Source organism: Sceloporus undulatus, chromosome 2, assembly GCF_019175285.1.
Source record: "Sceloporus undulatus isolate JIND9_A2432 ecotype Alabama chromosome 2, SceUnd_v1.1, whole genome shotgun sequence".
In the NCBI taxonomy this organism is placed as follows: domain Eukaryota; kingdom Metazoa; phylum Chordata; class Lepidosauria; order Squamata; family Phrynosomatidae; genus Sceloporus; species Sceloporus undulatus.
Window position 1 is genome coordinate 290092467 of NC_056523.1, and position 72089 is coordinate 290164555.

Below are 72089 nucleotides of genomic sequence, written 5' to 3' on the forward strand. Positions count from 1 at the left end.
ATAAGGGAGACCATTGTATTTTAATGAGACTTGAGTATCCATGGATTTTGGTATCCACAGAGGGTCCTGGAACCCAAGTGCATACCAAGGACCTATTTTAATATGGTGTCATATTGGGACATGGAAATGAGGCATCTAAGTTGTGGTTCTTGGGGAGGGGGAGTCTGGTCTCGAGACGGTGTGTGGAGGAGGCAACAGGATATGGGTTCAAGCATAAAGGAGGCAACAGAGAAATAAAAGATGCAGAGTATTTTGAGGGGGCAGAAAGGCTTCATAGCAGGGGTGTAGAGCTGGAAAACAAAGTGAAGGCAGGCAGGCATTTGGGATATGAGAGCAGAGCAAAAGATATGGGGGACAGGAAGCCAGAACACTTCTCCAAGGGCATCATGTTATGATACCCTTGAATTAGTTTGGCAACCACACTGCAAAATTAATTCAGTTTACTTGCCATGGCTCCATCCTATGGAATCCTGGGATTTGTACTTTGTTGTGGCACCCACTGGGTGACCTTAGGCAAGTCACACTCTCTCAGCCTCAGTGGTAGGCAATGGCAAACCTCTGAACAAATCTTGCCAAGAAAAGCCCCAGGGTAGGTTTGCCAGAAGTCAGGAAGAACTTGAAGGCACAGCAAGCTACAGGAAAAGAGATTCCAGAACAACATTAGGAGGAACTTCCTGACAGTAAGGGCTGTCTGACAGTGGAGCATACTCCCTTGGAGTGGAGTCTCCTTCCTTAGAGGTCTTTAAACAGAGGCTGGATGGCCATCTGTCAGGGATGCTTTGATTGAGAGTTCCTGCATGGCAGAATGGGGCTGGACTGGATGGCCCTTGTGGTCTCTTCCAACTCTATGAACATGGCCTCAGAACCTGAAAAACCCACAAAAAACTTATGGATGCCGGCTATGAAAGCCTTCAACTTCCATGGCAGATAAAGCGGTATCAACCAGAGCTAATTCTACAGTGCAGATGCAGCCAGAGTGCTACAGAGTTGTGAAGAAACCACAGTGACACTACTGTGATTCCTGAGTGATTACTACAGTAGTCTAAAGTCCAGAACACACTGCAGAAATAATCCAGTTTGAGACTGCTTTAAGTGCCCCGGCTCAATGCTAGGGGATTCTGGGAACTGTGGTTTTGTGAGCCATTTAGGCTTCTCTGTCAGAGAGAGAGAGAGAGTTCTGGTGCCACAATAAAGGACAATTCCCAGGATTATCTAGCACAGCCAGGGGAGCTACAGCAGTCTCAAACTGGATTATTTCTGCAGTGCGGCTTTTTTTGGGCCTAGGTCAGATGTCCAGCAAGAGAGAAGCAACAGGGTCTGGCTATGAATATGAAGTAAGGAGAGGCGAAAATGATACTGTGGCTCCATCCGCACTGCAGACATAATCCACTTCGCTACCGCTTCAACTGCCATGGCTCAATGCTGTGAAATCTGATGCATTTGCCTATGTAAATTGTTTGCTTTATGCATTTATCTAATTTGTAAACCACCCTTGATCCTTGGGAAGGCAGTATATAAATAATAATAATAATAATAATAATAATAATAATAATAATAATAATTGTTAAACAATAATTATTAAATTATTATTAAATATAAAATGATAAATATTAAAATTATTATTGTTATTATCTTAGGAATTGCAGTTTGTTGGGGCACCAGAGCTCTCTGACAGAGAAGGCTAAACGTCTCACGACGCTACAGTTCCCAGAATTCCTTAAAATTGAACTGTGGCATTTAAAGCGTTATCGAAGCGAGTTATTTTCGCAGTGCGGACGCAGAGGTGATAGGAGCGGATTAACAGCCGCCTTTTTTTAACAAATGGCAACTCAGTCAGCAACGCTCCCGCGGGCGAGCGCAAATCCCATTGGCCCAGCCGAAGCCTGTATGCAAATGAGCCAGCGACGAACTGACCACTCAGGAGGAACGAGGAGACTCGGGGGCCGTCGCTCATTGGCCGGCGGCCCCGTGGCGAGATGGCGCGTGGCCCCCTCCTGATCCGGCGCGGCGTCGCGCGGCGCAACAGCTTCCCCTGTCTCTCTCCTGTTGCCACGGCGACGGAGCTGGTGACGCGAAGGCAGGGTGGGCGTGGCCGAGGTCCGCCATTGGCTGGGCGATCGGGCGATGACGTCGCCAGCCGGGTGTCCTTGTATAGCGGCGAGGGAGGGCGCCTCAGTTTGCGGCCGGCAACAGAGCGAGCCAGAGGTGGCTACCGAATTCGCCTGTTTCGACACAAACCTTGCGGTCGATTGAACGAGGTAAGGGCCCTTCAGCGGGAGTCACCGCCTCGGGTCTGTTAGTCTGAGAGAAGAGAGGGACGCCGTTTTGAGCCTTTTTTAAACATAAAAATAGAAACTTGCTTCAGGCGCGCCGCGGGCAGCCCTTTTTATTTCATTTCCAGGCCCGGGGTCCTTCTGGAGGGTTCGGAGAGCTCCTCTGCGCCTTCTTCTCTCTGAATGGGGCCCATTATGGCGCCTTGTCCCTCTCTCTCGCGCCGCAGTGACGGTAAGCGGGCGGCTGCTGTGTGCCTTTAAGGCCTTCCTGACTTATGACGACCCTATTATCCTGGGGGGCCCTTGGCAAGGTGGGTTCAGAGGAGGCTGAGAGCCTGTGACTTCTTGCCCAAGGTCACCCAGTGGGTTTCATGGCTGAGCCAGGATTCGCATCACAGAGTTAGTTGGAAGAGGCCCTCAAAAGGGCCTCCCAGTCCATCCCCATTCTGCCATGCAGGAACCCTCCATCAGAGCATCCCCATTGACAGATGGCCATCCAGCCTCTGCTTAAAGACCTCCAAGGAAGGAGACTCCACTACACTCCAAGGAAGGAGTGTGTTCCACTGTCGAACAGCCCTTACTCTCAGCAAGTTCCTCCTAATGTTGAGCTGGAATCTCTTTTCCTGCAGCTTGCATCCATTGTTCTAAGTTCTAGTCTCTGGAGCAGCAGAAAACAAGCTTGCTCCCTCCTCAATATGACATCCCTTCAAATATTTAAACAGGGCTATCATATCACCTCTTAACCTTCTCTTCTCCAGGCTAAACATCCCCAGCTCCCTAAGTCATTCCTCATAGGGCACGGTTTCCAGGCCCTTCACCATTTTAGTCGCCCTCCTTTGGACACGCTCCAGTTTGTCAACATCCTTTTTGAATTGTGGTGCCCATACTGGACACAGTACTCCAGGTGAAGTCTACCCAAAGAAGGATGTCGACAAGCTGAAGCGTGTCCAGAGAAGCCCTATGAGAAGGGCTGGGAGTAGGAATAAGAGTAAAGGAGTAAGAGTAACATTATTGAAAAATACCGTACTTCAGAGAAGGACAAGGAGTAACGCCAAAATCACTACTACTCCCCAGCCCTGCCTATAAGGAACGATTTAGGGAGCTGGGGATGTTTAGCCTGGAGAAGAGAAGGTTAAGAGGTGATATCATAGCCCTGTTTAAATATTTGAAGCGATGTCATGTTGAGGAGGGAGCAAGCTTGTTTTCTGCTGCTCCAGAGAACAGGACCCTGAACAATCGATGCAAGCTGCAGGAAAAGAGATTCCACCTCAACATTAGGAGGAACTTGCTGAGAGTAAGAGCTGTTCGACAGTGGAACACACTCCTTCCTCGGAGTGTGGTGGAATCTCCTTCTTTGGAGGTCTTTAAGCAGAGGCTGGATGGCCATCTGTCAATGGGGATGCTTTGATTATGATTTCCTGCATGGCAGAATGGGGTTGGACTGGGTGGCCCTTTGGGTCTTTTCCAACACTAGGATATTATTTATCATTTACCCCAAGGCAGGTAAGCAGCGGCATTGGAACAAAGGGAAGACAAAACAAATTAAAAACACATTAAGCAATAGAACTACTGATAGCATCGGTTCGACTGAAATTGCTATAGTAGAACGAAGCCACCTGCAACACCAAGTGCAGGAAAAAGTAAAAGGCAGGCTCTATTGTTTACCAGCTTTAAAGGCTCTGTGGGAGCAGGAGATGAAAGAACTGGGGAGATTGCTGCAAGGTGTGGTTGTCGTTGCCTGGATCTGCACTGTTGAAATAATTTAGTTTGATGACTGCTTTAACTGCCGTGACGCCATCCTACAGATTCCTGAGATTTGTAGTTTAAGACCACTTTGACTGCCCTGGTTCAGTGCTAGGGAATCCTGAGGATTGTAGTTTGAAAATGCAGAATGTCTCACAAAACGACAGTTCCTAGAATTGCATAGCATTGAGCCGTGGCAGTTAAAGTGGTCTCAAACTGCATTATTTCTGCAGTGCAGTTCCGACCCCTGTCATTCCCCACCCTACTCTCCGTTGGATTGTTCTTGTCTCCTCTCTGTTGTATTGGTTGCTTCCTTGCTAGATGATTTTAGCTTCTTGTGCTACCCATGCAGATGTGGAGTGGTTCTTCACTACAGTTTGGAGTATCAAGGGGTGGCATCTGGTCCAGGTTTATCATGCCTTGAGGCTGAGGAGAAACTGGGCTTCCAAGTAAAGCCTCTGACTACGTTGTGCAGGTTGTGATCCACTGTTCATAAGAGACAAAATAACTACTATTTTTTTTAGTACTTCGAGAAGCTTATAATTAGACCCTCAAAAGATACAAATATCATGTTTTCCCCCTGGAGACATTATGTGCCTTTTCTGAAAAAGAGATAATCCGTTGGGGATTTTGTTTCACGCTAAGGAGCTGCTAACAGTTCCTCCAAGTCAAGTTCACTTCTCTTCTTTCAGGTTTATCTGTGTATAGAAAGGATGTTTTGTGGATGTGGCTGGTACTAGAGTATTTCCCAGCATAGCAGAACTACACACACATTTGCCTATATAGATCTGAATTTTATTTTATTTTTTTAAAAGGCTGCTTTTTTCTAGCTGTCAAGGACTGGGTCAGTTTTCCATGTCATTTGTCAAGCTAGTTCAGAGTAATTTACCAGTGTTTGTTTTGTGTGTGTATATCATTTACAGATCAGGGTGTGTTTTGGAGTATTATTTTAATGTGAAGCTAAGTGGTGATAAGTCCAATATAGTTGTAATTTGTATTCTATTTTATCTCTTTTAATCACTTCTAATTTTTAAAAAAATTTCCCCCTAATTATATTGGGGAAAATATTTAATAAATCCTTTAAAAAAAGAGGGACAGTACTGACTACAAAAGGTAGAAAAGGAAGATGTACCATGAATTTTTGTCCTACTTTAATGAGTTGCATTGACATCCGCTTAACTCTGAAAGTTAATCAGTGTTCAGTTACCAGAATCTTTTAAGTAGAATTATTGTGTAAAAATGTAGTATGTACACACTGTTATTTTTTTTACTTTGCAGGCTAAAGTAGTTATTCATATTTGATACAGTACCCAGGAGTCTTGACGTTGTGGGTGTCATTCAACATAAACTAGTCAATCAGTATGGTCTCTTTTGTGTGTGCCAAATTAGAGACTTCTAGAAGAAGGTTGTATTACACAGCAGGTCACTTTTTTGCTTACAAATTTAAGTGTTGTGACTAGATGCTGAAGGAATATTTATATATGTTTGACTGTGGAGATTTAATGTTTGCAAAGCTGACATTATTATGTTAGGAAGCAAAGGTGACTTGTTTGGGGGAAATCAAGAACCTGTTTGTCTGCCTCAAGAATTTTATGGTGCTAAAAGTAGAAAATTGGCTCTGGTTAGTACATGATCACCAACGAATACCAGGTGCTATAAACTATATTTCAGAGGAAGGAACTGGCAAAACCACCTCAGAGTCTTCGGAGTTTATCACACTAGCGAGATCCTGCGGGAAAACAGGAGTTAAACGCAATTTACATTCCAATTTAAACAGAACTTGCAAATCACAGTCATTGCGCTAAAATGAAATAACGTAAAGTTAACCTGCAGTTAAAGCAGAGGAAAGTGGAAGCTTTTAAAATTCAGTTTGTTCCGAAAGTAAAAAGCTGCTGGTTTCCTCTGCTTTAATTGTGGATTAACTTCGCATTATTTCCCATTAACTGCGACGTCGTGTGATAAACTTTGGGCATTTCCTGGTTTCCTTCACGTTATATCGCATTTAATTCCCGTTTTCCTGCAGGAAATTGCTAGTGTGATGAACTCTTTCCTTGCCTAAGCAAACCATATGAAATTATCGGGTCATCATAAGTCATCAGGGGACTTGAAGGCACATACTTACAGATGCACACAAAAGTAGAATCTTTCTGGACCATCATAGATCAGAGACTATTATAAAGGAAAATGATTTGCTTAGACACTCAGATCACTAAAATTTAGTCAGCCGCTCATATTCATTTGCCTTTAAAACCATCTGTAGCTCACCAGAGGTCATTAGTAATGAGACAAGATTGAGTGAACAGTCTGGTTTACCTGGGGACAAAACTTGAAATCCTGTACCATTACTTCATGGGTGACTCTTACATTTCTGAAACATGAATGGGTTGCATCTGATACTGCTGTATAATGTGAAGTGTGTTGATTAAAAAAAAACCTAATGGAAGAAGTAGTCAGATTGCTTGTGAATTATGTATTGTGCTATTAAGAAAAGAAGACTATTGCTTTCTTTTGACAAAATGTGCTGTGCTGTAAGCATTTTTAAGATTAATAGGGGTTGGAGTGATGGGACCATAGATAAAGCATTCAAATGTATAAGCATTCCACATATGCCCCATGTTGTGTTAATCTGATACTTGAAATATGCAGTAAGAATGCTGTGCTTTAAAAATGTTGATCCAAAAAATGTAGGCATGCAGGTCAAAAACCTTACAATATAGATTGTTTAAAACCTTGCAACATTTGGGGGGAAAAATCTCCATACGGTTTGCCCGCACCATACGCGGGCTCATTATAGGCGACTTCTGGTTATGTGGAAGCCACAGGAAGGTTGGGACAATGGCGCATGTGCCTGCACAAGCCCCATTATATGTAATGGAGCTTGAGCATATGCGCTTTTTGTCTTATGCCGGGGGGGGGGGGCGGAACGGATCCCCCGCGTAAGGCAAGGGCAGACTGTACTATTTTAGCATTCCCATGAAGCACCTTTATCATTTACTGCCTGTGTTCCCAGGAGAGTAACTTTGGGTTTTGTCAAGACAAGCTCAAGTCCCTTCTACTCATTAACTAAAAAGAAATGTGATCAACAGTCTCTCGCAATCAATATTCCACTGTATATCCCATCATTTTCTCTCAGTGTTGTAGAACACATTAACATTCTTGAACATCAAGCAAATACAGCTTTCCCCTTTTAGGTTAACACTTCAAACTATGGCTTGCAGTATGCACGATACAACTCCTGACAAGTATTTGTGATGTTTACACAGGCCCAAAACACACTGTAGAAATAGTCCAGTTTGAGACTGCTTTAACTGCCCTGGCTCAGTGCTAGGGGCTCCTGGGAATTATAGTTTATTGTGGCACCAGAATTCTCTGACAGAGAAGGCTAAAGGTTTCACAAAACCACAGTTCAGAGAATTCCCTAGTATTGAGTCAGAGCAGTTAAAATGGTCTCAAACTAGATTAGTTCTGCAGTGTGTTTTTGGACCTTTGTCCATGTTAGCCGTTCTCTGTCCCCTAGCTTTCACCAGAGACTTTTTTGCCCTTTTTTTGTATAAGCCACACTATTCTGATCCCTGGATGATGGTGAATTCTGTAAATAAGGTGAGAAAAGTGTGCCCTGCGGACCACTACCAGCCCTTGTAGAGAGTTCAGTTCAGCCTTTTGGACTTCCAGAACCCATGACATTCCCCTCCCAAATTTTTAATCAAAAAACCCCACTCACCACATGTTATAAAGGCTTAATACTGTAGTGCTGTTTTGAAAGGGGGCATCCTAAAATAGCCCCCCAAAAACTAAAAAACAGGCCACATTTCTTTACCAATGAAAGATGTTGTTTATTTGATCAGAAGCATTGTTACAGAGTGTTCATGAAGAGAGGGACATTCTTTTTTTTTGCCAAGTGGGTTCAGGCCCACTACTAATCAGTTGCCTTTGGGAGCTTCTGGAATGGCTTCACAGTCTATTGGGAGAAGTGTTTGTAATTCTGTGAAATATTTTTAAATTAATGGTTTTGTTTTATGTTCAGAAATACAATAAATAAGTACCGTATATACTCAACTATAAGTCGACCTCATGTATAAGTCGAGGTCAGGTTTGGGGGCTAAAATGATGGATTTTGATATGACCCCATGTATAAGTTGAGGGTAAAATTTATAGGCATGTGACAAAGGAGATATAGGATGAAGCAACTTAACAAAATTCCAGTAGGCATAACTGTTTGAGCTTCCACTAAACACTGGATAGATGAGAGAGCAGAGGGGGTCGGTGCTTTCAGGACAGATTACACTTTTGCCTTTCACCAAGGGATGGTTCCCTTTTTATAAGATTTAAAGTACAGTACTTATATTGACCCGTGGATAACTTGACTCAGATTTTTGAGTCAATTTTTGACTAAAATTTCTAGACTTATACATGAGTATATACAGTAATTGTAAATCTGCTTAATCTTCATACAGTCCTCAAACAGCAGCTTTATCCAAATGCATAGTTTACTGCACTAACAGTGTATTTTATTGTATTTAGTCCTAGATCTGAGAAAACAGTTTTGAACATGCTGTCCAGACTATTTCAAATGCATGGCCTTTTTGTGGCCTCTCACCCATGGGAGGTCATTGTGGGGACTGTAACTCTTACTATTTGCATGATGTCCATGAAGATGTTCACTGGTAATGACAAAATCTGTGGATGGAATTATGAATGTCCCAAATTTGAAGAAGTAAGACCACAAATTTATTATTTGCATATTCATTGCTAATGTAATCACTGTTTGAAATTAAAATCTGCTAAATTGATCTAAGATAGCTTCATTGAAGTAGTTTTTAGTGTTGTTGATAGAAATACTTTGTATGAATTTGGTCTTAATCCTCTTGTAGGAATCAATGAATTTAGATTGGAGCTTAGCAATATTAATATTTGAGAAATATGAAGTGCTGAAAAGACTGATAATACTGGTTTTAGAAAAGTAATGTAACTTTTTAATTTTTAAAAGCATATTTATATTATACTCCTCTTTTAACAGGATGTTTTGAGCAGTGATATTATAATACTGACAATCACACGCTGCATAGCAATCCTTTATATATATTTCCAGTTTCAAAATCTGAGGCAGCTTGGATCAAAATATATTTTAGGTAAGCTGTCTTGGTTTGTATCATGGTTTCCATAAGTCATTACAAAACAACGAAATGGAGAATAATTAACCATGCATATCCTGTTAAAACATCAAATCAGATTTGTGCATGTGAATAACCCAATTGCAAAGAACTGATAAATTTGTGCTGAGCCATACTGCAGAACAAATGGATGCTATTGGCAACATTCACAAGATTTTTCTGTTTATAGACTAGGAGAGGTGACCCAACATGCCTGTGTTTTACGCGGGTGTGCCATATGCGGCTTTCAGCATACTCTGCGCCCCGGAAGAACTAATGGGGCATGTGCCCATGGCGCACGTGCGCCATAGGCACAAGCCCCATTACTCCCTATGGGGCTTCAGCATATACTGATTTCCCCTTACACAGAGGGCTCTGGAACGGATCCCTGCATAAGGGGAGGGCACACTGTTTTTGGAAATAGTATTCATGCCCAGTTAAGAAAGAAGAATAAAGTGTTAGTCTTAGCATATTTTTACAGCAGTAATTTAACATAGCAGATGTTGAAATAAGAGAAGAACGCGTTCTTTGGGAGAACTTGAGGTTCTTTTGAGTTAAAAAAAAAGTTTGTGTAGTTCAGGCATGTGGACTACACAACAGAGCCATCTCTGTTGTTCAGAGTTACAGAAGACACATGTGACAACCGTCCACATTGATCTAAGCAAAGGGACATGTTTACAGCATACAGGGTGAAACCATTGTGTGCAGGTGGGTGGTAGATCATTAGTCACATATATCAGGGAATATTACTGCTTAGGGAATTCTGTATGTGGAAAGGTAAGCATGTAACTTAAACTCCCAGAATTTGGTCAGCTGGTTGGTATCCTTATGAGAACTGGGTATGGTCCCAAGTGATCAGGAACTCAGTGCATCTGAGAAGCTGCTACTCAGTTCAGAAGTTTAAGTACTATTCAAAGTGAAGTGACTTGCCCCAAATCTACATTGTGTTCTTATTGAAAATTAAACAAAAAGATGCAAAGTAAAGTGTTGGATCAGATGAGCATGCAGAGGAAAGGATTTGAATTAATAGGTGTTTACAGGTACTCTTTTGCATGGGAATAAGTGTCTGTGACATGTTACGTATTGCCATGTCACACAGACTTTTCTTTTTTCAAGGTATTGCTGGGCTCTTCACAATCTTCTCAAGCTTTGTCTTCAGTACTGTGGTGATTCATTTCCTTGATAAGGAATTGACAGGCTTGAAGTATGTATTATTCATTTTTGTTCATATCAAAATATATTTTCATTTGCACAACAGTAAATGTCATCTTGAAGTTAAGAATGAGTGAATTTGGGCAAATTGGGAACATGTTGCAGAAACTTTCAGAGCGGTCTCTTTTCTAGCAGGAGTTATGGGGTACAGACATAAGTGCATATGAACTCACTCATTACATTTTGTACAGAGCTTACACCTTGAAAGTGAAGTACCAACATATTCCAGAGTCTTCTCAGATGCGTATTCACTTCATGTCCAATTTGTCAGTTTAAATCCACAAAATTCTGTTGGCAATGCTGTACAAAAGTTTCCTATGCTTCCATTTCAACACATTAGTACTATAGTGGCATTGAAAAAATACCCCTACACTCCATCCCCAACCTTACAGAAATGAGAGATTCATTGCCCTAAAATATTTTTCATCTCATCATTACTGTTCATTTTTTACTGTAGATTAGTTAGGCTTTTCTAGTGACTTTCATACTTCCTGCTATCTTTACAAAGAACAATCTTGTAGAACTTTAAAAAATTGCACTTCAGTACAGTGAGCCTTCCATATCCACAAATTCAACTGGTCACAGATCATCAAGCCCCATATTATTAAATGGCAGCAACATGAACATAGGCACACTGAAGTATGTGTGTACATGTTGTTGCCATTTAATAATGTGGGCCATGATCACCCGCATTTTTCGGTATCTGTGCGGGGTCCTGGAAGCAAACCGTGCAGATCTGAAGGGCCCACTGTATAAGCTTTTGCAGACTACAGCCCAGCAAATCATTTGCCATACCTTCGGCCTGTTACAGACTGCCAAAATAAAGCTGCTTCGGGTCTCTTTGGAGGTATGTGATTTAAATGATGCATGGGTCCTAAGAGTCCGGAGGTCGCGCCAAAGCCACACTCCATTCCTAAGCACTGGAGTGCAGCTTTGGTGCAGCTTCCGGATTCTTCGGATGCATGCATCATTTAAACAGCATACCTCCAAAGAGATGCGAAGCAGCTTTATTTTGGCAGTCTGTAACAGGCCTTCATATATTTTCATGACACACAGTGCCTATCGTGTATCCAAATGTATGCTGAGGTGGAAGATCAGGTGTATTGATTTACTCTATCTAGTAGAAAATATTGATTACTTTCAATATAAATTATTTGTGCTTTCATAATTGTAGAAGTCTACAAGACTTGTTATTTTGCACATTTCTAAATTATACTTTAAACAGCCAATATTCTTTTTGAATCTTTTCAGTGAAGCACTGCCATTCTTCTTACTTCTGATTGACCTCTCCAGAGCTAGTGCATTAGCCAAGTTTGCACTCAGTTCCAATTCACAGGTCAGCATGCATCTCTGTTTTGATAATGTGTATTTTTGTAGCATAACTGAAATTTATTGGCCTTCAAAGGTATATATAGTTTGTCATAAAAATAAATCCCTACATGGATTTTGTTGATGTAAAATCATTGTACATATTGGACACACTTTTATTTTTTATTTTATTCTGTATCAGCATTGGTAACAAATATTAAATTTCCAATTTGTATTTTAACTGCTTAAATATTTGTATTTCATGTAGGATGAAGTAAGAGACAACATTTCACGTGGAATGGCAATCTTGGGCCCTACATTTACACTTGATGCCTTAGTGGAATGTCTTGTGATTGGTGTTGGTACAATGTCTGGTAAGTCTGGAGCTCTCAGTGTATTTTTTAAAATTTCCATCTTATTTGAGAACATAAAAAAGATTGATACTTACACCTATGTTATAGGAGGGGAAAGATAAAATGTGGGCTTATGCAGATGCCTATGCAAGTTGTTGAACTGCAGCTCACAACATTCTTCACCTTTAAACTATACTAGCTGGGGCAGTCAATAGCTTCTAAAGATCTACATGTTCCCTAGAGAGTGGAAGTGAGTGCAGTTGTCTGTACTCCTGCCAGATATGAATTAAATGTTCTGCCTTTAGGACATATATGCCTGAATTATATAACAGCAGTTTTTAAAGAAAGTAATTAAGATCTTATGGGAAATTATTTGGCATGGTTTCTTTGTGTCTTGTCCATGAGAGTGCTAGGATGGTAGTCATGATGTTCCTAACGTGCATTGCATAAGGATTACAAACTGATAATTTGCTAGTGTTTTCTATGACAGTATTCAATAAGACAAAATTAATTAATTGAATTTTTGGAGGTATTACTCAGTCAACTGATAAAAAACCAGATATTTCACTTTATTTTGCAAGTTAACTATACATTGTTGAAAAATGCTGTGTGTGTGTGTGTATACATGCATGCATGATTAAACTGTACCTATAAAATAGGCCTTTGTTAGCTTGCGCTGTCTTGAAAGTAATTCGCATATGCATGGCAAATATATTTATTGCCTGAAAAAGAACCAACTCGTTCCACATTACAAATGATACCTGTCCTGGTCATCCTATTCGCAATGGTCCTCCAACCTCAGGATCATTTCTCCCCTCCCCTGCAAATCCTGTTGTGAGCTGCATTATGGAGGACTCAGCAAGAAATCCTCATTCTTAAATTGCTGCAGAGGAGCATTCCACAGCAACATAGGCCATTCCACAAGCACTTGTGGATCTTCGGTGGAGGTTTCTTACTGGCTCATCTCCCCATCTATTGATAGATCATGCCTGTGTTGTAGATAATGCAACAATAACAACACTTGGCTGCTCCAGTTACACTGACTGCCCATTTATTGGTGCTAGTTTTCATCTTCAAACCTGTATTAACCTGCTTGAGCATTGTGTTTGCCTTATGGACCTTGTTTTCTGATCCTTCAGCAGGAGCTGTTAGGCTAGTCAGTACTGGAGATAAAAAAAATTTCTGATTCCCCCAATCACATGGGATCTCCCCTGCTGCGGAGATGCAAATGGCTCCCTTACTATAGGTTTTTTTGAAAACCCTAAGACATTTTGATTCTGGTCTGTTTCTGTATTGTCTCTCTATATGTTTTTTAAAACATTGTACTTTCTGTTTTATGTATTTATTTTTATTTACATAGTTATTTGTCCTTATTATTACATATTTAAAAAATTCACATTGTAAACTCTATCTGTTAATGACACTACTAGAGAAACTACATTCTTATGACTTTTACCCATTTTTATTATGTGATTACATGGTTCAGCTGTATCTATAAGCATGTTTTTTATGTCTGAGTATTTGTGATTTGTTTGTTGTATGTTATTTGTATTACCCTTCAAATAGAAAAATGCTGCAATTCTAATTGCTTGGTCCTTGTCTTTCTGACAGGAGTAAGACAGCTTGAAATCATGTGCTGTTTTGGCTGCATGTCTGTCCTAGCCAACTACTTTGTCTTCATGACTTTCTTTCCTGCATGTGTATCTCTGGTATTAGAGGTAAGAGCTCATCAAACATCATCATTGGTATAACAGCTGTCTAGTTGCTAGGATCTGTAAAATGTGCCACATGGTTACAGTTCAGATAAATGGCATTAAAATTTCCTCTCTCTTTGATCTGAAATATGAGAAAATGTCATATGACAAGGAGTGTTCCTTGAACAACAGACGAACCCTGAAAAAAATAATTAATTTACTGGAAACGATTTTGGAATAACCAATTTTGTTATACTTGCTATTTCTTTGAATTACCATATATACTTGACTATAAGTTGACCTCACGTATAAGTCGAGGGCAGGTTTTGGGGGCAAAATTATGGATATTGATATGACCCTTGGATAAGTCGACGGTTAAACTTAGGGACATAGAACATAGGATCTAAATGATGAAGCTAAGGAAAACAATGCCAAAGAACCTACAGTATTATGGCAGGCATAACCATTTTGGCTCGCACTAAAGGCTGGATGGAAGAGAGAGTAGAGGGAAGTCAGTGCTTTCAGAACAGAATGCACTCTTGCCTTTCACCAGGGGATGGTTCCCTTTTTACTAAGTGTTAAAGCATAATATTTACGTTGACCTAGTTTTTTGAGATCAATTTTTTGACTTAAAATTTCTAGACTTATACATGAGTATATACAGTATATGGATGCAATTATTTTTCAGTCAGAGGAAAGTAGCATCCTCCATGTTCATTGCTGCCAGGAGTTCATGCAGAGTATTGGAGAACTCAAATTATATCCACATTGAGGACCGGTAGATAAAATGTGGTTCCTTGCATTAACATCCAAGTTATGACATTATATGAGAGTAAAATAAGCAAGGTAGTTAGAACTAATATAATGTAAACTGTTTTCAAGTCCTTAACTGCTGTAAATTTATGACTTATGATAAGATACTTTAGATTGCAATGTATATTATAGACATACAGCAATTAAGTAATTATGTCATTATACAACTATACCTCATCTAAACGTGTGATTAACATGTTGCACAGAGTTTTCCTCACTGAAGTTATGTTTATTTAACTTTAAATATACATAATTCATACATGTATTACATACTACCTATTCACATACAAATACATTTGTATATATTACATTACATTACATTTGTATATACAGTGGTACCCCGGGATACGAAATACCCACGTTACGAAATTTCCGGGATACGAAAAAATCCCATAGGAAATAACTGTTCCGGGTTACGAAGGTTATTTCGGGTTACGAAGAAAATTTTGGTGCTTTTCGGCGCTATTTCACACGAAATCGCGGCTTTTCCCCATTAGCGCCTATGGGTTTTCGGCTTGCGAAGGCTTTTCGGGTTACGAAAGCGGTGGCGGAACGAATTAATTTCGTAACCCGAGGTACCCCTGTATTTATATATATATTAAAACTTTCTAAGATAATCATTCACATATTACTGTTACCATTACTGAATCATTAATAATAATAATCCTACTTCAAACCATCCCACTTTACCTATTTATCTTTTCTTAATCTATTCTTTGCATCTCTCATTCTCCTTCATTCTTTCTCACTTACTTTCCCCTTACTGTCTTACCTTCTCCCTCAGCTCCTTCAATTCTCTACTCCTTCCTTCTCCCCCAGTTAAACTTTCATCCTTATGTCCTTCCTCTTCCCCTTCCTTTTCTCAGTCTTCTTATCTTTCCCCTGCTGTCTCACTCTTCTACCTCCTCTTACCTTCTACATAACTTATCTAACCTTCGTTCCACATTCTTCCACTTTCTTCACATTCACACTGTCTTTCCTTCTTATCAAATGCTGACTTATTCCAATTGTCTCTTAACTTTCAATTTTTTTCAAGCTCTCTGAAACCTGATCTACATTCCATTCCCTCATATATATTTTTTGCAATATGTTTCGATTAGCTTATTTTAAACAATCTCATATTTGATTAAATTCTTCATTTTGTATCTAATATATTGCTAAGATTATTTTATTCAGAAATGTTTTTATTTCAATTTTTTAAAAGATAGGAATTTGATATATATAGAGTCCACTGTATAAATTTTTCATCAGCAGTTGAAATGAATAGAAGCTACACATAAGCATTACTATCTTCGTGCAGTTCCTACTCATTCATATACAGGATAACTTCACATTGAAGCAAGTGCTGTACATAATATGGGACACTATATGAGCTAAGGGTAACAGCCATGGTTATTTGTAAATTCTTAGCTTTGGTATAATTATAATGGTTCATACTGTAATTATGTTTGCAGCATGGTTGCATATTCCAGTTGCTCTAAATTTATGACAGATTGAAGTTAACATTTTCTATCCAGATGTGCATCTGACAAATTTGCATAAATGATCAACAGTTCTGTCTCCTAAATATTAGAGAAGAATCTTTACTACCCTTCTTATTTTGGAACATTAATTGAACTTTCTATATAATGGCATTTAGCTTTTAGTAGCATAATAAATCATGATTCTGGGCAAGTGGTTACTAAATGTGTCGCACATTCTTCCTGCAGCTTTCACGGGAAAGTCGCGAAGGCCATCCCATATGGCAGCTCAGCCACTTTGCTCGTGTTCTAGAAGAAGAAGAAAATAAACCCAATCCTGTAACACAGAGGGTGAAAATGATTATGGTAACATTTGTTTTTTGTGAAATCCTATTAATGTGAAATAAAAATACAGAAGGCTCAGTTTTCTCCAAACGTAAAAAATACAGGCAGTTGCCAGCAGGTCAGAATAAAGAGATAATTTCAGGGCCATGTGGGCTCAATGCCTGCTGTGAAGCTATAGTGCCCCCCTGTCCTAACATATTCAACAAGAGTTTGAAGTTTTATGTTCCATTGAAAGAAGTTGAATTGTTATAGGATAAATATTGAAATCATAACAGTCATCAAGAGAACAGCCTAGTTTTAAAAACTGATTCAGTTTTACCTGATAATATTTCACTTTTCAAATAATAGTACAGATCTGGTCACAAAGATATGTTAATTTGCAATTCTGGTAGAGCTTTTTGAACCATCTAGAAAAGTATATTCCATGTCTTTAATACATGTATATGTATTCTATTGCATCTTCTTCTTCATCCATGGACACCTACATGATTTAAGTAGGTGCTTGAAACCAGACAGTGCATCAGGCAGGGTTGAGGTATTAGGGAGCCTCAATTACATACACACACACACACACACACACACACACACAGATGGAGGTAAGTTCTGAACTGGGCACCCAAAAGAAAAGTTTAGACCTTTTGGGCACCACAGCATTTGTTTTACAATTTTCAGTTTTTAATTGAAATAACATGTACGTTGTCCTAAAAAGTTCTATAGCTAGATGTCATCTTCCACATTCTTGCTGTCATTTATTTATTGACTATAGGGAAACATACTTTTTCATATTTAAATGTAGGTAACTAAATGAGCATGACAAAGCCATTAATCCATTTTTGTGATGAGTTTTAATTGTTGCTATTAGGTAATTATTGAGAGAAATTTAGAAATTTATTTATTAAAAAAATCAAAAATCTGTTTTGAGTTTTTGTAAAAAATATTGTGTTGTGTTTTTTTTTTAATTTACTTTGATCTGCCCTGAGTTCATAAAAAGGGCATGAACCAGAGTTATTGCAATTTTCCTCTGTGGATTTATTTTTATTGGAACATAAACATTTAATTTCAGAAAAGCTTTAACTGTAGCAATTTAATGAAGTCAGAAAATTAAAGAAAAAGTAAATATAAAGGACACAGGTATCTTGTAATGAACAATTTTCTTACAACAGTAAGATTGCCTTTAAATGGAACTGTACACTCAAATTAACAAATCAACCTCCACCTGTTCAACTTTGTACATGTGCGGTATTCATAAGATGCTAATGCATATTCTTGGATTAGCCAGTAATTGCTTTTTCAAATTTTAGTCTCTAGGTTTAGTTCTTGTTCATGCTCACAGTCGCTGGATAGCGGAGCCATCGACACAAAATAGCACGGCAGAAATATCTGTGGGACTCGATGAAAATGCACCAAAAAGAATTGAGCCAAATGTTTCTCTGTGGCAATTCTATCTTTCCAGGTGTGTTTAAATATAGTCAGGCTAATCAATATTTGATTGCATCTGTCATTTATTTTTTATTTACAGTGAATTAAGGTACTGATTTGTGCAAGTAACCACAGACTCAATATATCTAGTAACATAGACTGAAGTGAAGAAGATGCAGCCTGCAGGCCAAATGCTACCCCCACCCCACTTCTGCAGCCACTTGAAGACTCTTGACTGCCCACAAATTTTAAAAATAAAAATTGACATGGGGTTTGGATTATCTTTCTCCTGAAAACTGCACCAAACTACTCCCCTAGAACTTCTCTCTAAACTTGTATTTTGGCTACAAATTGGCCAAAAATAGTGACTGAAAGGGACATGAACACAGATGCAGGAGAGCTGCAAGTGTGAAAGCTGCCCTCCCTACATCTGGCCACTCAGTGGTTGCCTAAATGACTTACACGGTGGTTTAGCTGTTCAAATAAATGAAGTATTTAGGGTTCATTTATACATTACTCTTGCAGTGTGGTAGTTCCATAAATTTTAACATCCCAACAGTTAATAACTGTATTAGTCATATGAGTTGAGATGATTACCATTTAGCCAACAGGGAAGGGTAGGAGCGACCATGTGATACGCCCATCCTAGATATTTACTGATTACAAATATTAACATTGAACCTTAGACTCTGATAATGTAAAAGTGGTACAGTAATTTAGTATTACAGTATATGATGTCTTATTTCATTATATTTCCCTGATTCACTAGGTCATATTATAAAAAGGAGGAGGGAAGAGTGCATATTTTGAATCTATGAAGAGTTAAGGTGTAATTAACCTATGTAAACTGGTCTTGAATATTCTTGTATAAGATCAGAATGTTAGAGGTGTATTGGAAGAGGAAGCGGAGGATTAATTTATATAGGGATATTTCTTTCTATAATGCTTCATGTAGTTGATTTACCTAGGATAACACTATTCTAAAAACAGACCCTGGTTGATTAGACCTGTTCCACCAGACTTCCATATGTCCACACAAATACATCAAAGGAAAAAAGTGATTTTTGAGGAAGTGTTTGAAGAAAATAAGAGGGTAGATTTTAGAGAAGGAATTTCAGGCATACAGGAGAGCTAGAGAAAAGATAAAGGTCAGCCTAGTCCAGTTGTGTTACTTATAGGCATCTCCCACTTTTCAACTTACAATTTTTTGACAACTATTTTCAACTGTTGTAAATTATACTCAAAATCCATGTATTCAAAAGAAAACAAAACAAAAAGCTTCATTTATATACCGCTTCATACCGCCTAAGCAGTGTCTAAGTGGTTTACAACTGTAAGCTAATTTTCCCCCAACAATCTGGGTAGTCATTTTAGCAACCTTGGAAGGATGCAAGCCTGAGTCAAGCTTGAGCCCTTTTGCTCTTCTTGAACTCGCAACCTTGTGGTTTTGAGTGAGTGCTGCAGTACAGGCATTTAACCACTGCGCCACCAGGACTCCTCTAGTGGTCTGTTCTTTCAGCCTTGCATCAAATTTATGCTTCTGGCTATGCACTAGTATAAAAGGGTTGAAAAAGCTGTGATTCATTCTTAGGTTCAAACAGATCAGAAAGGGCAGTTCTTTACTTTTTATTGGGAGATTAATGCTTGTTTGGCTGAGACAACTATGGACTGGGCAGGGGAGGCATTAATGTCGTGTACAACCACAGCAATTATGTGGGCTTCCACTCCGGCAGTTTCTCTTTTTCCCTGCTTTCCCAACAGCCAGAGTTAAAGAAAGGTGACAAAGGAGGAGCAGTTCAAAGTGAAGAAGATTCCAGTGGCTCCAGTGTCACTGAGTCTGTGAATCTACTCTGAACTGTTCCTTCGGCTGTTGAAAAAACAGGGGAGGGACGGAAGGAAATCAGGAAAGCAAGAGCACTACAATTGCCAAAAAGCACTGCATGAAGTGAGCTGAACCAAAACTCGCACTGCTGCTGCCTCCTCAGAGAGCCAGTAGCCATTAGGTAATGACATCATGCAGGCAGCACCTCTGACTGGACTCAACTTCCTGCCACTCAAAGTGATGAGGCACTTGGTCCTTCCTGCCAAAGGAGGACTGCCTGCCACTGCCATGCCCATCAAGCCTGTGCACATCCTCCCACTTTCCTTCATCTGCTCTCTTCAGTCCATGCCGCTGCCTAGCTAAAATGCTTCCTCTCATAGAAAGAAAATAAATAGCATCCCCCTTTTGGGGCAGTGCTTGGTTCCCTAACCTGTCAGATAAGTGAGGGGACTTATTTATTTGTGTATTTATTGTAAAAACAAAAAACCAAGTCACCTGTTAAATAGCAAGAATTCCAATGTCTAGTAGGTAAGGAAGCATTTGCACTGGAAGGATCAAAGACAAGAAGGTTTTTTTTAAAGGGATAGAAAGATTAGCTAATTTTCCTTATATTAAAATGTCATTAAGAAGGTTTTCATTACAGTAGTGTAAGAATATGTATTGTCTGTTTTATTTAATCATTTCTAGAATGGCCAGTATGGATATTGAACAAGTAATTACACTTGGCTTAGCTCTTCTCCTTGCTGTCAAATACATCTTCTTTGAGCAGACTGAGATGGAATCCACATTGTCATTGAAGAACCCTATAACATCTCCATTAGTGATCCAGAAAAAAATTCCTGAAAACTGCTGCAGAAAACAATCTGTACCTTTAAAAAATAATCCCATTTCCAAAAAAGTAGATGCTCCATTTGCCAAAAATGAAAAAGGTAAACTCTTCAATAATAACAGCTTATAATTTTTAAAAAAATAATACTAAAGCTTGGAACATACAAACATCTATTTTCCTTTCAAATTCTGATTATTGGTTTTTATGCAGATGAAACTATAAAGCCTTTCCTACCGGAGTCACTAGCAAAGGCCACCTTTGTGGTTGGTACTTGTGCACCTGAAGAAACTTCATCAGTATGTAATACTACAGTCCCTGACACTGAATTGCCTAAAGAGTCACGCTCCATTGAAGAATGTCTCTCAGTACTTCAGAATGGCAAGGTAAGAAAGTAAAATAACTGTGTGTGACAGGCATTTTTAAAATATTCAGTATGGATATATGCTATCTTTGTGAGTGTGGCTTGTGGAATAAATTGAGAAATTGCCTGTTTTTCTACTCCGGCTTATAACACACTGAAATTCTGAAAAAATCTTTCATTTTGGACCTTTCAGAGACTGAGTGTTGACAGTAACAGAAAGATGTTCTTACAAGCAATTTACACTGAAGTTGTTGTACCTCCAGTGTCTGTCTCACCAACTTCTCTTATCAGTGGCAGTGTTTCTTTAGTATTGGTTACCAGCAAAGAGGTGGTTTATAGACAGAGAGCCAGTAAGATAATCCAATATTTTCTTCTTCCTAGATGGGTGCAAGGTTCCTTACTGATGCTGAGGTAATTAGTTTAGTCACTGCAAAGCATATTCCTGCTTACAAGCTGGAAACTTTAATGGAAACTCAGGAACGTGGTGTATCAATTAGAAGACAAATTTTATCTCAGAAACTTCCTGAACCTTCCTCCCTACATTATCTTCCTTACAAAAACTACAATTATTCTTTGGTAAGTAGATGTGCCGGTTAATTGAGATGAATGTGCAGATTAATTTATTTATGAATAGAAGAATCAAATGTTTTAAGGCTTTTGATTTGGGATTGAGTTTAAACTGAGTTTAGTCATTAGCAGCAGATATGAGTTCTCATCCTGAAGGAAATGATAGACAGCAGATAGTTAGAAGTGAACATTCTTTGTAGGTTTTTTGTTGCTTCTGAAGTACAGAAGATGTAGAAAGTGTGTTTCAAGATGATATAAATAACAGTCTTTGTGTTTGTGTCAGTTTGGTATTTTAGTAAGTTAATAATCAGGTTTATGTTTCAACAAACATAACGAAAAAGATTAGTGTTCACAAAGTATTGCTCGCCATAGAATAATAAGGGAATACTTAATTTTTTAAAAAAGTACTTTTGTTGACTTTTGTGTTAAGGTAATGGGTGCCTGCTGTGAAAATGTGATTGGATACATGCCAATCCCTGTGGGAGTGGTTGGCCCCCTTCTTCTGGACAACAAAGAGTTTCATATTCCAATGGCAACAACAGAAGGTTGTCTGGTGGCAAGCACAAATAGAGGGTGCAGAGCAATATGTGTAAGTACCAATGAGCAGGGTTGGTAGGGCTGTAATTTAAACAGTTATGTTGAACTGCATCCAGCTGTGCTTGTCTGGTAATGGAGCAGACGGTGGAGGTGGAATAGATTCCCCTTCCCCTCCACAGTTCCACATGCAGCCTACAAACATTCAGGGGCAGAAACAGGATGGGGAAAGGGACATGATGTTTATGAACATAAGTTTACCCTTCTGTTGTCAGATGTTTCTTTAAGGTGTCCAAAAATAATAATGTGGAATTTGCCCTTTTAGAAATCTGTAATCATTTTCTTCTCCTTACCTCAGCTTGGTGGAGGTGCCAGGAGCCGTATTTTGGCTGATGGAATGACTCGAGGTCCTGTGATAAGGCTACCAACTGCCTGCCAGTCTGCAGAAGTGAAAGCTTGGCTTGAAACACCGGAGGGTTTTAAGATAGTCAAAGATGCATTTGATAGCACCAGCAGGTTAGAATTTTTTGTGGTAAAAGAGAGGGATATCTTCCTTTTTCTTTCTTTCTGTAACACACTTGGAAGCAGTTCATCCAAAATACATTTTGGGACTACATATTTATATAGTAAATAATTATATTTACAGGTTTGCTCGTCTCCAAAGGCTTCATATTGGTTTGGCTGGACGCAACCTCTATATTCGCTTCCAGGCTAGAACTGGTGATGCAATGGGAATGAATATGATTTCAAAAGTAAGTGTGAGGGTTTGTTCTGTGCATTTAAACAAATACCGATTTCAAAATACAGTAATGAATACAAACACTTTTTAAATAAGATATCCTGGGGAATGGAGAAGAAACAAGTTAAAGATCTAGAGTTCTGCTTGAATGTAACTGTGTTACTGAACTGAGAAAATGGTATTGCAGTTCAGCTTAATGAGCCACAGTTCACACTTGTTGGAGCAAAATCCAACCTAATGTTTGGCACAAACATTCCAGAGTAACTGTTACCATGACTGAAATGGCTACCTGATGTAATTCACATTGTGGATGACTCCTCTTTTTTAATCCCCAATTTCAACAGTGCTTCTGGAATTCAGTTTTAGGTATTAAATAAATTCTATTTTATTATTAAAAGAAACATAAAAATCAGCAAGTACTGCAGGAATATTGCTGGTTATGTATAAATATATTTTCTTTCCTTCTCCTTTCCCATCACCTTCTCAAATCAGGGTACAGAGAAGGCACTTGCAAGACTGCAGGAAGAGTTTCCTGATCTCTACATTTTAGCTGTTAGTGGTAACTACTGTACAGATAAAAAGCCAGCTGCCATCAACTGGGTAGAAGGGAGAGGGAAATCAGTCGTCTGTGAAGCAGTCATTCCAGCAAAAGTTGTCAAAGAAGTGAGTACCTGCTGTGTAAGCCACCTCTGTTTAATCAAAGTGCAAAGAAATAATTTGTAAATTACTGTAATGCACTTTAAAAATTTGATAGGTTCAGAGGGTTTCATCCAGATCCTGTTTAGGTGGGGGTAGTCATCTTAATTTCGAATTATTGCTTTCCTTCTACTCAATCTGGTAATATTTCAGACAGATTCTATGTGTGTGCTATTCTTCTAGGTAAGAGACAAAAATGTGTTTATTACCATCATGCTTTCCACACTAAGTGGAACTATATAGGAGCTTTATTTTTTTCTCTCGGTTCGTTTTAGGTATTGAAGACTACCACAGACGCCATGGTAGAAGTCAACATAAACAAAAATTTGGTTGGATCTGCAATGGCTGGTAGCATAGGTGGCTACAATGCTCATGCAGCAAACATTGTCACTGCCATGTACATTGCATGTGGGCAGGTAAGTTTTATTTTTATTTACCATTCTGTGTGTACGTGTGTGAGAGAGAGGGACACCATCTGTTTAAATACCTGTTGATGCTAAAATCATGTGTTTTATTTTTTACCTGCCAAGGATGCAGCACAGAATATCAGCAGCTCAAACTGCATTACATTGATGGAGTCAGCTGGTCCTACCAACGAAGATCTATATATCAGTTGCACAATGCCTTCAATAGAAATCGGGACTGTGGGTGGAGGAACCAACCTGTTACCACAGCAGGCTTGTTTGCAGGTATGAAGACTCAGAAGTAATACATGTATGAGTATCAAAGGAAATAAATTTGCAAAATTATAACCCAACCCAGTTTTGTATCACAAGACCTGAGTCATATATTTCTGACCCAAGTTTTGCAATTTGACATCATTGCACTCTGCCAGCAAACGCCCACATTTGAAAGCCCTATTGCTTTCTTTCTATTGCTTTTTAATCCAGAATATATGGGAATGATCAATTCCTCACCTGTACCAGTGGGGGGGGGAGTCACAAATATTTACCTATCAGGTGCATGCGTGCATTTAAAGCAGTAACAGTATGTGACTGTTAGAAGAATGCTTCTAATTTTAGAGAAGTGTACCTTGGGAATGTTTGGTTGTATGTTAGTCTGTAAGGCTTCAACCTTATCTTTGAAGTTGTTCTGGACTGTTGACTTCAAACTATTTTTGTCTCAAGTAACTGGCAGTGATTTTCCAAGGTCACATGCAGAGATCTTTGCTGCCTGATGTCTTTTATTTAAGGTTCCTAGACATTGGACTTGCTGAATACGTAGCTCTGTTGCTTGTACAGTTTTATCACTGAGCTATCGAGTCTACTATTTGTCAGTATTTTGAAAGTAGATTAAAAGTTGCAAGGTGAGGACCAGAGGAGTCTTGAAAAGAACACTGCCTTTTTCTGAGGCATGTTATTATCTTCTGTTGTTTACAGATGTTGGGGGTGCAAGGAGCAAGTACAGAAAATCCTGGAGAAAATGCCCGGCAGCTTGCCAAAATTGTGTGCGCTACAGTAATGGCAGGAGAACTGTCCCTTATGGCTGCCTTAGCTGCAGGGCATTTAGTCAAAAGCCACATGATTCACAACAGGTAATAAGACAGTACATTTACTTAGTCTAAATTGTTCCTTACCAGCTAACAAAGCATACCTAATGTAGAAACCTAACAGACTTGGATTTTATTTGTTTACCTTGCTTTTGACAGGTCAAAAATAAATCTACAAGATCTTCAGGGAACATGTACCAAGAAAGCTGTGTGAAATTGACAGAAACTTGAAACAAATGATTGCTATGACAAATTGACAAGTGAAAGGAAACAGCACATGATCTGTGACTTTTAGAAGGAAGATAAATGTTCAATACATTGGATTGTTGGAAGGACACATGGGATCGGTGGGTGTGGAACCCACACCTGGCTGTTTGCATCCTTTGTCCCTTTTGAATACCAAAAGGATGCTTCTCTATAGGAAATATTTCAGAGGGTTTTTAATTCTGACATGGAACTCTAGCTTGTTCTGAGTGATATGTTCTATGCTATGGAGCTCCATGTAGTTTATCCAAGCTATCCAAAATGATTAACCTTGCTCCTTTTAGCAGTGAAAATAATCTGGCTATTGTAACTTACTGGTTTGGGGTTTTAAACCAGCCTACTCCATTAATTGCTTTCTTGTGTTCATTGTTTTTCAGGCCAACTTGGTATATTTTGTGTACAACCCTGAAACAACCTGTTATTCTTGTGAGCCAGGCATTAAATTTGCATCAAATCATCTCATTCCAGCAGAATAGCAAATTGGTGTGGGTGGGGGATGGTTGGATGGGTTTTATTTGTTGCCATTATTCATTTTAGCCAAACTGCTCTTCACAGACTCTTTTTAATCTGGTCAGATTTATAAGGTTAGAATTTGGACATGGGGATGAATTTAGTTGAATCACAATATTCAGAATCTTCTTTCAGGATGCTTCACTTAGTTGTGCTGTTTGTACAAAGGGAACGTATGCATTGTTGCAAAAAAGATATGATCCATAGAGACTATATTTCAAAATATAACCCACTGAGTTAAAATTCTCAGGTGTTTTGTTCAGACGGACTTTTCTGTACCATCCAGTGCGAAATTCTCTGGAGCAAAGCCCATGGGTGGCAGCTGATAAAAAATCACTGTAGAACCTATAGAACCTATTTGTTTCAGTGATACCTTTCCTAAAAGAAGTACACAGTTGCCTGCACCTTTAAATGGTTAAGGTTTTAATGGGGATGGTTTTGAATAACGAATTCAGAAACATGTTTACACTTTTTTTCAATCATCACTTTGGAGTATGGTGTGAATGTTTTTATTTTATTTTTTACAGGAATAGGTGCATGACTTGACATGAGAGATCTGTTAAAAATCCATGCTGCTTTATTACTGATACTTTATTTAATTATTTTCCTTGAAATTATAATTTATTTGGGGGTAAGATCCAAATTGCTCCTCACTTCTTTTGAAGGACTGCTAACAACCAGATTCACTGAAATGATGTTAGAAGAAAAGTGAATGCAGCAAAGGTAGCTGCCTATCAGTGAAGTCTACTACAAAGCTACAGAGAACCAGTCTGAAGAGAGAGAGCAGGAGTTCAGATGTACTCCTTATCCCTTGTCAGATGCAGTGACGACATTGCTCCAAACTGGCTAAAATGATGGTTTGAGTTCTGGGATCCTTTTGTTCCACTTGGAACTAATTGCAAGAGACCCACCTCTTCCAAGCTCAGTAAAATTGAGTGGAATATATATATGTATATGTATACATACACATTTTGTACATAAAATATCTAACTAGTATGTATTAGGTTCATAAGCTAATGCAAGTCAACCTATTACTTGCTAGATATGTGCTGTGGCTGTTTGTAAATAGCATCATGAATGTCCCTCTTCCTACAGTATTCTTGTCCAGCAACTACCTTTTTATTATTTATGCAGAGTTCAAATTTAACAGGTTTTATTATTTAATGCAACACTGGGCTAGCAATAAACAGTCTGTACAGTGTCCGTTTTGGTGAATGCAACTGACATTCTGTCTTTCCAAAAACCATTTTGTACTATTAAAAACTGTACATTTTGGTACAATTTTTCCCGTTTCAGTAAAACAATGGAAACAACTGAATTTGACTAAGCTTTTTCATTTTAATTGGTATTACTACTGTAGCATAAAATCAAAATTGGAGAGTTAGAGTGTACCACAGGGATTGTCTAGTCTACAGGAAAAGTTTCCACTTAAACATTAGGAAGAACTTCCCAACACTAAGAGTTGTTTGACACTGGAACTCTGAGAGAGTGCTGGAGTCTCCTCCTTTGGAGGTTTTTAAATAGAGGTTGGATGGCCATCTGTTGGGGATGCTTTGATTGTGAATTCCTACATGATGGGGTTTGGATTGGATGGTCCTTGTAGTCTCTTCCAACTCTTATTATCCTAGTCCTACCATTGTCAGCATAAAAATCCACAGCTAATATAATGGGCCCTCCTTCTCCACAGAGGGCAAGCCCCTGGTTGTGCTTAATATAGTCCTGCCCGATGCTGTTACAGCTGCCACCCTCCTACTAGCAGTCCTCGTTACAGTCCTATTCCTCCTCCTCTTTGCAATCGCTCGTGCTGCCCAAGAAGAGCAGCTTCTGCCAGCAGCAATGCATTCCCTCAGCCATATGGGCAGCCACCAGGATCCGACAGATGCTGCTATTCTTGGGTGGCAGGAGCGATTGCAAAGAGGAGGAGGAGGACTGAGAGGAGGAAGAAGGTGGTGGTGGCAGCGGCAGCAGCTGCAACAACACTGGGTAGGAACTCAAGCATCCGCAGATTTTGGCATCCGCAGAGTGGTGGTGGTCCAGAACAAATCCCTGTGGATACCAAGATCCCACTGTACTTCACTGACAGGTGACTATCCCAACTTAGTTTACAATCCTCCAATTGAAGGAACATCTACCTATGTCTTGTAGTAGATCATTCCACTGTTAAATTTCTATCTGGAACATCTTAATGTTTAAAAAATCTCCTTTCCTGGGATTTGATTTGAATGGTTTGAGTTCTACCTTTTGGAGTAACAGAAAGCAAGCTTGCTCTTGCATGCTACATGCCTTCATATTTTAGAAGATGTTTCATTACCTCATAACTCTCAAGATTTTTTTTGATATCTTGAATACCTTTCTGTGCGTGTACTCAGTATTTTAAATTTTGGGGGCCACAAGTGGATACTATTCTATGTAGGTGATGTTTGACCTAAGAATAATGTGCAACTATTACTTTGATCTGCACACTATGGCTGAGTTCCTGGATTGAGAGGTTTGGCACAGGTGGCACCATGAAAACTCCCCTCAGCTACCTTCTGGCTGGTGTAGCCCACTCAAAACACTGATCTATTGGCCAGTGGAAGGAGAGAAGTACCCAGTTACTTTATTTAGCGTATACACTGCTCTTTAGCCACAAAAGTTTTCAGGGCAGTTTACAGATTGCTAATTTGACAGTTCCTTGTCCTCAGGCTTACAATCTAAAAAGACTTTACATACAAGAAGAGAATGGCAGTGGGGAAGGTCCTGCAGGTTCTTCTCTCCCTTCAAGGCCAGAGCAGTGGCAGTTGGAATGGAGGGAGGCCCTCCATCTATCTGTCTTGGAGGGCTAGGCATGGTGGAGCTGTGCCTGCCTCTTCTCCTTCTAAGGCCAGGGTGGTAGCAGTTAAGATGGTTATATATTCTTATAGCTGAGGATGCTTTTTGTGTTCGGCTATTGGAACATAGCTGGGTGCTTTGGCATTCCCCTATTCACTGAACAATAAATTGGTAGGATGGGTGGATGCAACAATTAAACAGCTTTTCATGTAGAGTTTGGTCAGTGCACAAGATCTAAACCGCAAACATTTATTTTATTTATTGATTTTATTTTAATCCCACCTTTAAAGTTTTTTAAAAATACAACATACAAAATTTAAATCATACAAGGTTAATAATCTAACCAACCCCTTCATCCCCCAATAAAACCAGTTGAGGGGGGTAACAAGGTTGTCCAGACGATTGGGTAGGAGGAAGGTGCAACCTCTGGAATCCAATCTGGCTATGAAGACAATAAATTATTTTCATAAATCTTGGGATTTATGATAAGGCACGTAGAGTTGAGAAGTGAGAAAGTACAATGGATGGTGACAGAATTTAAGTCTGGGGTAAGCTACCAGGAGCCAAGATCTATGCATGGGACCACCATGGTACTGAGAATATGAAGGTGAGCTATGAATACTCTTTATAGTGAGCCTGAATGGAAGCACCTTGAACTGAAACGTGTAGAAACCAACGGCAAATCTGAGGAACTGACCATGGGAGACAATAGAAATATGGAAATAAGCATCTTTGAGGTCCACTGACCACTGCAAAATGGTCCCCTTTTCTCAGAAGAGGAAGGTTAGATGAAAGGGTGACCACCCTGAATTTGCAGGGGGTTATGTAACTGTTGAGCTCCCTCAAATCCAGGTTAGGATGCAGTCTCCCTATCCCTCTTGGGGACTGCATAGTACCAGGAGAAAAAGACTTGATCACTCATGTGTTGGAACCTTCTCTACTGCTCTCTTATGAAAACAGAGTGAAGATTTCATCTTTCAAGTTAAATACAAGTGCCTTCAAGGTTTTGTAGGAGAATAAAGCTAAAGATGACTGGAGAGAAGTTGCTACTGTGGTGGACAAAAGAAAATTGGGCTTTTAAGTGGAAACAACCAGGAATATGAGTGAAACAAAAGGAACAGGGCAGGATTACAATGCTTTTTAGCTTTAGTAGATTCTGACAGTTGTGCAAGTGCACAATAACCATGTGTGTGAGCCACAGAGACCACTGAAGTAAACTGAAGGTTATGCCTGCATAGGCCACTAACAGGGTGCCAGCCAATGTTTGCAGTTATGGATGTTTCATACAAGCCACCAAAAGAACATGAACATTTCACAAGTATGAATTACTGCTGCTACAGATGAGCTTTTAAGATACCAAATGTATTTCGACACAATGCTGTTTTCATCAGATGGGAAAGGGAAGGCTTGGCGTGGGTTCTGATGGGAAAGGAAAGATTTGGTGTGGTAAAGACCTCTTAATCCTGACACCTAGGAAGGAATCATTTAATTTCAATCTGTATCTCAGTGATTTGTTATCTTTATCAATGTATGTCATAACCTGTGTGAAACCTGATTGTGGAAACTTGTAAAGTAAGCATAGATATTGTGCAAAATGTTCAGTATATTTTGAAATCTGGCCATAACACTGTATTAGGCTTAGTTTATGCAGAGTTTTGCCAGATCAGAGGATGTAGTGAAGGACAGTTAGTAACCTTAGGCCTAACAGGTTACTTTTCTTTTAAAAGACAATAGAGAATCTAGTCCTGAACAACACCCTTTCTAAAAAAAAACGTTGATCTTACTCTACAGTGATATAATTAATACTGATCCTTGCTTAAGGGAAGAGAACTGGATTCCTGTGTAGTTCACCAAATTATTTTTAACCCTCTTGAAAACAATAGGACAACTGGTACTTTGCTGCTGGTGTGTCAAAACATGCTGCCAGAGAGACCAACCTATTCTCTGTACAAAAGGCCATTGTCAGAACACAATATGGAGAAACAGAGTGCTTTCTAATTGGCAAAGAGGATCAGAAAAGGGTGCATTTTATCATCCAATCTGGTGGAAAGTGTGGTTAGACTCAGAGGGAGAAGGTGTGAAAATTAGTGGATGGAACATCAACTTAAGATTCACAAATGTTACCATATTACTAGCAAAAACTTTGAAACAGCTACTGAAGAAAAGAAAAAAAGCTCAAAAAGTTAGCATTAAGAAGACAATATGTAATGATCACAGATGATTTACATAACTATCTATAGAAGCAGTGAAAGATTTTCTATACCTTGGCTCAGCCAGAAATCAGAAGAAGTCTAAGAAGTCTTAGCCTTGTTCTCACCATCATTGTGTTAGTAAAAGGAAATGAATACTAACTGGTTTGGGAGCTTTACTTATTGCATGGCCCTTCTCAAGTGTGACAGGGGCAGTCTCTGCCATTGATGATCCCTCGTGTTCTCTCACTCCCCCTTAATTGCCTTTCTTTGCCCTATGCCCTACCCAGCATGCCTTTTGTTAGTTTGTTTTTAAAATTATAATTACTGTATTTGTATTTGTAATGCAGTTTTGGAGTTATGGAAATGGAATTTAGTGAAACAAAGATGAAAGAAAATAAAAAGTGGTGTGGGGGGAAAACAGACTATAGAAATACTAAGAGGGAACAGGGAGAGGAGACAGACACACACACACTATAAGTGCCCAGTATCAGAACGACCACAAGAGTACTTATAGCACAGCAGCACAACGAGGAGCTTTTTGATGGGTTTCTCAGACAATGAACAGGTGCCCTCTAAACATGCTTTGGAGCCAGAATAGCAACAGGTCAGAGGCGACATCTTGCAATAAGTTTCACCACAAGTGCTATTTTCCAACTTTAATTGTGGTTCAAAAGCCGTGTGTGATAAAGTCCTAAGACTGGGAAGGGGAACTATGCTATAAAAACTATAATAAGATTCTCAATTGTAAAGATGTATAATTGAATACCAGATTCAGGATTGTCTATGCCATAACATTTCCATTTCATCTGTATGGTTGTGAATGCCTGGACAGTAAAGAAAGCAAACGGGGAAAGGATAAACTCATTGGAAATGTGGTTCTGGAAGACAGTATATATAGAGAATTAGAAAGAAATCACATATAGATATCCAAAAATATATTGGGACATCAGCCTCCATAGGATCTGTCTAAGCACACTGTATTTTACATCAGCTGACATTAACAGTGGCCGGTTACAAACCGGCAGTTGGGATGTCCGGAGGACGTCCCATTTTAAAAAAGGGGCGTCTCTTCTAGACGCCCCTGAGTCTAGTACGGACTGTGTCCGTACAATATGGCGCCGGCCCTTCTACATGGCCGGCGCCATATTGACGTATCAGACGCTGAGTGTCCGAACGTCGCGCGGCCCTAATGACGTCACGAATGCGCCCTTGGCGCTTCGCGACGCCATCAGTGTGCCGCTGAAAGAAGCTCCATTTTGGAGCTTGTTTTGCTCCGCGCGGGAGCCGCGCGGTATGGCTGCTGAGGCTCCCGCGCGGAGCAGGCGGCGGCAGACTGCCTCAAAGTGGCGGTCTAGAACCCGCCAAAGATAACAAATTGTTTTCCTGAACAGAAAGATTCCAAAAACTAGAAAAGATCTAAAGACATATGGATCAGATCTCTCCAAAATCTTCACTGTGAGTCCATAGCCACTCACCTTACTGTTCATATGGTTAATAAGAGGAAGCTTCAGGAGAATTCTGTGGATACCTTTGACTTTCAAAAATAAATAAATGATCTCTAAAAAATACCAGGACTGAACTCTCACGCCAAAATAAGTAAACTGAGTTGCCATACATCTGACATATCATGAGGCAATATGACTTGTCTTTCATAATGCTAGAAATGTAGGAAAAGAGGAAGACCGCATTACAAATGGATTTATTGAAAGAAAGAAGTCATGGTCTTGAGTTTGCAAGACCTAAGCATGGTCTTGATGGTCTTTCACTTGTAGAGCCATCGTAACTTGAAGTAAATACAGTAAATAACAGTAAATAACATACACAATGAAAAGGGGAATTCTAGCCATGTTTGGTCTGATACTTGCATTACATTTCTGTAATCCATACACACAATACAATATTCAACACTTGAAAAATTTGCAAGTGACAGCACTATGGCTGGATCCAAACTTTTTCATATGCAGAGTGGATCAGCCAAAATTAACAAGATTTGAATCAGCTATTCTATTAATCATACTTAGTTTGCATCTAATGTTTAGTAATGTCTTCTGTGATACTTCTTTTATAAGGAGCATAAGAATAAACAATCCAAAATCCAATAGATTTTTAGCTCATCATAATTATACACCAGCATAATCCAACTAACTGTGTGAGAAGAGCTCATCCACTGTGCAATAATCAGTTTATTGCTCTGCTGCATCTAAGACATCAAATGTGAGAAAAGGCTATGTGCTGACAACACTTATGCAACATCTAAGAAAGTGCATCTGCATGACTTTTAATGCTAGTATAATGTCCCAATTGATCCCAATCAATATGTGAAGCAATGAGGGACTAATAGATGGAGCACTCTCAAGGATTAATTAGTAAAAGGGCTTTATCTCATTATCAGTTATCTATGGCAAGGCCGCTACCTAGAATGACTGAGATGAAAACATTTGTGGCATGATGACAGCCTCAGTGTGTTGGCTTTTAATTCAGTGAAAAATGTCACACAAAGATTCCAAAACAAACCTGATTGTTTAGACCATCAGTCCTGACAAATGCAGATGCAAACAGATCAATACAGTAATTGTTGTGTGTCTTCAAGTTGTTTAACACTTATGGTTATTCTTAGGTGATCCTATCATGAGGTTTTCTTGGCAACATTTGTTCACAGTGGGAGGTTGCCTTTGACTCTGAGACTGAGAAAGTGTGACTTGCCCAAGATCACGCAGTGGGTTTCCATGGCTCAGCAGGGATTTGAACTCTGCTTTACAGAGATGTAGCCCAATACTCAAGCCACTGCACCCCACATACAAAATTCAAATTTCAAATGCTGAATCATAACATCAATTTAATTCCAGTATTGGGGGGAGGGGGAAGACTTTGATACAAATTAATTTTATAACAATATTATCTTGTACTTTATTTCTGATTTTTTTTTGGGGGGGATGCATGTTATGCAGGCATTTGCACTTTAAACGATAGAGCCAAATCTACTATTAAACAAAAAATCCTAGAAGCAGAAAGTTATATGGACTCGACTTCCCTTTCAAAATATGTCATGTTCAGTGCTCAAGTTTTGGTCCCCTCCCCAGCTCCATATCTGTTCCATGTTACCCTCCCGAAGTTTAGAAGGGCTCTAACTCTGGCACGTTTCAATGTGTTGCCCATGGCCATGTTGGAAGATAGATTTAAAAAAACACCTTTTGAAATCCGTTTTTGCCCATGTGGCTCGGACACTGTTGAAACCAATGAGCATGTTTTCCTTTATTGTCAGTTCTATAGAGACAGTCGTCACCAACTGATTAGCCCACTACTGAGTAAATTCCCAGGCAAACCTGACTCCTTTTATTTACTCCTCCTATTGGACAACAATGATTCTACAGTATCCCTTAAGGTGGCTAAATTCTGTTATATTGTTTGTAAACTGCGCCCTCAACTGTCAAATGGTCATTTTATTACCGTGTAGAAAGAACTGTTTGATACTGTACATGTACAGTCTACCATCAATTTATATTTTAATTTGTTATTGTTATATTGATATGTTGCTTGTGTGATTTTGTTTTTATACTGGTCAATGACCGAATAAGTTTTATTACATTACAAAATTTTTCCAGCTTTCTCTTTCTGAACTTCGTTGTCTGTTTTACATAGGTTTTTGTATCATTCAAGAGAAAACAGTTTCTACCATAATGCTCAAACATTAGTCAACAAAACTTCAAATTTCTTTCCCTGTTTTTCCCTCTCTCCTGAACTTCAGCTAGCATAATTTAAAAAGAAAATTCAGTAATTCCATATCTTTTTCCTTAATGAAGATGATATAAGCTTAGCTACTCTGGCCTCATCGCACGCGGCTCTTCTGAAAAGAGTAACAGTGAAAGATAAAGGTTGGCTAAAATATAAAGAAATTTTAAAAGAAGAGCATGGGGAAAAAGAGGATTAAAACAAGAGGAGAACTAGAAGAAGAGGAAATAAAACCGCAATGGCTTCCATTGTAACAGAAATTTCAGGAAACTTAGATTTCTAGGATTGGCAGATCAATAGGATTGGCAAGAGGACCTAGTAATTGAAAATCCATAAGTTTATTTCCAGTTGTCGACAAAGGAAAACATTGAACTCAGTGGAATTCAAGTTCCAAAAGCTGAGAACCCCGAACAAGACAAAATGGTTCTTTTTATATTATTCAAGACAAAGAAGCTTCTTCAATACACCTGATTGGCTAATTACAATTTAAACATACAGAATTCTTACAATCAGAACAGAAATACATGCATACATTAAAACTGCATCATCACGCCTTACCCCCTCCTGTAGGAATTCAGTGGCTTTCCTCCTAACCTTGCTTCTGAATGTCCTTATCTCAGTAGTTTATGTTATGTCTTTTTACTGGTGCCAGCTTCCCATCCAGGTCAAGACACACTCATTATTCCTTTGCTCTAGTTTTTCTAAACTCCAAGCCTTTATTTCAAAAACCATCTCTCTGGCTGACAAAGGTGACTCCATCTTTCTATAGTTTTTATATTTCAAAAAGGAATTTCCACCACACCATACCATCAACTGGTGGAAAGGTATAGAATGGGCAACAGGCCATTTGGAATTGGGAAAGAAAAGAAAAGACAGAACTAGATGAAATTATTAGTAAAAAAGAAAAAAAGGGGGATTGCAAAATGGTACAAATTATGTTTAAAACTGGATTTAGAAAAGGAATTAGTCGAACCTTGTACGATTAATTGGCCAAAAAATATAGGCCATACTATAGATCTGGCAAAATGGGAAAGAGCTTGGGGGAAAGATCTCAAGTTTACACTATGTATAGATATAAAAGAAAATTTGTTAAAAATGATACATAGGTGGTATTTAACACCATCAAAATTAGGTAAGATTTATAAGAACAACAAAGGGCTATGTTGGAAATGTAATGAAAATATTGATAGTTTTTATAATATGTGGTGATCTTGACCCAAAATTTTAAAAAACTTCTGGAAAGAGATACATACAGTAATACAAAAGATATTTCAAATTAAATTTAGTTTACAGCCAGAATTATACCTTTTAAAAATGGCAGAAAATAAAGACATAAGAGAAAGATTAAAACCAATACTATACTTAATTACAATAGCAAGAATGTCATTAGCACAATACTGGTGGAATTCAGACATCCCCACTGTGGATATATTGTTACATAAAACCCTAGATATAGTAGAAATGCACTGAATTACAATGGCTTTAAGAGACAAATCTGTCAAAGGAAAACAAATATGAGATCCACTAGTGAATTTTTGTAAAGTGAGATAGTCAAGTTTACACAGAGACAGAGGATTGGTTATTGATATTAGTTTTTATTTGAAAACTTTACATAAAGACTTTTTTTTTTTGTATGTCAAGCAGAAAAGTGTGTGTAGCAATGCATGATCTTTGCTAGGTAACAAAATATATAAATACGAGGTGTGAGTAGAAGATAGTGGGATTCAATAATAGAGGAATATATTAAGAAGAGCTGTAATGATTGTATCTACCGCCATTAGCAATGGGGGGAGAAGGAAGGAAGGGATAAAGAGAATTTGTGAAGAGATTGATGAATATGTAAAAATCCTTTTTATACTGTAAATTTTCAATAAAGATTATTTTTTAAAAAGAAAGAAATAACTTGCTCTGGCCTTAGTTGTTTCTTTACTTCCTGAAAGCTTGCAAGGGTCTGGCCTTGGGCCTTGCGGACTGGCTCCTAGACTAGCTCCTGGACAATCACTTTGAGTACCTTTGCTCTAAGATATGCCCTTTTTAAATAAATGAAAGCAATGGGTAAAATGAAGAACCTAAGTGCAAATTCCTTCTAGGATCTGCCCAGAACCGCCAAGCCCTTAATTGCTTTTTATCCAGATTAAATGCATATAGTACTTCATCTCAGGAAAGAAAGAAAAAACCCTAACAATATCATTTCCTTTAACTACTTGTGTTCTAAAACTTTGCTTTATCCATGTTCAGAAAAAAAAAATTGTGTTATATACCTATTTAGCAGAGTTGAGATTTAATGGACCACAGAGTGTGCTCTTATCCCAACAGAGGACATCCTCTGTGAGTAAACACAAAAACTGAAGAAATGCCAAATGGAATAAAAATGGCTGCATCCTGTTCAGTATTGATGAAACTGTAAACTGAATCACCTAGCTTCACATTTATGTTTGTGAATGACACAATGTGAGCCCAAAAACCTTCCTCTGAAGGCAGGTAGTGTCCCAACTGAAGGGGGTATGAAGGCATTACCGTTTGGGGTGCTGGGAAATAACCCCTGAGGGGTCTTTCCAGTTGTCTGTCAACATGACCAGGAGAGCATTGCAGTAAGTGCCCCGGCCTCATCTGTAGTGTCTTAGAAGCTCTTTGGTTTGGATGTTGTCTGGCTTAAGATATAGGGGTTTTTTTGGGGGGGGGAGGCGGCAGAGGGAATCAGCAGAAATAGCTACAGCAATAGAGTGCCATCCTCAAAGCTACATCTACATTTCATGTAGGATCTCTGTCATTTTTTTTAATTACAAAGGAATTCTTTCTGCAGTTTCTAAAACTTTTATCACAGCTTTGCTTCAACATTTCTTAAGAACCAGTTGTAATAAATTATCATCCTTTATTAGAGCTGCATATTACAGAGCCCACAGGCTCCTTCTGAGGACCCTACATCCATTTGTGACAGATTCATTTGCCATTTTGTGCCTGCCCCTGCCCCTGCCCCAGGATTACTGTTGTCTGTTTTAGTTGTTCTTTTAGAATCATAGAGTTAGAAGAGAGCACAAGGGCCATCCAGTCCACCTCTTGTCACTTCTTCAGCTTCTCTTCGCTAGGCTAAACATGCTCAGCTCCCCAAGCCACTCATAGGGCATGGTTTCCAGATCTTTCATCATTTTGGTTGCCTCCTACTGGACACACTCCATGCTTTGATTGAACTCTATTTGTTGAAAGCTGTGTTTCCCAAGCTTTGGTCCTCCAGGTGTTTTGGATTTTAACTCCCTGAAGCCCTAGGAATTTGGGTGAACAGTCAGGAATTCTGGGAGATGAAGTCCAAAACATCTGGAGAACCAAAGTTTGGGAAACACTTTTGGAAGTGGCGTAATAATCTGACCAAAGTCCAGATTCTCACTTGGCATGAAGACCCACTGGGTAACCTTGGGCAAGTCAAACACTCTCAGGCTTAGAGGAAAATAATCGCAAAACCTAGTGATAGGATAACCAAAAATTAGAAATTATTTGAAAGCACACAACAACTTAGATACTGCTATTGAAGTCCACCTAATGTGAGAAAGGACATAAACATTAAAATAAAAATACATTACTATTTACCAGGGAGAAATACTCTGGATACAAATTGCATGGATTAATTGCTGGACAAAAATTAACATGTTAAAAACAGTAGGGCATCATGTACTATTGCTTCACCGTCAATTGCCTGTGCCATGAAGTATTCAAAAGCAATGTAATCATGATTTAGGTGTCCTATTCACTTGTTATAGTTATACGCATGTAAGACAACTGGGAACACACAAACCAAACCCATCCAAAATATCCTGGTAGATGCTGGCCCCATCCCTCTGAGTCTCCAGTTTCCTCATGTTGTGCAGTGAGTTTCTGCTCATACTTGTCTAGATGCATGTATGCTTTGCAGTGTTGCCAATTTCGTGACTTTCACACGAAAACGGTGGCTTTTCAGAGCTTTTCGTGTGATTTTGGTGCCTGGCTCTATTTCAGTGCATTTTGGGTGACTTTGGCCCATTTCAGCTCCAGCCTGATGCAGAGCAACCAACCCTTTGGAGTGTAACAGTTTTCAGCCAATCAGAGAGAGGGCTGAAGAAAAAACTCTCTCTCTCTCTCTCTCTCTCTCTCTCTCTCTCCATGACTCCCTCTGAGAGCGAGGCTACAGAGCAAGAGCAAACCAACCCTGTTTGGAGGAATCACACTAACAGTTTTCAGCCAATCAGAGAGAGGACAGTGATTGCCCCCCCCTCAGGCATTCTCAGGCTCTCCAGGGCAAAGCAAAGTGGCAGGAGGGGAGACAAGGAGGCAGGCAACCAGGCACAAAGTGTTGCCCAGGAGGAGTGAGGGATCTTGGCTGGCTTCCCAACTGCCTTGGATTTCCAAGTTAGAAATAAGTTTTAAGGCACACAAAGGCAATACAGTAGTTGATAATGGTCTCATGGCTTGATGTTGTGGACTTCTCTGTGTGCCTTAGAGTGACATTTGAATTTCTGAATTCCTGAGCTTGGGCAGAGTGCCCCAAGCCTACCTCTCAGGGTCGTTGTTGTACTGTGAGGACCATTTGGGTTGACGGGAGGAGAATCTAGTGGAGGGGAAAAGTAGAAGAATAGAGGAGATGTGAGAAAAAGAGGTGGAAAGGTGCTTCTGAGCATGGGCAGAGCACCTGGGTAGAAAAATAGATGTTCATCTTCCCTCCCTTCCATGGGCTGCCCTACTAGTTGTGTGATCATGTGAATGTGATGTCCCTGAGAGTGTGTGTGTGTTAGTGATTAAATATGCCTCTGAGCGTGGGCAGAGCACCTGGTAAGTTGGCATCCCTGCCCTGTCTTCCAAGAATTTTGTTTTGTGGCTCTCTTTTGGTTCCCTTTTCCATTGCCATCCATACTGCAGAAATAATCCAGTTTGGCACTGCTTCTAACTGCAAGGCTCCCTGCGATGATGGGATTCTGGGCACAACAAACCACCAAGCCCAGAATTTCATGCATGGAGCCCTGGCTGCCAGTAAAAGCAGTGTCTCAACATGTCACAGCAAACTACAATTCCCAGGATTCCCTGGTTTGAGAAGGGAATTGCCTCCACGCTTCCAGATCACAGCCCCAGATAATGAGTCTACAGGATATCAGTGCTGCCAGGTTAAGTCCACTTCTTCAGCTGCATTTGGATTTAATAATGATGATAATAATAATAATAATAATAATAATAATAATAATGGTGATGATGATAGATAGATCTTGTAGCACCTTTGAGTCTCACTGAAAAAAAAGTTGGCAGCATGAGCTTTCCTAGACTTAAGCATACTTCCTCAGATGCATGGGAACTGTAGTTCATTGTGGCAGCAGAGCTCTTTCTCACAAAACTACAATTCCCAGGGTTCCCTAGCACTGAGCCAGGGCAGTTAAAGTGGTCTCAAACTGGATTATTTCTGCAGTATGGATTGGACCTTGAGCATTTTTAATAACAAAGGTCCAAAACACTGCAGAAATAATCCAGTTTGTGACCGCTTTAACTCTCCTGGCTCAGTGCTAGGGAATCCTGGGAATTGTAGTTTGTTGTGGCACCAGAGCTCTTTTTGATAGAGAAGGCTCAATGTCTCACAAAACTACACTTCCCAGGGTTACCTAGCACTGAGCCAGGGCAGTTAAAGCAGTCTCAAACTGGATTATTTCTGCAGTGTGTCTTGGACCCAACTCAGGCTGCATCTTCACTCCAGACTCCAGAGACAATCCAGTTTCATACCGTTTTTACTGCCATGGCCCAGTGCTATGAAATCCTGGGAATTGTAGTTTGCTGTCACACCAGAGTTGTCTCCGAAAACTAGAATTCCCAGGATTCCCTAGCACTGAGCCATGGCAATTAAAAGGGTGTCAAACTGGATTTATTTCTGCAGTGCGGTTGCAGACTAACACATTTCTATTTGGCACAAAGCTTCCTGAATCCCCTTCATGTCAAAATAAATATCTTAAAAGGACTGAAAGATTCTTTGTTTGGTTCAGTGGTGATTTTGAGGGTTGAAATAAGTTACAATTATTTTTATTCAATTATGTTTACGTTTATTTACAAAACATCCGCCATTTTAACATTATGGGAATTTTCCGGGAATTGTGACTGAATATTCCGTGTGATCTGGGGGGATTCAGCGTGTTTTGGACAAACATTTTGGGGAATTATCTTCGAGGCTTGTTAGCAACAATTGCTTTGTGCCATATTAAACTAGATGCTTGTTCACAGGGAAATTTCCACTTACGTTCAGTTAAACAGGAGTAGAACCCATTTGAAGGCTTTCCTGCTCAACATAGGCTTTGTAAGCTACAGGCTTCTGCCTGCCAAGAAGAAAGCCCTCCTCCTGACCACCATCTTGAGGGGAGAGAAGCAGAGTCATGATGTGTTATGTATTGTTAATCTGATATTGGAAACCGCTTTGATCGTCCACGGAAAAGCGGTATACAAATAAAGCTTCTTCTTCTTCTTCTTCTTATTATTATTATTATTATATGTAGCATAGTTTTTTGTGGGGGTTTTGGCTATGTGGGTGCGTTCTGGAAGAGTTTATTCCTGACATTTCACCAGCATCTGTGGCTGGCATCTTTAGAGAATGTTGGCATGGAAGTAAGTGGGGTATATATATATACTGTCTGACTCTTGGCCAAGGAGGAGTTATTTACACGTTAATCTCTGTGTTGGTCTGTTGTTGAATGGTAAGGCCTCAGGATGTCTATCTAATTAATGATTCATTAATGCTGGGAAATCCCTCTGACCCTGAGTGGCTTTCATTTGCATGGGCTGGGTCTTGATTTTGGTGTTTTTCAGGACTGGTAACCAAATTTTGTTTACTGTAAGGGTTTCCTCCAGGTGTTTGTGGATTTCAGTTTCTTATATATACAGTTGGCCCTTCTTATACACGGATTTTTTATACATGGATTCAAGCATACACGGTTTGAAAATGTTCCAAGAAAGTATAAATTTCAAATATCAAACCTTGATTTTCCATTTTTTATAAGGGACACCATTTTGCTTTGTCATTATATTTAATGGGACTTCAACATACACTGATTTTGTTATACACAGGGGATCTTGGAACCAAACCCCAGCGTAAAACAAGGGTCCACTGTATATTTCTTGTCCCCTGTTCTAAGGCTAGCATGACTCCAGTATCAATTGTAATTGTGCTTTGTATTTCAATAATCAATTATGCTTTATATTTCCCCTATAATGTGTTTTTTTTCCTAGAATCAAAAGAGGCAGAACTGTTAATGGAAGAGGTACATGGATGGTTAGCAGAATTCTAAGCATAGTTTCTATGATGTGATTTAAACGTTGGTCTACATTAGCTTTTCCCCACTTGGTGGTTCTAATATCTTCCAGACGATTTGAAGCCCCTCTCATCCCCAGCCTGCAACAAAGATGGCTAGGAATAACAAGTTCTAGAATCATAGAATCATAGAGTTGGAAGAGACCACAAGGGCCATCCAGTCCAACCCCCTGCCATGCAGGAAATCCAAATCAAAGCATCCCCAACAGATGGCCATCTAGCCTCTGCTTAAAGACCTCCAAGGAAGGAGACTCCACTACACTCCGGGGGAGTTTGTTCCACTGTCAAATAGCCCTTACTGTCAATGTTGAGGTGGAATCTCTTTTCCTGTAGCTTGCATCCATTGTTCCGGGTCCTGTTCTCTGGAGCAGCAGAAAACAAGCTTGCTCCCTCCTCAATGTGACATCCTTTCAAATATTTAAACAGGGCTATCAGATCTAGATCCAAAATACATCAAGGGTATTGGACTGGGCAGCTTTTCCAGTACAATTTGTTTTGTTTGCAATCAACCCAATACTTTTTGAAATAGATGCTATGCAAAAACATTTGATGAGGTATCTCAATAGGATTCTTGATCAGTAATCTTACTGATAATTTAAAACCCTCTTGCAATTTGGAAAAATGACAGTTTATTTATCCAGGCAGATATATCAATTATCATTTACTGTATTTCAGCATATAAAATAGTCAAAGAAGCCACTATTATTATTATTATTATTATTATTATTATTAACCTTTATTTATAAAGTGCTGTAAATTTACACAGCGCTGTACATACAATCTTTATAATTAGACAGTTCCCTGCCCTCAGGCTTACAATCTAAAAAGACAGAAGGAGAAGGGAATGGTGGTTGGGAAGGGGATGAGGTCCAGCAGTTCTTCTCTACCTCCGAGGCCTGGAGGGAGGGTTGGCTTCTTAATGGATGGTTAAAAGGAGGCATCCTGGGGCAGAGAGGGGCTCACCCCTGGGAACGCTTCTCTAAACAATATAGTCTTTAACTCAGTTTTGAAACTGGGTATCACTAATATCACTAATGTTCATACAATTAATATCACTAAGATCAATAGCTTTAAGATCTTCATCTCATCACAGGGTGCCACTCTGATAGTAAGATCCTGACTACTTCCATCCTCTTGCAAATTCAGAGAGTCACCACCATATCACAGAAAGTTTTGACTCATGTGTTATCTAGGATTTAATTGTAGACCTTACAAACTGTGTAATGTGTTCTTAAAATGAATCTTCTTTATACTCCACAATTGCTGTTTTCTTTCACATTTTTTTAAGTTTACTGATTTACACTTATTTATATTTTACAGGGATTACTTTAGAGCTTTCTTATAAGACTCTTCTAATCACATATTACAGTACTATGTTCTTTTACACTTAGGTCAAGATCCTATGCAACTTTAGCAGAGTGTAAATATATACCAATGTAGTTAAGCTGGATCCCACAGTCACACAACAGATTGTCTGCCTTGAGCTCAGGCATTGTGCACCAATTGATGAGAAAGGCCTGAAGTTCAGCCACTAATGTTTAACACTTGTGCATCTCTGTTTATGTTACCATAGTGCCTTTCCATGAAACCAACTGATTTTGACCATTCCGTCAGTGGTGCATTGAAGCTTGTATATTTTTAGTGAAACAGGTTATGAAATGGGGTCTGAATTTCACTACAATTAGACTGTACATTCCCATTTGATATAAAGATTGTGTCAGAAATGCTTGGTGTATACAGTTGGCTCTACTTATACACGGATTCTTTATCCACGGATTCAAGCATCCACAGCTTGAAAATATACAGTATATATATTCTTAAAAGAAAACCTTAATTTTGTCCTTTTATATAAGGGATATCATTTTACTATTCACTATATTTAATGGTAATTGAACATCCATGGATTTCAGTATCCACAGGGGGTCCTGGAACTAAGCTCCAGAAGATACCAAGGGGCCCACGGTATTACTTGTATGAAAAATATTGTTGTTTCACTCCTACTGACCATTTCCATCTCCTCACTCCTGAGGTTTTTCCAAATATAGTTGCTGCTTCCGTTTTTGGGTAAAAACACTGGGACTGGGAGATTGGCAGGTATGATTCTATTTTATCCTTCAAAAGTATTTACTAAAGGAAATAGCAATATTACAGTTTATCAGGGCCAAAAGTTCCCTAGGTCTTCATTATTGTTCCTGTGTGCCTTCAAGTCATCTCTGACTTATAGTGGCCCTAAGATGAATGCATCTTAGCATTCCACCCCCACCCACTCCAAGAGGTGTTTTGTTATTCCCTTTCTCAGAGGCTGAGAATGTAACTTGCCCAAGGTCACCCAGTGGTTTTCTATGGATGAGCAGAGATTCAAACCCCAGTCTCCCAGAGGTCTATTCCAACACTTAAACCTCTACAAAATGCTGGCTCTCACATAGGCCTGCATCATGTGGTGGATGATATAATTACTTTGGATAAGTATGTATAGCACCCTCTGGTGATAATCACATTACTTCTGTGAAGAATACATAAATACAATCGCCCTTCCTAACTCACGGATCTGGGAAATATCCGTGGGTGGTGGTGGTGGTGTTGATCTCCACTATTTCCAATGGCGTGTGAGCCCAGGCTGCGCACATGGGGGCCCACCCTATTCAAGCCTAAGAGGCTTGAATATGCTCGAGCCTCTGTTTTCGCGAGGGGGTCCAGAACGGATCTCCCATAAAAACGGAGGACCAATGCTATATATGTTATTTATATATGAATTCCAAAAGGGCAAATCATTACACCTCAAAAAATCTAAGCCCAATAATAAAAAAAAAATTGTCATCTTCCGGCCTGCGAGGGAGTGACCAGGCAGGCGCAGCTTCACCAGGGCTAGCCTGAAGAAGAGCCTTCCCGCCAGTCCATCTGCCTTGGTCCAGGCCTCAGAGGGAAAGAAGAACCACTGGACCTCATCCCCTTTCCCACCACCATTCCCTTCTCCTTTTGTGTCGTGTCTTTTAGATTGTAAGCCCGAGGGCAGGGAACCATCTAATTAAAAATAATAATTGTAAGCCGCTCTGATAGCCTTTAGGGCTGAAGGGCGGTGTATAAATACCATAAATAAATAAATAAATAAACAAACCCTCCAAAGACCATCCCACTCTTCTGGCCATTAGATAAATATGGAACACCTTCTCCCCAGTGAATATCACAATCTCCAGTGATACAGCCACATATCATCGGAGATTGTGATATTCACTGGGGAGAAGGTGTTACTTATTGTTAGCCCATGAGCAACAAGGCATTGTTCATTGTTAAACACCCATTGCTTATTGTTAGTATGATGAAAAATTAAGCTGGTCAATGAAGTATATATATATTTTTTTATCCACCCTTTCTACTATGATAGTAAGACTAATGTTTCCTTTGTTTTCCTTAAGGAACTTCCCTTAAAGAAATCTTCACAATGACAGAATTAGAAGGATGCTGAAATAAGAAACAAACCTTCTCCTTTTGCATTCTATACAAATTCTCAGCCTTCTTTTCTGGAAGCTGAGGACATGGGTGATGGTTTAGATCTTGATATCTTCCCTAGGTCTTCATTATTGTTCTTGTGTGCCTTCAAGTCAGGTTTGATAAAGCAGGTTAGAGGAAGTCCATAAGCAGTTGTGAAATGTGAGAATCTATATAATGAAACACTGGATCAGACATTTTCTGAGAAATAACAGAACTGGAATGTATCCAAAAACTCCAGTCTATTGACAGTATGTTGATCAGAGACAATAGTTTCCTGGCGCACTACACACATTGTAACACTAGCTAAACCCAGCCCCCAGCCTCTTGAGGCATCTCTTGGACAGTTCATCACATCTCCTCCCTGGTTCCCACACTACTTTCCAGTACTCATTTATATAGTTATCTACTCACCTTGGCTTTAGGCAACACCCTTCCTTCTGCCTTTCTCCCTCAATGACCATTGATAAAACTGAACTTGTCACCTCTTCCTCATACCCACTAATTTTTGCATTGCTATTGCCATTCTCACATACACACTGTTTATATAGGTCTGTCCCTGGACTCTGCATTCCACCCCATGCGTCTGAGGAAGCAGACTCAAATCTACAAAAGCTCATTCTACCAGCTTCTCTGTTTCATTTAGTCTCAAAGGCGCTACATGATCCCTGGAGGGTCAGCCTTCACATTCAGACCTAATAATTTTGGCATTCTGAGGATATTATCAGAATAAGACATGATGCAATCTTATGACGACAGTGGGAAACGTCTGCAAGAGGGTCTGATGAAGAGTTGGAGATACTGCCTAAAAAATCTGAGGAATGCTCTTTCAGATTGATGTTACATATCGACTGTAACTGTTGATACAGTACTATTGTTTGTGAAAGGAGCCAAGAGGAGTGACCAAATACCTAATGTAGATGGAAAGAAAGAGGTTACCAGATGGTACAGATGGGAGGGGAGGAACTAGTGCCAAAGCTGACAATGGTAAGACACCCATAAAGGAAGCCAATGACATAGTCTGTGCCAACAAAAGTGAATGAAGGTGCAATCGGTAAATCAGAAAAAATGTGGAAAAAGCACCAGAAGCATGTTCTAGTACATCCATGTGGTCAACAGGATCTGCATTGGGTCCTTGGTCCCTCATCTTGGTCACTCAGCTTTCACAAACAACAGTATCAACACAGCAAAGCAGTTTGATATTAATACGGAGTCCAATGAATAAAAGGGAAGATAGCCAGCATGGTGTAGTGATTTGAGTATTGGACCAGGATCCAGGAGACCAGGGTTCAAAACCCCGGTCTGCCATGAGAACCCACTGGGTGACCTTGGACAAGTCATGTTCTCTCAGCCTTAGAGGAAGCCAAAGACAAACGCTCCCTGAACAAATCTTGGCATGAAAACAGAATCACAGGGTGGTTTGAAAGCACATAACATTATAAAATAAGAAAAAGAAACCACAGGCACTAGGCTAGCAGAAGATAGCAATATACCTGGCACCAGCAATGGCCATTTCAGGTCAACAAATCACACTGTAGATTAACACATTATTACAAGACATTATCATTATCAAAATGTCATTGCCAGTGTTTAAGACATGGTCATTAGAAGATGTTGTCATTATGTAGATATGAAATTAAAGCATATCAAATTATAAAGTAGCTATCATTATGTTTCTGATTATACTGCAGAGGATCCTGGAATCGATCTTTATGTTGAAAATGGAAAGATGCAAGGAAGGTACCTCTGAAGTTACAAATTTATACAAGTATAAATCTGCAGTGGCTGCTGTTTCTCTTCCTCCATAGCTTACTCCATCACCATCTGGATCCTTTCTTCTAGTTCCTCTTGCTTTTTTGGAACATGACAACAAATATTATTTTTTAATTATTTTGTATTATTTATATTCCACCTTCTCTCCACAAGTGAGTCTCAAGGCAGCTTCCTAGAATACTGTAATTTACATTTAATCTGCTTGTACTTTAATACATAGAAGAGAAGAACAGATACAAAGCTGTTCTGGTTTGTTTGCAGATGACTTTGCCCACATTAGATCTCAGTATAATAGTGATTTGAGTGTTGGACTAGGACTCTGGAATTCAGGGTCTGTTTTCCTGCTTGGCTATGAAAACCCACTGCGTGCCCTTGTGCGAGTCACACACTCTCAGCCCCAGAAAACCCTGTGATAGGGTTGCCTTAGGATTGCCATAAATCAGAAATTACTTCAAGGAACACAACAACAAGACAACAAGTGCTTAGAAGTAAACTACTAGCAAACTATTAGTTAACAATTAGAAAGCAACATTTGCTAAGAAATGCATCAGACTACATCCTATAGATGTTGAGCCCGAGAGTAAACTCCATTAGTGGGTTTTGTAACTCAAAAAATGCTCTGTTAGAAAAGCATTTTGTCCTCAAAGTTCCAGTTCATCTATCATTGTTGCATAATACAGTACCTAGAACAACTTGTACCCTATAATAAACATAATGAGTTTTACATAATTATGGAGCTTATGCTGAAAGGCAGATCATATATTTTTTAAAAATTAAAATGTTCTTCTCCCGTACACAGATGGTTCTATGAAATACTAATAATCTGGCTCACCCAGGCAACTGTACCATACTTGTTTCCCTGCAATACAAGTAGTATCATGTCCAGTATAAATGTGGCTGCTAAATATTTAATATCTACAGCACAAAAATTCTTTGATCTTAGGTTTTATCCTTTTCAATAAGAGTAATTTTTAATCCAGGATTTGTGGTGGATTATTTTTTGGCGCTTTGAAATATGCAAGTTTCACCTTGACTGAAACAGAAGGAGATTAATGCAATTTTTAAAAAACACAAAAAATGGGTACACCTTTGGGTGGTGCAATGTTCTAGTGGTTCTTACATTATTAATTGCTGTTAACCTGTAGCACTATATGTTGTTTACTTATTGCTGAGGAAGGCAAAGTATGGCCTTCCAGGGGTGTGTGGGTGTGGGTGTGAGCACGCATTTGTGTGCATGTGTATCTGTACACATACACACACATGTAGTATGGTAGTACTGATTTTTTTATATTATACTCGTATGACATTTTCCAACATTGTTAAATCCTAATATATTGTTAACTTGTGCCCTTTCAAGAGATATGCATTCTAAATTTGTATGTTTCAGACATACAACTCTAACATTTTCTTTTAAGTGAGAGGAAAGGGGACTGTGGCCTTCCATATGTTTCTGAACTATAATACTCATAATTGTTCACCTTTACTATAGTGGTTAGGGCTATTGAGAGTGGGAGGAAAACATTGGGAAGGCCACAATTTTGTTGTTGTTAACTGCCTTCAAGTTGACTTTGACCATGGCGATCCTGTGAATGAAAGACCTCCAAGTCACCCTAGCCTCAACCGCCCAGATCAGCTCCTGCAGATTCATGGCCATGTTTTTTGTTTTTTTAAATTGAATCTAGCCACCTGGAATGTGGTCTTCCTCTTTTCTTATCGCCCTCCATTTTAGCAAGCATTATAGTCTTTTCTAGTGATTCCTTTCTTCTCATGATATGGACAAAATACAAAAACCTCAGTTTAGTCATCTTTGCTTCTAGGGAGAGTTCAGGCCTGATCTACTCTAGGACACATCCACTGGTCTTTTAATGGTCCAGGGTATTCTCAGGACTCTTCTCCAGCACCACATATCAAATGAGTTGATTTTCCTTCTGTCAGCTTTCTTCACTATCCAGCTTTCACAAACATACATAGAAATGGGAAATACAAAGGCATGGGCAATTCTAATTTTAGTACTTAATGATATATATTTACATTTCAGGATCTTTTCTAGTTCCTTCATAGCTGCTTTTCAAAGTCCTAGTCTGCTCCTGATTTCTTGACTGCAGTCTCTGCTCTGATTGGTGACTGAGCCCAAGTATGAAAAATATTCAACTATTTAAATCTCTTCATCATCTATTTTAAAATTATGTAGAGCATCTTTGGTCATAATTTTTGTTTTCTTGATAATTAGCTGGAGAGTGGCCTTTGCGCTTTCTGCCTTGACCTTTCCATATCTCTGATATTTTCTGCTAGTATTATAGTGTCATCTGCATAGCTGAGATTAGTGAGGTTCTTTCAGCCAATTTTCACACCACAATTGCCCATCTTTATTTTAAGCATTGATGTTAGAGTATCAAAAAACTTGCCACATTAAGCATTATGGAAAGCTCAAAATTAGAGATAAAGGACGTGATCTTCTGTGAGGAGAAATGGCTATTGTCATAACTATGTCTCCTAATGCAACCCCACAAAAACCTACCTTTTATGCCAGGCACACTGCCAACAGAAGGATTTCTGAAGCACCAGAAAGTGGGACAGAAAGTGAGAAAGAAGCACTCAGCCCTCACGCAGCATTTAAATGCTTTGTGTTAGGCAACATTTTTTGTTGCAATTGCTTGTTGCAAAGTGCCTTATTATTATTATTATTATTATTATTATCTTTTATTTATAAAGCGCTTGCTGCCGGGAGAGATGCTTTGGGAGCTCAAAGGCCAAGAATAGCATGGGTCTGGAAGAATATGATAGGAAATAGGCCTGTCAGAGATGAAACACTGTCTTCATCAGTAGCTGACTGAGAATAATAACTCACTCCTCCCTAGGTGATAGATTCAAGAAACCTTTACTATACCGGTTCTCCTTTTACCATATGATGAAAATAATGTGTTGAAATAGTCTTGGTGTCTACAAAGCTTTTGTATCCACAGTAATTCATTGCAAGCCCTTTGTTAGCTCACACAAAACATCTCTGACTGAGCCACTGATGTAAAGTGTAGATTTATGAAGTGTCAGTACCTTCCCTTTGGCAATATGTTTGGTGTATTATGTAAATGAAAACCCTATAATGAGACAATCCAAAATGAAGCAAGAGATAGTGTTAGAAGACTCCCAGGTCAGAAAGCACTCAATCAGCTACTGGGGAAGAGCAGATGACAAGTAGCATTATGGCTAAAGACACAGCTGAACTCAAGCCAAAAGGACATTCAGCTATTGATGTGCTCAGAGGGGAAAGGAAAGTCTGAAGCTGCACAACATATTATAGGAAAATGGAATGTGAGAAGCATGACTCATAGAAAGCTGGATGTTGTTGTTGTTGTTGTTATTATTATTATTATTATTATTATTATTATTATTATTAACCTTTATTTATTAAGCCCTGTAAATTTACACAGCGCTGTACATACAATCTCTTTAACTGGATGGTTCCCTGCCCTCAGGCTTACAATCTAAAAAGACACGACACAGAAGGAGAAGGGAGTGGTGGTAGGGAAGGGGCCTTTCTAGTAGGATAATACATATAAAATACATAGCAATACAGGAAATGATTCAATAAAACAGACAACCAAAGAACATCAAATAGCAAGTGACAATTATGCAATGCCTGGAAACGCTTCTCTGAACAGATGTTGTAAACAAGAATTGGAAGATAAACAATTCTGTACTTCAGTCAAATAATTACACAGGGTTTTACTCAGGAAATTAATATCTAAGGAGAAATGGGTTGCCATTAAAAGAGATGTAATAAAAGCAGTAAGGGTATATCATGCAGAGTCTGATTGAATAACATAACTAGGTCAGTAGGGAAAATCCATTAATATTTTGGTTGACCGGGCAAAAAGGACCTGTGAACTCGACTTCCTGGAAGATGAACTGAAGCACTTAGACCTGGCTCTACAGGCAAATGGTTACTCCAGCTCAGACATCAGAAGGGCTGCTAGACCCAGAAAAACCCATAGAAGTGAAGTCAAACAACCACCCAAAAGGGAAGGTATTTTTTACCATACATCAAAGGAGAATAGGGAAAGAAGTGAGAAAACACAACCTCCCAATGGTCTCCAAACCGACCAAGAAAATCCAACAAATGTTGTGCTCAGCGAAGGACAGGAGAGACCCTCTCATGGCCACAAGAGTTTAATGCATACCATGCAGCTGTGGATAAGTCTACATAGGGATCACCAAATGCAGTATTCAAACATAAATCAAGGAACACGTTACAAACCATCCTGGACACTGAAATTTTGGACCATGCCAACAACTATCAGGTCACAATGCACAGGGAAGCCATTGAAATCCACAAACAACTAGACAACTTCAACAGGAAAGAACTCTTAAAGTAAACTAGGGCCACTCTATTGAGGCATGGATTGGGGCCAGGGAAGCCTCACCGGCAGCCCAAAGGCCCCAATCCGGCGCTCTTTGGGACCAGGGAGAAGCGGCAAAATGCTGCTTCTCCCTGGTCCCGAAAAGGTCCTGAAAAGGGGTGTTCTCGGGGCTTCATGTCCCAGGACACCCTGGGAGTCGCAGCCAGGAGAAAAAGGGGCCACTTGGCCCCTTTCCCCCAGCTTCGTTCCCGCAGCCATTTTGTGGCTGTGGGAACAAGGCGCTCTTTTCAGTGCCGTGCCCAGGCCGCCATAAGACAACAAAAAAGATAGAACCAGAGACTTCTTTCACAAGATCCTAGAAATCAAAGAGAAATTTAAAATGAAAATGGAGATGCTAGCTGCCTAACTATATGAGGGAGAAAAAGACAATAAAAGCAATACACTGAAGAACTCCATATAAGAAATGAATGGATTACAGATCCAGTCAAGGAAGAATGTTTTGTTGATGAACCCAGGGGTTTAGAATGTGAAATAAAAGCTGTTTTTTAAAAGCAGTTGGAAGTAATAAATCCTCAGGAACAGATGGCTTACCAATAGAGCTATTTCTAGCTACAAAGGCAGAATCCATTCAAATTCTAAAATCTGCATACAAACATGGAAAACAAAAGAATGGCCCACAGATTCGAAACAATCAGTATACCAGATATACAATATACTAAAGTATTACTTTGTCTTCTCTTTTTTCTTTAGTTTCATTTGTTAAGGAGATATATTGCTGTACTTCATAAGTTAAAAGGAACTTTCACACTGTAACAGATATTTAAAAAAAAAAAAAACAGAGAGGAAAAAAATTGTTCTCCAAATCACAGGACCACTTCAGCAAACTTCAGCAAACTATGCCTAGTGCATACACCTCCAATATTTCATGGATGGTAACTGGGACACATGTGGCCAAGCAACATCAGTGTGATCAAGAAGGTGAACATTATCAATGAGGAAGAACAGAAAAGTAGGGGGCGACAGTGGCAGGAGTAGTTTGCTTTTGCCTTAGCCTATTGGAAAGGATAAGACTCTAACCCCCTCCTTTCTCTTTTCTTTATGAGTTGAATGAATTCCAAAAATATTTTGCATTTTAAACTAGGTTTGGAGCAACTGAAGTAAATATAGGACGAGGGGAAAGTAATTTACAGCGCTTTATAAATAAAGGATAATAATAATAATAATAATAATAATAATAATAATAATAAAGTGGGAGAGAAACACTGGGACATTTTAAAGCAGTTGAAAAAGTAGGATAACAGAGGATTAATCAGGTTTGTCTCTGCCAAGTTGGAGGATATGGTAGTGCAGATAAAAAACCATTACACCCCCACATTCACACTCAAAGAATGGACTGAGTAGACAAGGAAGTGACGATAACTGACAAAACCCAAGAACCTGTATCACCAAAACTCACCCTTCTTTGGATCAATCTGGAAGAGCTCTTAAAAACAAAGGGTCTCATAAAGGTAGTAAAATGCACATAGGATTAACTTTATCAGGCTTCCGTTTTACTATCATAATTTGCTTAAAGAATAAATCTGTGCCTCTTAGCTAAGACAATATACAAGTGCTTAACAGGGAGGGGAAGAGAAGATTATGAAGTATTGGAGATTGTGAAAGTCCAGCATCTTGGTTTTGCTTTTGGGGCATGGAGTGTCTCTCCTCTTTTCTCCAAGACAACGGCTGAGATTCTGCCTTGGGAGATGTAGCTACAACACAGCTGCATCTCCCAAAGTCTTTTATCACATCATAACACACAACTGCAGCCCTTCCCTTCTGGAGAGGCTGGAGTTGTGTGTTGTGATGTGATAAAAGACTCAGAGCAAGTAATGTCTGAAGGGGATCTAATTGCTCTATCATCAACTAGTGAACTGACACATCAGTATAACTAAAGAGTTATTGAGTTGGAACATGTTTGAGTCATCTTCTACTTGCCACTACAGTAAAAGTTACAGTTTGTTTTCATATAATCACCATGGCTATCTGTATATGACTATGACTGTATACTGTCGTATCTTGTTCAGAAACACACTACCTACTACACTAACCTATTTGGACCCTGGAGTAAGTACTGGGGTTCCTAGACCTCTGACCCAAAGGGGGTGTTTGATGAGGTTTAATAGGAGATAATATTAAGGAAGGGACAGGAGCAGAGCTTTTATTTAAGGTGACAGTGAGAGCCAGTCTAAAAAGGAATGAGGCCCCAAAAACCTACCTTTTAAGTCAAGCAGTCCCTTAACAGAGAATCTGCTTGTCTTGCTACTGGGAGAGTAGGACATGTCATCACTCACTGCCTTGTTCTCTAGCAGCTTGGTGTTATCTGTTGGGTGTGTGTGTGCGTGACTTAAAGTGTAGGTTTTTGGGGACACTTTCAGTCATTGCAATGGTCAGCAACTACAAAAGTAAATTAGTGTTGTTGTTGTTGTTGTTGTTAATGTTTCTTTATATAGTGTTGTAAAATTTTACACAGCACTTTACATACAAAGGTTAAAAATAGAGATAAGACCTGCCAAACAGCATACAATTTACAATGCAAACAAGTTATAAAATTAAAGCATCACATCGCAAAATACAGACAAGAATAAAATGGTAAAAACACCAAGAAGATATTAATATATTAAGATCCTTGGGTAGGTCAGAAGACTGGACTTACAAGATCTTAGTGCACCTGGAGGATGGTAGGAAGTGATAAGTGTTGACAGACAGGGAGGGCTAATCCATGAAGGGCTTTAAAAGTTTATAGTGGATTCTAAAAGAAATAGGGAGCCAATAATTATGATGTCATAAATCAGGCTTATATTGTATTTACTGAACAGAACATCAGCCTTTTTCTTTTCTGAACTGCAGGTTGCTTCTTTCAGCATTCAGGGGGTATAATGTTGTTTGTGATATCGTATGACTTCAAAGAACAATGGAATTCAGTTCAAGACATTATGTATTTTAGTAAAGAGGAGTTCAGCTTTTTCTTGAGCAGGAGCAGGACTGCAGCTGTGAATCATGACAATCTCCACAGCCACACCTGCAAGAACCTAAATAGCTGGCGGACTGCTGGGTGATCTATATAAGTGAGCAAGTTGTAGGACTTTTTATTTCCATGCAGAGTAGGCCTTTTGGAAAGCTAAGGGCTCCTAATGGCCTTTTCAAGTCAAAGACATGACAAAATATTTTGCATTATCCTTGCATCAGGAGCAAGAATAGCTCAAAATACCATACTGCTGTTGGAAAGACCAGCGCTCAGATGCAGTATACACTGATTTTATTACTGGTTATGATTTTTTTAACAACGTAAGTTGGAAAATGACAGATCTCTATGTCATAGCAATATGTCATGTAATTCAAGGAGATTACCTTGGGAATAATATGAAGAACAGCCTTTCCCTGTTGTTGTTGTTGTGTGCCTTTGGATAATTACTGACTTATGGAGAGCCTAAGGAGCCTATCATAGGGTTTTCTTGGCAGAATTTATTCAGAATGGGTTTGCCTGTGTCTTCCTCTGAGGTGAAGAAAGTGTGACTTGCCCAAGGTTACCCACTGGGTTACCTATTGGCTGAGCAAGGACTCAAACACTGGTCCCCTCATGTCTAGCGTTGAAATGACTATGCCACACCTCAGAGTTTTTCAGTTTGTGGTGTGAAGGATAAGAGACAACCAAGACAAGCAGGAGTAGCAGGACGAGGAAGCTTGCAGTGGAAGCCTTATTGTGCAGTGTGTGTGTATGGGAAGGAAGTGAGAGGGTGGAGTGGATGGACAGATGATGGGAAATGAGAGAGGAAATGAACAGAGGGATAAGACAAGAAAGAATGTTGGAAGGGCAGGGAGAAAGAGAGAGAAAAGAGAGGGAGAGAGAGAGGTGGGGGGAACCGGGAAAGACAGAATTGAAGACTCACAGCTGAGGTGCCATTGACAATGCACATAGCCACTAAACGGAACTAGAAAAGAAATAGAAAAGATTCTAAAATGCAAAGATATCCACCTGAGCACAAAAGTTAGAATAATACAAGCCATCGTATTCGCTATTACCATGTATGGATGTGAGAGCTGGATAGTTAAGAAAGATGATAGGAAGAAAATAAATTCATTTGAGATGCGGTGCTGGAGAAGATTGCTGAGGGTCCCATGGACAGTCAAAAGGCCAAACAAATGGGTCCTAGAGCAGATCAAGCCCGAAACCTCCTTGGAAGCCAAGATGACCAAACTGAGGCTGTCTTACTTTGGACACATCATGAGAAGGAAGGGAAAAGACAATAATGCTGGAAAAGATGGAGGGAAGTAGGGAGAGAGGAAGGCCACACACCAGATGGATGGACTCTATAAAGGAGGTCATGGGTTTTATGGGGCTGCAGGAATTAAGCAGAGCAGTGGGGGAGTGAGGGTCTTGGAGATGTCTCATCTATAGGGTCACCATAAGTCGAGATTGACTTGACGTCAGTTAACAGCAACAAACTAAATGGAAGATAGAAGATGGAGGAACTAGGCACAAGTGGGACATCAGTAATAGCAGGGAGAGGAAGAAGAGATGAGATGAGAAATGAGACAGAGACAAGGATCAGCCAGACTGAAGGGAAGAGGAGTCTTGGAAGGTGGTCTGATCGAAAAATAAAAGGATTTACAAAATTAGGAACATTTTTGTACATAACACAATTGGTTTTTATCATTTTAGCAAGTGTATTTTGTCAAAAAAGAAAAAGAAAAGAAAAGAAAAAAATAGCATATTAAAATGTTTCCTATATTCAGATAGGTATGTCAAACTTTTAAAAACAAAACAAAAAGAGTTGTATTTCCCCTCCCTCAAGGAATGGAAAGTTTTTACTATTGTCATTTACTTTCTAAAAATGAGAGCTAAGGAAGATCTCAGTACAATATGAATTAGTCTAGCTCTAACCCACTCCATCCAAATGGGGTTTAAAACATGATGGATTCAGTTAATATATATGTAACCAATGATTAATTTCAATATCAGGTGTTTTAATAAATGCAAGTGAATATAGGAACTTTGATTTCATAACTTTATTAAATTACAATTTTTAATATTTTTAGAGATAGATTAAAATAAAAAAATAATAACTGGCTTATCTATCATCTTTTGTGTGTTGCTACTGCATCAAAAAGAGTTGGAGGGATTACTACCAAGGCTGTGGGTGGATCTGATCAAAACAATTAAAGGCGTGACTGGTTATTGCAGAATCTATAAAAGCTAATGATCTTGGGTAAGTTACATGTTCTCAGCCTCAGGGGAAGGCAATGGTAAACCTCACCTGAACAAATCCTGCCAAGGAAACTCCAGGATAAATTAGGGTCACCATATGTTGGAATGACCTGAAAGCACACAACAACAAGAAATAAACTATTTTCATGATAAATGCTTGAAACAGAGAATTGCTAATCTGTCCCATAGATATCCTTCTATATTATTTATTGGCTGAAATGATAAATTGGCATTCACATCCCTCCTGACTGAAATCCTATTAAGAAAGGAGGATTTGACCTCTATCAACAGCTTTGATCTGATTTGGCAATACCTTTTTTGCTTTGAGCTGCAAAAAGAGCCTATCTGATCCCTCCTATTGGCTAATATTTACATTACAATGCATTCTGTTCTGGTAATCAAGGTCTGCTGTCCCAGCCCAGGATTTCCTCTGCCCCATCTCGGATTCGTCCCTTTTCACTCGCTGCCCCTCACTCCTGGAACCTTCTTCCCCCGCGAGCATGAGCCATCACCTCTTTAACCAGCTTCAAAACGGAGTTGAAGACCATCCTGTTCAGAGAAGCCTTCCCAGGCATTGCATAATTGTCACTTGCTATTTGATGTTCTTTTGTTGCCTGTTTTATTGAATCATTTCCTGTATTGCTATGTATTTTATATGTATTATCCTACTAGTGAGGCAGGCTAGCTCCATCAGGCCTCCCTGGAAGAAGATTAACCATCCATTAAGAAGCCAAGTCCTCCCTCCAGTCCATCTGCCTTGGTCCAGCCCTTGGAGGTAGAGAAGAACTGCTGGCCCTCATCCCCTTCCCCACCACCACTCCCTTCTCCTTTTGTATAATGTCTTTTTAGATTGTAAGCCTGAGGGCAGGGAACTGTCTAATTATAAAGATTGTATGTACAGCGCTGTGTAAATTTACAGCACTTTATAAATAAAGGTTAATAATAATAATAATTCAATTTGTTGTTTCCTCTGCAGGAACAGAATATATTGCAATATGATCTCATGTTTGCATCTTCATGGGCCCTTACTGGTTGACCATATCCTTGAATACACTTTAGTCTTGAAGACTTCGAATTCAGTGGGCACCTCTAAACCTCAAGAGAGGCTGGATATTTTGGGACTTAATAACTTTATGCTGTTGTTTGTGTTGCTGTTCTTTTGCTGATTCTTTACTTTTTAATTTGAATAAATGCTATTATTTAACCGAGAGCCTGTGTGGCATAGTTAGGGTTGCCATAAGTCAGGACCTCCAAACCGGGACCAATGTAGGACAAATGTAGGACATAATTTTTAAAAATGGAGGACATGCGGAAAAATTTGATGATTTTTAAAGAATGCTAATATAAATGCAGGTTCCTTAGGCATGATCAAAATGGAGGACATTTGGGCATTATTCCTAGACAGATGGTAGAAATGTACTTCCCTTTCTGGCCAACCCCACCCTCCCCACATTCCAAACAAAACATTTGGGCATTGAACATCTTGCATATTTCAGAGGCTTATTGCATAACCAAACTCTTTGGGTTTCACACTGAACATGGGTTCACATGGCTATGCATATTGAATATGTCAAGGTGGTTTAACAAGAAGTGGATTTGCCCTTGGATTCAACTGTACTTCTCAGAAGTGTGTACTTGGTCAAGGGACTTTGGTTTTTCTTCACTGCGCATGAGTTTGTAAACATCAGAGCAACTTACATTGGCCGTGCCTCAGAAGCTGACTGATATCATCATCACCACCACCACCACCATCATCATCAGTATCATTGTTAAAACAAGGCAGACCTGTTAGCATTAAAAGCTCCAAAAATACACAGAAAGCACACTTTGGAAAGTCACACTGTCTCGCCTTCAGAAAGAGTGAGTACATGGTTCAGAAACTGACTGATATCATCACCACCACTATTATTGTTAAAACAAAGCAGACCTGTACAAATGGAATGGAAGTCCTTCTCCTCCTCCTGCTACTCTTCTTCCTCCTCCTCATCCTGCTACTCTTCCTCCCTCTTCCTCTTCCTCCTCCTGCTATTCTTCTTCTTCCTCCTCCCTCTTTCTCCTCCTCCTCCTCTTCTTCCTCCTCCTGCTGCTCTTCCTCCCTCTTTCTCCTCCTCCTCCTCCTCTTCCTCTTCCTCCTCTTGCTGCTCTCCCTCCCTCTTCCTCCTTCTCCTCCTACCTCTTTCTCCTCCTCCTGCTACTCTTCTTCTTCTTCCTCCCTCTTCCTCCTCCATCCTCCTCCTCCTCCTCGCTGGGCCCGGCCCGGCCCACGTGGGGACCAGAGGAGGAGCTCTTCCTCTTGAGGCTGACTGGCCAATGGGGGCAGAGCGGCGCTCCAACAGCCTGCCCCCTGCCAGCAGCCATTGGCCAGCCAGCCCCAGGAGGAGAAACTCCTATTTAGCCCTGCGCACGGCCCTGCAGGCGCGCACAGGACTACAGGAAGCCGCCGGCCTACGCGAAAGGCCTTGGCGGTGGTGGCGGCAATGGCAGCGGCCTCGGCGGCAGTGGCGCACTGTGCACTGCGTGTGCTGCGTACAGCACAGCGGCCGCAGGAGCGGCCGCACGCAGGCACACTGGCGCCATCAGTGGCAGCGGGACCTGGCAGGCCCCTGCAGAGGAGAAGGAGGAGGCAGACACGGAGGTGGGTGGCCAGCTGGCTGCATGAGCAGCCGCAGCCATAAAGAAGGCGCGCGCGGGGGCGGAGGTGGCCGCGGGTGGGGCAATCCCGCTTTTGGCGGAAAACCAGACCAGGACCGGGCCAGCACCGCCAAAAGCGGGATTGTCCCGCCTGCAGGTGGGATATGGCATCCCTAGGCATAGTGCTTTGAACACTGGGCTACAGTTCTGAAGACCAGAGTTTGATTTCCTACTTAGACATGAAACCCACTCGGTTACATTGGGCAAGTCACATGCTCTCAGCCTCAAGGGAAGGCACTGACAAACCTCTGAACAAATCTTTCCAGGAAAACTTCATCATAGGTTCACCTTAGGATCACTTTAGGTTGGAAACGCCTTGAAGGGACACAACAACAACAACAATTATTTAATCACAGCATTTGTGTGTAGAGACTGAGCCTCAGAGATCTATATTGGGGTCTCATGATTTCCCAGGTGGGGCCTTGATTTATAAAACATAAAAGGAGAACAAACTTTACACACCAAACTTGACCCCGAGTAATGTATTGTATTGTATTAAGCTCTCTTAGAATAGGATCTTTTATTAAATCTAAGGTTGGTTCTGAAGTTAACATCTGCAAAAAAAAAAACATTGTTCAGCTGTTATAAAAGTTATGGAGCAGTGGTAGATGGAGGACCTACAATGGCATTCAGCTAATATTATATAGAAGTCGGTTTTAAAAATATGTATGTTTTTGAAGGATACCACTGTTTTTGAATGTAACTTACCATAATAAACTCAAGAACCTGAGCTGCAGTGAATCAAATTAACTTTCACAATTATGAACTTTCGTAGATTTAAGCCTGCCAACTTTTTTCTTTCACTTAGGTCCAAAACACACTGCAGAAATAATCCAGTTTGAGACCTCTTTAACTGACCTGGCTCAGTGCTAGGGAATCCTGGGAATTGTAGTTTATTTTGGCACCAGAGCTGTTGGACAGAGAAATCTCACAAAACTACCGTTCCCTAGCATTGAGCCAGGGCAGTTAAAGCAGTCTCAAACTGGATTATTTCTACAGTGTGTTTTGGATCTAAGTCTCAAAGATGCTACAAGATCCCATTCCATACTGATTTTCCAGACTAACGCAGCTATACCTTTGAATTTCACAATTATGCTTTGCAGAGATGGCATATGCCATCAAAGGACAGTGAATTTATATCTACTCAAGTTCTACAACATAAAGAGAGAGAGAGAAAAGGATTGGATGATAAGTCTACCAAGACACAAAAAGCTTTCAGTGGTTCTTTAAAAAAGAAAAAGGAAAAAAAGACATCTCCAGCTGGACCTATTGCAAATGAAACTTGCTGTTTAACATTGTATGAATATCCGTTTCTGTTCCACCTCTCCTCCAGCCACTGCCTTGTAGTTTATACAGTGTGAGGAGGCTTTCATACTAACCCAAGCCCTGTTCTGCAGTAAGACTAGAATATCATCTCACCAGAGGTAGGAGAGCCAATCGTCTTCCTTTTCATCACATCACACCAGCTCAGGCACAGGACTCCTCTGCTTCATTTGACATTTCGCCATGTTCAGACTGGATACTGATTTTTCTAGGGCTGCCTGACTGCTGCTTTTGCCTCTTTCCCCAGACCATGAACATATGTTATAAATAAAGTAGCTTCTGCTGAGAGCAGCACTCAAGAGTTACCAATTCATAAACTGGCTGTAGGTGAACTGTCAGTACAGCTATTTTTCTGTTTTAGTTGTCCCAAGGTGTGTGTGTTTTTGCAGGGGGGGGGGTATCTATTATCTTTGCAATTAAAAAAAAACCTATTTATGTTTTAAACAACTTAGAGGATTTTGTTATATCAAACTATGGCCTGTTACAGACTGCCAAAATAAAGCTGCTTCGGGTCTCTTTGGAGGTATGCTATTTAAATGCTGCATGGGTCCTAAGAGTCCGGAGTTCGCACCAAAGCCACACTCCATTCCTAAGCACCGGAGTGCAGCTTCCGGATTCTTAGGATGCATGCATCATTTAAATAGCATAACTCCAAAGAGACCCAAAGCAGCTTTATTTTGGCAGTCTGTAACAGGCCTATATTTATTATTTTTATATTATTTGTATCCCGCTTTCCCCTGAAAACTGGGATTCAGAGCGGTTTACAATGTAAAAGACGAGTACAATTAAAGACATACAAAAATGATGCATTAAAATAGAATTAAATTATTACAATATTAAAACAGGTTACTCATTAAAAGAAGAAAAAAGGAGTTTAAAAAGACGAAAGTGGTTAAAACAGTACACTTTAAAACAATACAACACTCCAGCCCATTTAAAAAAAACTTTATGTTTTAAAAGCTTGTCTGAATAAAAAGGTTTTAGCCTGCTGATGGAAGGACAAGAAGGAAGCCATTCTGGCCTAGGGGATGCCACCAAAAAGGTCCTCTCTTGCGCCCACACCAACCATGCTTGCAATGGTGATGGACTGAGAGGAGAGCTTCTCCTGAGCATCTCAGAGCCTGGGCCAGCTCATACAGGGGGATACTGTCTGGCAAATAGCCTGGACCTGAGCCATATATAGACAATGCTATAGGAATACTATAACTGAATGAATAAGTAATAGTAAGAAAGTGTAAAAGCCTCTTGTGCCACTTTCACAAATCATACTATTAGTGATTCAATCTTATGTGTGCATGTGTCTTCAAGTAGTCAGTCAATTTATAGTGCCCTCATTGACATCATAGGGTTTTTGTAGGCAAGAGGTAGTTTTGCCAGTTCCTTTGTCTGAAATACTGCCTACAGCATCTAATATTTTGTTGGTGATCTCCCATTCAAGTACTAACCAGGCTTAGCTCAGGGGTAAATCCCACCAAATTAATGGCACTTGCTCCTAGGTACATAGTTACAGGCAGAGAGCCAAGAATGACTTTTAGATTAATTTGATTTGTGGGTACAAGTGTGAATATTTAACTCTCCACCATGTTTAGCAATCCTGTGTATACATGTTAATGTGTGTGCATGTAAATGCTGCAAAAATACAGTTGAAAAGTAACCATTGGCTGCAAATGAAAGGGAGGAAATAAATTGTTATTAAGAGATAAAATGAGTAGAAGAAATGAAGTAAGTTTTCCCTATAGCAGGAATGATACACTTTTGTCAGTGTCTTGATTTGGAAATGCCACTCCGCAGTCATAGATAATAGGACATCATTACTGCTGGTAGCTTGTACGTCTTCAGTGGCATATCTTTCTCAATGAAGTGGAGCAAAATTATGCTTATAAACAGCTGTTCTGCTTATCACATATCATCTGCCTTGAACACTGAAGGGAAACATGACCAGGACAGAATGGTTGATACTGTGGTAAATCATTCTTGGATGGTAGGAGGAGCAATCCACAAATGAGCAGGTTATTCCCCATGTATCAGCTGGATAGGCAGGAAACTACATTCTTTTTTGGTTACGTCTGTTTACTCTCTTCCCTTTCTCATCAGTTTAATTCTATATCCTCGCCTGAACAATATAACCTAATAACCTAAACTTATCAACTAAGCAACCAATTATTACTTCATTTATTTAAAATTTACAGCTACTTACTGGGAGAGGATGGATTGCTCCTCCTTGTTGTTGTTAGCTGCCTTCTAGCATCCTATTGACTCCCCCACACAGGTGATGACTCGACCCATGGTTATTGGCTATTGGTATTGGTTATTGTTTGGTTTTAACTGTTGAATTTTCAACCTTAAACTGTTTAATCCTTTTTTAAGGGGGGGAGACATTATGTATATATTGGGGTATTTTAATCTTTGTACGCCACTTTGATTGTCTCAACAAAAAGCGGGATAGAAATAAAAGTTTTATTTATTATTTTAGTTTTATAACCTTGACTCGTGGCAACCATGTGAATGAGATGTCTCCAAGCCCCCTTGCCTCTCTCTACCTCTCTGCTAAGGTCCTGTAGGCTCAGCTTGTGGTCTCCCTTATTGAGTCTATCCATTTGGCATGCAGTCTTCCTCATCTCCAAGACCCCATATCCTCCACTGCTTTGCTTAGGTCCTTCAACTTCAGACCTTTGATCACCTTAAAATCGCATTGGCCTTGTTAGTTGCCTCAACAGTGCGATGTGGCAGCTGACAAGGCCAATGCAATTTTAGGCTGTATCAATAGAAGTATAGTGTCTAGATCAAGGGAAGTAATAGTACCACTGTATTCTGCTCTGGTCAGGCCCCACCTGGAATATTGTGTCCAGTTCTGGGCACAATTCAAGAAAGATGTTGAGAAACTGGAACTTGTCCAAAGGAGGGTGACCAAAATGGTGAAGGGTCTGGAAACCTTGCCCTATGAGGAACAACTTAGGGAGCTGGGGATGTTTAGCCTGGAAAAAAGAAGAAGTGATATGATAGCCTTTTAAATATTTGAAGGGATGTCATATTGAAGAGGGAGCTAGCTTGTTTTCTGCTGCTCCAGAGACTAGGACCCAGAACAATGGATGCAAGCTGCAGGAAAAGAGATCCCGGCTCCAGCACGTCTCAAAGTAATTATTTTTTTTTTCCTATCTGCTTTTTTCACTGTCCAGCTCTCATGTCCGTATATGGCAGTGGAAAATACAATGGCCTAGACCAGGGGAAGGCAACCTTTTTGAGCTGGGGGCCGGGTTGCTGTCCCTCAGACAACTGGGGGGGCCGAAGCCAAAAAATAAATAATTTAAAAATTTAAAAAACATTAAATAAATAAATAAACCGGGACAAATGTGGGACAAAATTTTCAAATGGAGGACACTTTTTTTAAAAAAAAATGGAGGACATGCAAAAAAATTGCTGATTTTTTAAAAAATGTTAATATAAATGCATGTTTCGGAGGCTTCTATAGACAATTGCCCTCCTTGCCCGCCGCTTGCCTCCCTTGCCTGCTGCTTGCCCCCCCTTGCCCGCCTCCTCCTGATAGGCCAAAGGCCCCACCCCTCACGTGAGAGGCCAAAGGCTCCAGTGGCAATCGGCGGCAGGACCAGGCTGGGGCCGGTCCCAAGGCCTTGCCAGGCCGCATCCGGCCCGCGGGCCGCAGGTTGCCTACCCCTGGCTTAGACAATTCTAACTTTAGTGTTCAGCTTTATCTTTACTCTTTAGGTATTTGTCTAGTTCTTTCATAGCTACCCTTCCCATTTCTAAACTTCTGATTTCTTGACTGCTGTCTCCATTCTGATCAATGATTGATCCAAGGTATGGGAAATCTTTTAACTATTTTGATTTCCTCATTGTCTAGATTGAATTTATGTACACCCTCTGTGGTGATTATTTTTGTTTCATGTTTAACATCAGGCCTCCCCCCTTTGCACTTTCTTTGATTTTGTTTAATGGTTGTTCCAAGTCTGTGATGCTTTCCGCTAGTATCATGGTGTCCTCTGCGTATCTTAGATTCTTGACGTTCCTTTAATCTATTTTCACTCCTCCTTCTTCCATGTCTAAACCTACTCTACATATGATATTTTCTACAGAAAAGTTGAACAGACAGAATGAAAGGATGCAGCCTTGTCTGACCCCTTTGCTAATTGGGAGCTGTTCAGTCTCTTCGTATTCTGTTCTAACAGCAGCCTCTTGTCCTAAGTACAGATTCCTCATCAGGACTACAAGATGTAGTGGCACTCCCATTTCTTTAAGAGCTCCTCCTACCATGTAAGAATGACTTATCGCAATAAGTACCAATGTTTCATTTTCTGGATGGTTTAGGTAGGAAGAACGATCCACAACCAATGGGAAACATCCAAGCTCTAATCACTGGGTGGGTATGGCTGTTCACTAAACTACCTGATTGCAACACTGTGTCTGAAAGACACCAATGCAGACTTAAACTTAAGAGTTCTATAATGTCTAATGAATGCAGACAGTTCTTTCCACCTGCTGCATTGCAAACCTCCTGAAGAGATGCAGACAATAAACTATTCAAAAAGGTAGGCTAAACCCATACCTGCTTTGGCCAAGACATCTTTGCATAATCATAAGAATATGCAAGCTTTCAACAAGCTCGCAGTCATATTCTTAGAATCCTCATTCCCTAATGTCTTCAAATGAAGAGACAAATAGCACCTCAGTATGCCTGAAACCTGCCGTTGTCCTCATATAATACTCCATTTTTAACATCTAAAGTATGCCACTTTCTCTCTAACAGATGTTTAGGATTTGGGCAAAAGTTTGACAAATGCATATCCTGAAATACTCCTTTATTTAAATGAACACTGTGACAAAAAGTTGGATCTAACGTTAAAGTCAGACTATTCTGATGAAATCTACATAAATTTTGATTTATAGATAATGCAGCTAATTCAGAAACTCTTCTTGCTGAAGAGAGAAAAAGGAAGTAGAAGAAAACAACAATGACCAGGTTTTGAGAAGGAAAGAGAAAGCAGGTGGCCCATTGTGGAAAATGTGTCTTTAGTGGAGCAAGAGCTTACAAAACTGAAATACCAGAATTCATTCTCTCTCTCTCTCTCTCTCTCTCTCTATGGGACAACTTCATTATCTGGTACTTCTAGCTTTCTTTGGAAGAAAAAGGATATAAAGTATATGTCTTTCAGCAATCCTAGTTTAGCCAAAATATTTTTTCTCCTTAACAAATCTGGACGTTAGCCCAGCCCTTATACCAACCATATGCCCTTACCTCCTACACCCACTTTTCCCACCAGAATACACTACACAGTTGCCCTATACTCTTCCTTGCCAGTTTTGCATGGGAAGTTGGAGAAGGGCAGAAACTCCCAGAATAAAACAAGTAAATCCTAACTGTTGCTTATAACTTGTGTGAAAGCAAGGGAGGACAAAAAATTGCTGCTGTCTCTTGCAGAGCTCTCTCCTTCACTCATGGTCACACTACACCATTTCCTTACAGTCAGCTTGGACACTTTCTTAGAGGTGTTACCATCCAGTTTACACTGAGGAATCATGGTACCATTTTGAACATGGGAGCAGAAATAAACAGCCATCTCAAATGGCTCAATATCAATGGTAGCCACTTAAGCAGTCATCCTAGAACTGTTGCCCTACTGTCCTCTCAGATAAAATAACTATTCCATGTCAGTATGTGGTCTTTCTATCTATCAGGGTTCACACAGCTTGTGTTTGTTTTCACAAAATACATACTTTCATACAGAGCAGGACTTTTGGGGTGCATGCATGTGTAGCAGACATGGACACTTTTGTGGTGACTGGAGTGTGCATATGTCTAATTGACAACTCATACACATAGTCACAATTTTTACAGAATTACAAAACACCAGCAAATTCTTATGAAAATTGCTAAGTCAATTAACCTAAACCCTGACGTAAGGCTACTTAAAGATATGGTTCATGAGACACTGGTTATAGCCAGCGGGCCCAAATATGTTTATGGATTCTTGGCACATTGGGGAAAAACCTGCAGCTCCCACACATCAGACAACTGGAGAGGCACTGCTCTAAAACACAAGTGGCAATGTAGACAGACAATAGTTACAGCTTTTCTACTAAAACATGATAGCACCAATAGTACCTTTTTAAATATTAAACAATTTAATTTAAGCACTGAGTACTAAAAATAACTACAAAGCAAAAATTTGTTTGTAATATCTTTTTAATACTTTTCACTTTTAAATACTGGTTTTTTAAATTTGTGATTGTAACATGGAAGAGCCATCTTCATTTAGTTTATTTTCTTTAAAGTTAACAGGATCATAAAGCTATCATAGAACAGTCACACTCTACACACTCAAGATACTCTAAAAACTGATTCATGTTTTGAGTATGTAGATGAACAGTGGCAACTCAAATACAGCTTCATCTATACAACAGTTGACAAAAAGATCATTGAAAGTTTGACTTGACAATTTGATTAAGGAGAACCAGTACAACTGCTTATGAACCCGCTCAGCCCAATAAGGTAAGAGTAACTTCTTTTAAGGTGAAATAGCATTTTCTCCAAGAAATGTGTAAGATTTAGTCAGAGTGCAAAACTAATAAAAAAATAAAAATGATTTTAAAAATCTGATAGAAATGAACAGCCCTTGTTTTCTGACCTCCTCTCCTACACACCCACAACTAAATAAAAGGAGTGAAGTCCAGCATTTGATAGAAATATTTGTTGGGGGAGGGAGTGGCAGATATCAGGCTTTCAAGGCAACAGCTGCTGAGAACATAAAGCCTCCTTTGGAGAAGGCTCTGCATCCACAGATTAAGTAACAGTTTAGTTCATACAAAACTAAAGGACAGGAGTGCTCGCTCATCACCAATTAATATCAGACAGATATGATGACTAATTTAAAAGAGCCTGTCAAAAAAGCGAGAAGAAAAAAAAAACTATTCTGGAAGAAAGGGCACAACACCTACTTGGCATGTACTGATCAAGCCTATTAGCCTCTTGGGAAAAGCTTTTACATTGCATCCAGTTCTTACCATAAGCCCCAAGAAGCCTCCAATGATCAACTGGGCAGGGCTAGTTCGAATGACGTGGCACCACTTGTCTAAAATTAAATGTATCCTTTACAAATAGTATCTTTAGTGTAATTTTTATTTACAGAATTGCAAAATACATCACATTTAGTGCAAATGCAACTAATGATATTAAGATTTATATACTGCTTTGTAAACTTTCCATCTCTTTGTAAAATAAAGCTATCCAATTAAATTAAAGTTACTTGCATGTGTTCCATGATCATTATCAGAAATGGTAAATTTTGTGTTCAGGGTCTAGGTATTATTTTGTTGTTGAAGTTCCCATCAGTGGCTATGGTGAACAAATAATTTTTTTCCAGTTGATTGTAAAAAGATCAAACACATCTGAGGTATAAGAAAATGTATATAAAATGCTTACTGGTGATATAGTAAACAGATCAAATTTCTTATTTGCCTTACTAGCATTATCCCATAGGCACTTTTCTACATTTTCAAATCATGATCAGAGTTACTCTGTAATAAGGCATATTCCATGCACGTTGTTTTGAGAAAGGCAAATAAAGGAAATCTAAAAAGCATGAAATCTGTTTCCAGGTGTATAAATCAACCTTCGTATGTCACCGCAGTGTACCAAAGGCACACCAGCCATAACTGAAAGAATTTGCTTCCAACCTCAAAGATTTTCATCAGCTGTATCTTCATTAAAAAGTTCTGTCTTTGTTTTCAGGCATGAGCTTCTTTATATGAAATAAGACTTTCTGCTTTCTTTCCAAAAATATATCCAAATCTTATCTCTCTCTTTCTATATATATATACACACTAGCTGATCAAACAGCTAAAAAAAATCCTCTGAATAATCTCCATTTAAAAGCACCACCACCACCAAGTGAGGCAATTTCTCAAAAGGACTATCAGCCTTTTCCACAGTCTACCCTTCATGTTATTTTCAAGTCTGTAAAAGTACGTTCTCACAGCAACTAAAGGGAACTTTTGCATTTAGGTTTTTTGGATTTTACACCTTACATTACAGGGCATGGGGCAAATGTTACATGTGTGAAAGATTTTGAATATGAACTTCATAGCACAGCTTTATTCAACAGAAAAAACAAAGATGCAGCACCAGAAAACTGCACATTTGCTTTTTCTTCAAGACTGGGAATGTTATCTTCTGTAATCCAATATGCTTCCCTAAGTACTATGCAGTGTAACTTTCTGCAGCTTCAGGAAATGCAACTGAAAGAAAACAGCCCCCTCACACACAACACAGGAGAGATGTTGCTGTAGCACTCTCTGGCAGTTACGCCCTCTTATATGGTATCTACTCAGAATTTTCTGGAACATGTTCAGTAATCAAATTTCTGTAGCACATATTACACAACTAAAAAATACAATAGAAATATAAAGATATCTGGGAAAAATAAAGCTTTTCACACTTACTCCATCAGAACTCAGAAGGTCTTCATAGGAGCAAGACCATAGAAAAGGCAAAGTCATAAAGATCTTGACTGCCCTCATGTATTAAGAGACATAAGATTTATCATAGAAACCAGCAGCAATGAACTATGATTATACAAAGCAAACACAAATCCCCTCCAGATGGACACACAGTTTACTGAAAATCTGGTGGGGGAAGTTACAACACACAGGTTTTTGTGTATATAAAGCACATACAGTATGCTATATGTGCATTTGTCGTTTGTGCTTTTTAGGCATACACAAAAACAAGAGCTGTGCAAGTGTCATATGAAGTTCCACAGTAAACAAAAGCTTTTCAAATTATTCATAAGTTAAAGCAATAAACCAAGTTGGTGACCCAAAGTTGTATTTTTCTCCTCTAAAGCAAGCAAATAAAGTAGAGCCATATACATGTATCAAAACATGTATGTTTATAATTACACACAAATTGAGCAAAGTGAGCTAGCAGAAGACAGTGAAAGTTCAGCTTCATGGCATTGAAGTATTTCTTCAGTTGAATACAGAATCCAGGGCTTGGGTCATAAGACTGTAGATCCTACGTTCCCGCTTGGAGCATTCATTTTGGTTCATTTCTCCAACGTGGAATGTTCACACAGCCTTGTTCCAATCACTAGGGGAAAAAGGAGCGAAAACAGCTTCAGTTCTGAGCACCTTCATAAACAGCTAAGATGGCACCATGAAAGATAAAAGCCTGAAAATGCTGTCTTCTTTACAAATTTGCCATTTGTAGTTTTATAAGAGACAGTACAGAAATAAGAGGCTCCTTTTAAAAGGAAATTTAAAAATAAGATCTGAAAGCACAACAGAAGAAAATGATGCCCAGAACAAGGAACAGCAAAGAGAAATTGCTTTAGAGCTTACTATTGACAGTGCCACCTAAAGTCTTAGGTGAATATTAACCAACAGATATATTTATTGTTTCACTGCTAATAGGAGGATTCCTGATAGAATGCACTTCCTTACATTTAAAAAAAAAATCAGACTACAGTCATCCCTCCATATTTGCGGCTTTGATATTTGCGGATTTGATTATTCATCGATTTCATTAATATGTTCTCTCTAGGACTGTCTAGGTCCTCCAGTGCAACTCTGTGGTCAACTTTAACTAAAAGTTGCACTGAAATACCATTTGTAGCTACTCCAGTGCCATTCTATGGTCAGTGTATGTTGGACATTGACCACAGAGTTGCACTGGAGAACCTAGAGATTCCTAGAGAGGTGTCCTCTCAGGTAAAAATAGTGTTTTTGTTATTTGCGGTTTTTCCATATTCACGGGAGTCTTGTTCCCCTAACCCTAGCAAATATGGAGGGACAACTGTATTTTATGACAAGAGTACAATCACCATACAATCACCAAAGTGCAATGCTGTTTTGCACATTCTATTACTCCCCTTCAAAATCTTACTCACTTCCCATCATAGCAGGATTTCAAATAACCTGCTTTATTATTTCAATCCAAAATTTAATTAACATTTCATTTTGAAAGGCTCAGTACACCTTAACAGTATAAACAATGGGTATATCTAACATTAAAATTAAGTGGGTAACACTGAAGAGATTTTTAAAATATAAGTAATAAATACCTCTGAACACTAGAACAAAATAGGCTTTCCTGCTGTTTTCTCTTGCACGTATGATGTGAACCGTTTCAAGAATTTGGGGTACTCTCGTTTTGCTACTGCCCGTAACACAGAAGCTGGGGCCCAGCCCCCAGGGTTCACTACAAATAAGATTAGAATAATTTGTTACTGTAAAGACAAGTGACAGAGCATATGGGAGAAAAGTAATTATAACAAGAACACAATCTTTGTGGAGAACAACCAACTCTGTTAACGTTGACTTAATATGCTGGCATAAAACAGCCTTTATAATGGTAGCTGTGGATGACAGGCAGTGTAGTCCAACCTTTCTGGAGATTGCCAGACTGGAAAAATCTTATATAAAGGCAAGTACTCCTCTGTGTGCTTCAGTCTTTGGACCACGCCACATTAGTATACATTTAAATAAATATTCAAACACAAATTATGAAAAATTGTGGAAAAAAGTAGGCCTAAATGTTTCAAAGGAAAACCTTTCACACAAATCCAACATAACAGTTCATATTGCTTAATCAAAGTCTCAGGAATAATAATTATATTATTCATAGCAACTTCAAAGAAAAAGCCTTGCTTTCACATTATTCTGATGAATAATATGCAGTACATTTTTATTAAATACAACTTAAGATGTTATATGGATTTTATTTCACTCTTTACTCTCCACCATTAACACCTGTAGCTACAGTGCTATTTAGTAGTAGTAGTAATAATAATAATAATAATAATAATAATAATAGGATTTATTTATTTATATACCGCCCAATCACTGGGAATCCGAACGGTTTACAATAGAGAGGATAATAGACGGTTCCCTGCCCTCACAGTTTTTCTGTCTCTTCAGAACTTGGATTTCCCACAAATGTTTTCAACTAAAGGTAATCCTATCTGATGGTCTCACCCATTCCCACCACATTATTCTAATAGCACATTCCATTCTCAGTCTCTTCTGGATCCCACTCTGGATGAAAGGTGGCATATAAATGAAGTAAATGAGGAATGACCATTCATAAGCAAAAGCACTCTGAAGTTCTCTTCCTGTCAGTAAGTTTTCATGCACCCTCTCAACACACACTCTTAACCATACTTGCTTATGTCTGATTTTGACCAGAATCACTCAGAATTACAAGGTCTATATAAATAAGACTTTCCTGCTTTGTGGGCAAACACTAGGGGACTTGTTACTGGTTGAGCATCCCTCATTTCAAGTGCTTGGGGCCAGAAGTGTTCCATATTTTGGATTTGTTTGGATTTTGGAATACCAGTATTTGCATATACACAATGAGACATAATGAGGCTGGAGAGAGATTGAGGAACTGGGAAATAGTGAGAGTTGTGGATCTTAGCCATTTCACAGATCCTTTCATCTCTTTCTGGCCATGTCTCTCTCCAACCTTGCAAATACAGTACAGGTATGTACTATACTACTATGTTATAGCAAAAAAGGTTTTGCATTTTGGAGTACTTTAGATTTCAGAATTCAGGATACTCAACTAGTAACAGGTC

The 72089-nt window shown here is 39.4% G+C and overlaps 2 protein-coding genes across 5 annotated transcripts in view; one reads left to right on the forward strand and one right to left on the reverse strand.

Moving 5' to 3' along the window:
- The first annotated feature begins 2118 nt into the window (after positions 1-2118).
- On the forward strand, positions 2119-26899 carry HMGCR (3-hydroxy-3-methylglutaryl-CoA reductase). Of its 3 annotated transcripts, none has more exons than XM_042452156.1 (20): positions 2119-2258; positions 8538-8730; positions 9034-9145; positions 10283-10370; positions 11630-11714; positions 11955-12060; positions 13651-13757; positions 16256-16372; positions 17653-17804; positions 20280-20521; positions 20632-20804; positions 21164-21358; positions 21780-21938; positions 22242-22399; positions 22530-22635; positions 23115-23285; positions 23594-23734; positions 23849-24007; positions 24698-24852; positions 24967-26899. In XM_042452156.1, the coding sequence occupies exons 2-20, from the start codon at positions 8566-8568 to the stop codon at positions 25019-25021; spliced, it is 2646 nt and encodes an 881-aa protein (XP_042308090.1). In that variant the 5' UTR covers positions 2119-2258; positions 8538-8565; the 3' UTR covers positions 25022-26899. The 3 variants fall into 3 exon arrangements, with proteins under 3 accessions (XP_042308090.1, XP_042308092.1, XP_042308091.1); XM_042452157.1 differs by lacking the exon at positions 2119-2258 and adding an exon at positions 2432-2505; XM_042452158.1 differs by lacking the exon at positions 21780-21938.
- A 39777-nt stretch (positions 26900-66676) lies between these two features.
- Positions 66677-72089, reverse strand: part of CERT1 (ceramide transporter 1) — a 93781-nt gene continuing 88368 nt past the window's right edge. For both annotated transcript variants that reach the window (XM_042453201.1, XM_042453200.1), the window contains 2 exons: positions 70572-70708; positions 66677-69598 (listed from right to left, as the gene is read on the reverse strand). In XM_042453201.1, the coding sequence (XP_042309135.1) occupies positions 70581-70708 (128 nt within the window). In that variant the 3' untranslated portion in view covers positions 66677-69598; positions 70572-70580. The remainder of the gene's footprint in view (positions 69599-70571; positions 70709-72089) is intronic.

Coding starts and splice junctions, on each gene's coding strand:
- HMGCR (XM_042452156.1), top strand. CDS start 8,566: ATGCTGTCCAGACTATTTCAAATGCATGGCCTTTTTGTGGCCTCTCAC. Junction 12,061..13,650: donor TGGTGTTGGTACAATGTCTG/GTAAGTCTGGAG, acceptor TCTTTCTGACAG/GAGTAAGACAGCTTGAAATC. Junction 21,939..22,241: donor GAGGGTGCAGAGCAATATGT/GTAAGTACCAAT, acceptor TCCTTACCTCAG/CTTGGTGGAGGTGCCAGGAG.